This window comes from Pleuronectes platessa, chromosome 2 (assembly GCF_947347685.1).
Source record: "Pleuronectes platessa chromosome 2, fPlePla1.1, whole genome shotgun sequence".
Taxonomy (NCBI): domain Eukaryota; kingdom Metazoa; phylum Chordata; class Actinopteri; order Pleuronectiformes; family Pleuronectidae; genus Pleuronectes; species Pleuronectes platessa.
In genome coordinates this window covers 21,430,279-21,502,367 of record NC_070627.1, presented here as the reverse complement: position 1 = coordinate 21,502,367, position 72,089 = coordinate 21,430,279, and the positions used below count along the sequence as shown (strand labels likewise).

At 41.9% G+C, this 72,089-nt stretch overlaps 2 protein-coding genes and 1 long non-coding RNA gene across 3 annotated transcripts in view; all 3 read right to left on the bottom strand.

Moving 5' to 3' along the window:
- The window catches only part of LOC128456716 (uncharacterized), a 2,720-nt gene extending 2,589 nt beyond the window's left edge, over nt 1-131 (bottom strand). The window contains exon 1 of the long non-coding RNA XR_008341884.1: nt 12-131. This is a non-coding gene — a long non-coding RNA (uncharacterized LOC128456716). The remainder of the gene's footprint in view (nt 1-11) is intronic.
- Nucleotides 132-14,978: 14,847 nt separating this feature from the next.
- Nucleotides 14,979-32,933, bottom strand: LOC128462178 (monocarboxylate transporter 2). The gene is made up of 5 exons (XM_053447480.1): nt 32,797-32,933; nt 31,598-31,823; nt 26,897-27,040; nt 22,425-23,240; nt 14,979-17,968 (listed from the first exon to the last, which is right to left on the bottom strand). Exons 2-5 carry the CDS (start codon nt 31,812-31,814, stop codon nt 17,763-17,765), a joined length of 1,383 nt encoding a protein of 460 aa, XP_053303455.1. The 5' UTR covers nt 31,815-31,823; nt 32,797-32,933; the 3' UTR covers nt 14,979-17,762.
- Nucleotides 32,934-33,354: 421 nt separating this feature from the next.
- Nucleotides 33,355-40,300, bottom strand: kbtbd8 (kelch repeat and BTB (POZ) domain containing 8). The gene is made up of 5 exons (XM_053442798.1): nt 40,166-40,300; nt 38,057-38,264; nt 37,624-37,930; nt 36,618-37,437; nt 33,355-36,459 (listed from the first exon to the last, which is right to left on the bottom strand). Exons 1-5 carry the CDS (start codon nt 40,179-40,181, stop codon nt 35,996-35,998), a joined length of 1,815 nt encoding a protein of 604 aa, XP_053298773.1. The 5' UTR covers nt 40,182-40,300; the 3' UTR covers nt 33,355-35,995.
- Nucleotides 40,301-72,089: the final 31,789 nt, after the last annotated feature.

Genomic DNA, 72,089 nt, shown 5'->3' with positions numbered 1-72,089 from the left:
AAACTACTTACCTGACAGAAGGAAGATGACATCGTGGTCTTCCAAGCGCGCCGTGTTTATGACGCAGCCCCGAGTTAAAAGGACTGGTTGTTTACAAATAGGGTTTTTACGACAGCCACACGTCATGTCCGCTCGCGCACTCGGGCCGCTCGGCTCGCGCCGCTCGGGCCGCTCGGCTCGCGCCGCTCGGGCCGCTCGGCTCGCGCACTCGGGCCGGCCTCGGTATGAACAGACTCGCAGGTTCCTTCTCATTAGAGATGTAATCTAGCCTCAAATATTGCTATTATATAACATGAATAACATTCACGATCACTGAAGGACACCACGCAGGGACTGTGATTTAAACACCACGCTGCGCCGTGGTGGCATGGCAACCGTCATAGCAACGATAAACACATGCGTGATAACTATTAAAATATTTATCATAAGCACGAACTGGCTGAAGACTGTGGAAGCAAAGAGCACATTTCTCAGTAGAAATGGTGTCAGAATGTATTTTTATGCCCAAACTAAGTTACAAAATTATATTTTTATCTGAAAAAACAAGGAATCTCCGCCATGTTTTCCTCTCCGCAGACGGGAGCTTGAGAGTCACGTGACGTGAGAACACGCCAATGCAAAACAATGGGAGGACTAAATGTTACCATCTCACAATCTGAGAGGCCAGATTGTGAGATGGTAACGTCGTTCCAAGTGGACCAACGTTGCCATTGAACGTTTTCTGATGAGACTGGGTTGATGTATCCGGTAATCCAACCCAAGTTGGGGTTTATTAAACAACATTTCTGGTGGCCTACCATCACCCAGGATACGCAGTACTTCGTCGCCGTCTGCGAGAGGTTTCCAGGATGTGGTGGAGTCGGAGGGTTATGGTCCCAATGAGCACGCCTGGAACTCTCGGCAGCTCATCCTTGACCCCACACTTCTCCGGGTCTTCTACTCTGCCCATCCTGACCGCCCATCCTGGTAGGATGAGTTGGGGGGGGGGGGGGGGGGGGGGGGGGGGTACTGTCATCGCCCGTCTGTGCCCCTCAACTTTGAGTTGAGTTCTCTTTTCTCTCTCCGTCTTTGTGAGAAAGGAGGAAGCTATTATATGAAATTCAGAAGACGAGCTGAGAGGAAAGACCCATTAGACGCCAGCAGCAAATAGAAACACTGCCGTAATCTTGAGTTCCCATTGCCGACTGAATGCTGCCCTTTATCAGAGTATAACTAGGAACATGCAAACATTTGGCGACACACACAGCTATGAGGAGGTGGTCTTTAAATTAGCCTGATAACAATCAAAGATTCAAAGATTTACTTTGATAGTTATGCTCCCATCAATTCATTTACACAAAAATAACCACATCTTGTTTGCTTGGAATAAAATGTAAACATATTCCGCGGTAACACCATTTTTTGTTTCAGATACTACAACCAAATGAGTTGTATCTGTCCCCTAATCCCCGTCCCTTTAGTTTCACAGCTTCACCTGTAAAATCAGGTTTCAAATCTGCAGGTTATCATTTTTATCCTGACCTGGTTTTACTCTCTATCTTTGCACCGTCTGTCCTCCTCTTCCTTCTCCTGCTCATCTGTCGACTTACTGTCCCGCTCACCTTCCCCTCCCCCCCGCAAAATGTATTAATATGAATTACAGATAGTTTAGGTTCTCCCAGCAGCCAAGGAGGCCGCTCTAAAATAAGCTGTGGTGGTGACAGAGCCAATGCGTTATGTTTGTCGCAGGCCTGGGGGGCTCTGGGGGCTGCTGGGTAGGGATAGTTGCGGAGGGTCCCTGGGGGCCCGCTGGCCTGGAAATGACACGGAGTGAAGGAAGAGCCCCCATACCCAAGAATCAGTCATCTCATCTGCAGGGGGAGAGGAGGAAGGACAAAGACGCATCGACACACCGCCGGGCACACACACACACACACACACACACACACACACACACACATACACACACACACACACACACACACTCACCATGGGAAATGCATGCATCCCATTTCTCTTTCACACACACCTGAATATAATATTTCATGTGTGATTTTTAAATATGGCTTTAGAGAGGGATTAATGCCGGGGATGATGCGGGCCAATTATGGTTTCAGGACATCAGGGGCAGTTCTTCAGAGCTGCCCAGCACAGGAGCACATTTATTCATACAGCTCACACATTTGCAGACATAGATGGTGGATTTTCAGCTTTTAAAGGCTCTCTTCGCCCAAATGACAGAAACATATCAGACTTTTCTTTTAACGTACCTCTCTGGTGTCTGTAGTCATGCAGGTCGCTTTGGGTTTAAGGGTCAATATGAAAGGTGGCTGTCAATTAGAAAAAAAAATTGTGGATTCATGGACTTTATGTTTAGTGAGAAACAATATTTCGCTCTCTTCACAGCAACACCGATTCAGGTCGGTTCACGGAAACTGGCGGTTATTGCTTGGGCTTGTCTCATCTATCTAGTAAATCATTCGTAATGCTCTGACACCTTTGCACCATAATGCCATGACGCCAAACACAAGCCATCAGAACTATATCAATAAATACAGTATAAAACTCAATAAATTATAAGGCATATTGCATTAATACAAAAGTGAACACAAAATGATTCCCAGCGCTGACATAAAACAAAGGGACATTTTACAGATTAAATAAATACCTCTTTGGCCGCTTGTCATGAAAAGAGGTTGAAAAAGTCACTTGAACGTTTTTTTGAGTCGTCATGAAGTCCATTTACTGTTCTTAAACTTCAGACATGAACTAAAATAGAAGCGCCTCATGGTTCACCTTGCGTTTTTCTGCAGTCACACAATGAACTTGGCTGCAGGGCACCACTACATTAGTTCATGGTAACAAATGTACAATATATACAACTAATGTATATGTCATTAAAATGTTTTAGTATTTTATGATCCCTATTACATGTTAAACATCAGATCTAAATGATATGATATAAATCATCTATATATTCAATTATTTATTGCGTGAATTTATTCTTTTGCTTAACAATTATTTATCAAATGTAATGTAACACCATCTATCAAAGCCCCCCAACCCCCCTCAGTAAGAGACTATAAAGATGCTTGTAATTATCTGGCCTCTATATGTTTGAGTTAAAGAGCTCGTAATCATGTTTCAGTCACACCCACTTCTGACACAGGATTGCAATAAAATCAATGGTTTACACAGCCCGATAATCATCACATCTCCACTGGGATGGGCTGGAAATAGCTGTGTTGGTATATCTTACCTACAACAAGGTCAATATCTGCCCCCCCATGATGACAGCTACCTGATCTGAAACTACACCGACAGTTTTTTGATGGGATGCTTTTTGAGAAACCACCATTAAAGCCCTGAGAGGTTTGTGCCAGTAGCACACAGGAAATACAATCCAGTGTCAAATGGGACGGACAGAATCCCCCAGGAGGGACACACAATACTGGGAGCCATCTATAGGGAGTTGGGAGGCCGAAATATGTGAAAATCAAGGGCTGTGAAAAGCTTTTTGTGACAACCCACAGTAAGGAGAGGCCTTTTTTTTCCTACCGAGCATGAATAAGTATGGCTGCAAGAAATAACTGCACATGGCCCAGTGTTACCTCCCGCCATTACAGCTGTGAAATTGCCCCCTGTGAGTTTCCTCCGAGGTGCATGACGATGGGACGGCAAAATGTCAACTCCTCGTTCCTCCTGTAAATATTTAAGAAAACTGTGACTAAGAGGAGAAGTCCTCAGAGAAGGAGGAAAATAAATACAGCAAGGGGAGGGGGGGGGGCAGAGTTAGTGTTAGTGTTCATGTAACATTTCCCCTGATGCTTCATCTTAATTACCGCCGTGCAAGCCATGCAAATCCGATTGACCGTTTATGCCAGGAAATTCATAACCACAGTGAGATATTAATTACTCCGGCAGGATTCGTGCTATATTTGATATGCGCGAGGCATCGTGGCCATTACATGCCTCGTGTCTCCGCCTCAGCCCTGCTTGTCAGAGGTAATCAAATCTAAACGTTGACAACAACACATTCGGCAATCAATAAGAGATGGGAGGGATCCTTTTGATGGTGGAGTTCTAATCTCCTCTCTCTTGTGTGTCTTTATCTGTGCCAATATCCTGTTAGCATCTCTCACACGCAACTGTATTAATTTCTCTCCAACGCTGCTCATTTGGTTTCCTCCTTTAAAGCACGGCGTTTTATGTCCCATTGTTCAAAGAGCCATTATTAAATTGCGGTCAAGCCAGCCGACACAGAAATTCTACTGCACTCATATACCGACACTTATGGTTAACACATCCAAACCGCCCAGAAAGGGGACGGCAACGGAGTACTCGAAGTTAGAGGAAGAACATATGTGGGAATACATCCGGTTTTCAGAATAAACTGTTGACATGAAGCCTATACAAAATGCATACTTGAAAAATAATTTCTTGGATTACATTTTGACAGTATCAATTATGAGATTTTACTAAATAAGTCACACATTTTTAGCTTCAAGTAGCTAATTTCTGGATACTTCAAAGTACTGTAAAAACACTTTGCTCCATAAGTTCGGAGAGAGACTCATATGTCTGTTTTCAGGACCTCTCTGACTACCTACATACTGAATATTGAACTTATTTACTTTAAAGATTAAGAGATTTGTCAAAGTAAAGTCCAACATGTGTACAATCAAATCAGTTCATTTCTGGATAATTCAAAGTACTACAAGAAAGCTTTGCTCAATAAGTTCAGAGATAGACAGATACATGTATGCCTGTGTTCAGGAGCTCTCTGACTACCTACATACTGAAGATCAAACATTTTTACTGTATAGAATTGGAGATTTTTCAAAGTAAAGTCCAACATTTTCACTGTGGAATAGATCATTTCAGGATACCTCAAAGTACTGTAAAAACACTCTGCTCAATAAGTTTGGAGAGATACTGATATGCCTGTGTTCAGGATCTCTCTGACTAACTACATATCGAAGATCAAACATTTTTACTGTATACATTAAGAGATTTGTCAAAGTAAAGTCCAAGGGTACAATCAAATCAGTTCATTTCTGGATATTTTAAGGTACTATAAAAAACACTTTGCTCAATAAATTAAAGAGACTGATATGCTTGTGTTCAGGACCTCTCTGACTACCTACATACTGAATATAAAACATTTGTACTGTAGGGGAGAGCGGGGTAATGTGGGACATTTTTTACAGTTGCTCCCCTCTAGGCGAGCTAAACTGATATATCAGTAAAATGTACACATTTCCCATTAATTCAGGATGTTTTCTAGCAATGGAAATGATCAGAATGTCTCTTTAAAAAAGTGGTCTTGTGTCGGGGTAAAGTGGTCCACTTACTTTTTCCACTTTAAAACTACCATAGTTAAAATCCCGACAGCTAGATTGACAACCACTAATATCGGACTGGTAACAGAATCATGGGGATTAGTCACTTAAGCACATTTATGATTATTATGATTCATGTGATCTCTTGCACACCCTAGCTTACCTGCACATTGTTTCTCTGTCCAATTGGCAGGGACAGGGATATTGTTTTCTCTGCGTATTCAAATGCCAGTTCACGGCACTTAACTGGAGCAAGGCCATGGAACTGGTCAGCTAGTTGTTTCAAGTGTTTGGCAAGCTCCTCCTCTATCTCATCTGTGAATATTCTCTTTGCCTCAGCTACTGCACCCCAGGCTACTGATTTTACTTTCCCTTTCTCTTTTTTCTTTATGAATCTTTTGAGGGTTGTCTTATCAATATTTCTATCCTTCCAGCTTTTCTTAAGGACTTCTTTCCTTGCATGACCTCAGCGGCTGCACTCTCCATCTCTGTGAGGGGTGTTTGGACCCAGGTTGTCTTCCTGGTGTATAGTTTCTTGGCATGATGGCTTTTCTACAATGTTTATGACATTAAAAATAAAACATATATAATGTAATATAACACTAAAATATGTTTAAGAATAAACTTAACTTGTGCATAATGGTGGGGTAAAGTGAGAGACTGTCCCACTTTACCCCACAGCATTTGTCCCACTTTACCCCGAAGCCACAATTTTAGAAAAACAACATCTCTTATCAATTCAGGCTAATCTTCAGCTAGCATCAATCACATGGTTTTATATGTTGGAGGTTCACCAACATGTATGATGTAATTTTTTCTACCTAGATACCGAATATCAAAAAATGTTACTCTATAGATTTGGACATTTTTCAGTGTGAAGTCCAACATTTTCACTGTGGAATAGATAATTTCAGGATACTTCAAAGTACTGTAAAAATATCTTAATCTATAGAGTAAAAATGTTTGATCTTCAGTATGCAGGTAGTCAGAGAGGTCCTGAACACAGGCATATCAGTCTCTCTCTGAACTTATTGAGCAAAGTGTTTTTATAGTACTTTGAATTACCCAGAAATGAACTGATTTGATTGTACACATTTTGGACTTTACTTTGAAAAATCTCCAAGTATATCCAGTAAAAATCGTTGATATTCATGTATGCGTAGTCAGAGAGGTCCTGAACACAGGCATATCAGTCTCTCTCTGAACTCATTGAGCTAAGAGTTTTTACAGTACTTTGAAGTATCCAGAAATTATCTATTCCACAGTGAAAATGTTGGACTTTACTTTGAAAAATCTCTTAATCTATACAGTAAAAATGTTTGATATCCAGTATGTAGGTAGTCAGAGAGGTCCTTAACACAGGCATATCAGTCTCTCTGTGAACTTATTGAGCAATTTGTTTTTATAGTACTTTGAAATATCCAGAAATGAACTGATTTGATTGTACACATGTCGGACTTTTACTTTGAAAAATCTCTAAATTGATACAGTCAAAATGCTATTCATAAAAATGATACGTGAAACGATATATACTTCTTGTGAATATAATCCAATCCATTTCATTTCCAATTATGCATTTTGTATATGCTCCATGTCAACAGTTAATTTAGAAAAAAACGCTTTGGATGCGTTTACCATAAATGTCAGTATATGCGCGCAGTAGAATTTCTGTGTCGGCTGATTTGACCACAGAGACGCGAGTGTCTGCTGGTTTGACCGCAGTTAGATTAAGTGGAGTCAAAGCCGGATCAACTATCTGCTGTATGTGAGGAAGAGGAGCTAAATGCGCCTCGCTGTGACGTAAGCGTAATGTCCCCAGCAAAGCGTGATTCAGAGAGTGGGATGAATGGGAAGCGTGAGAAGGAGGAAACTAAATGAAAACAGACAGAAGATGAGGGATGGAGGCTGTATCTTCATCAGTGGGGCAACACTGACCTCTGCTGGCGAGCTCAACCCCCTGGTCAGCGCTCGCACACCAACGCTGGCTTCAAAATTGCTTGCCTAAATCACCCTCCACGTGAATGAGAGGGAACATTGATCAAGCGCGTTGAGAAGCAGAAAAAAGAAGAGAAAAGAAAAACATAAAGCACTGTGCCAATTACTGGCCCGGCTTCTGTGTTGCTCTTCTAAAAATGTAATCAATCACCCGCTCCAATGTGGGCCACCCACAACGTGGTCCCCAGTTTAACGCCCCGCAGCTCCAGCCACAGGGAAAAGAAACACCGTGGGGCGAGGTAGCAGGGCACGTGTGTTCGTGACAGTGCTACAGTGCACACCTTGAACTTCAAGAGAAGAGTCAGAGTCAGACAGGATCTCACTGTCAGTCAGTGAGACCACCCCCCCACACCCCCAAAAAAGAAAGAGAGGACACGTTCATCTCTCTCCAGGCTCCTCTGGCGTGGCTCCATGCAGCTTCTCGTACGGGCACTGGTGATGCCAACTCGAGCTGACGGCAGAGGGGTGGGGGGTGTTACACCAGGGGTCCTACCAGGCCGGGGGGGGGGGCAAAAAGAAAGTTTAAAGAATCGGAACCAGCTCATGCGCAAGAGAAGATTTCGGAGCCATACACCCCTCTGCGTGTCTCCGTGTGAGTGTGTGTGTGTGTGTGTGTGCGTGCATGTGCCTGTATTCCTGTCTAGCACTCATCCTCGACTAATGATGTACTGGAATGCACGGGCGTAGCTGCGTAGCCGTTCACAGGGCTGGCACGTGTTAATGGACCTGGCACCCCGCGCCCACGGTAAAGTGAGACATCCAGCTGGCTTGGAGGTGCGCACCCAGTCAGCACAGAACAGATGCCACTCATGCGTGGCGGCCAAAGTGACCCAGCAATCAGCTGGCTAAGCACCTAAGAAAATCCCAGCAAGCTAGAAGCGAGAGGCGTGAAGGGTCCACTGAGTGACAGCCCAGCGGGGAGCCTCGCCACAGTGGCCGCGGCTCTCTTTGTCCTTTTCCTGCTCTTGCCTGTGTTTGGTGCTGACCCTCACTCAGTCCCTCCGTCTCTCTTCACTTGTTTCTTCCTACCTGCAGTCTTTGCACCAGGACACGAAGCCAGCACAAGTTGATCAACGTCGGTCACGCATGTGACCCTTGTAGAGCACAGCCCATCCTGATCTTCCTGTACTTGTTTCATTGTGTATCTGGTTTTCAATCCCTCTGAATCTGTATTGATGTGAATCTGCACAACAAATTAACCCTCAGGCACCGATGAAGCGCCCTTGCACCTTCAACACAGACCCTTCCCTTCATCTCTGCTTCATCGTCTTTTTCTTTTCTAATTTCAACCACTCATTCAGTACTTCAGTTCCTCTGGCTTTTATTTTTACATCACACAAAACAAATTTGCTTTATTTTAGTTTCTGTCCCACCATCCTGTCGTTGGGTAGCACTGGTGTGTGTGTGTGTGTGTGTGTGTGTGTGTGTGCGTGTGTATGTGTGTGTATAGGACCTTAATCTGTTTACAGAGTAACTTTATGGAGAATTGTCTTCCTTATGAGGACAAAAACAGGTCCCTATATAGTCCTAAACATTTTTTTTTAACCCAAATCTTTTTAAGGGTTGGGTTAAGTTTACGTTCAGGTTTAGGTTAACGTTAAGTCAGGGTTAAGCAAGTAGTTGCTGTGGTTAAGGTTAGAGTTATTGTAATGTCCTCTGAAGTCACAGACAGAGAGTGTGTGTGTGTGTGTGTGTGTGTGTGTGTGTGTGTGTGTGTGTGTGTGTGTGTGTGTGTGTGTAAGCGCCCATATGTGTGTGGGGCTTCTAGCTGATGCACTCTATGACATATTGAGGTAATAAAAAGCTCCTCCGCGGGGATGGCGATGGCCCACTAATTAAACACCCCCTATGCGACCTTATTGCAGGCGCCAGTTGCCATAGAACCCAACAACATCCACTGCGGCCTGCGTCAAACTGCATCTCCTGTCTCTGAATCATAGGATAGTGTGGTTGTGTGTGTGTGTGTGTGTTTGGGGGGGACAAAGGGAAGGATGTGAAGCTGCAAGGTCATTACCTCAGAAAGACGAATTACACTGCACCCACACGATAATCCCCTTGCACAGGACGGAGGCATTGACTTGCAAGACAGACTTGTTTTCACGGCTGGGTAAAAACATTTCATCTGACAGCGTTACAACAGTTTGCTCGTGAACCATCCGCTAAAGCAGCGCACTATTCAGACAGAGGGCAGTTTCAGTTCCTTCCACAGTCTCAAGAGAAGAAAAACACCATATGCACAACTTCTGTGCAGATATTTAATACTGTACCTTCATTGACTGGGTGCTTTATTAATGAGATTATATTCACCTCAAGGGCAAAACTCTGCTCCAACACGAATAGAGAGCTCTCCCGAAATGGTGTCATGACACCAAAGTATAACATGGAAAGAGATACGAGAAATAAAAAGAAAAACTAAGATCTGATTTAGAAATGCACAACCCAACAAAAGCTTCATTAAACATTATTTTATCTTTTCTTTTCCCCAAAAACACAATATGAAAGACATCACTGAACTCAACTTCACCGTTCAATTAGAACTGATCTGTCGTTGTTTTTTTTTGTCTGATAGGGACAGTGCTCACATGTCAACAGACAAAACACTTCAGAAGAGCCAGAGTTAGCTGTATATGCTCATTTCCATCAGTTATTACAAGGCAAACTCAAGTAAAATAAAATGACCTATAATTAAAAATAAATCTTTAGTTAGGTCATGTGCATTAAACATAGCATCCACACTAGCTGTACAACGTTGACAAAAGTGAAGGAGATTTTGATGTGAATTCTTTCTGTGTGAAGTTTGCATCTTCATCCAGTTGTTTTGCTACTAAATTTAAAATTATATTGCAATAATTATTGATATCTATCTGAAACCCTACTCAACCAACAATGCATTTGTCATAGTCCAGGTGCAGCACAGAGTATTAACAACGTTTCTATAACTGCAATAACTGTGTGAGTGGGAGTGTGTGTGTGTGTGTGTGTGTGTGTGTGTGTGTGTAGGGTCAGGCCTCCTGAAGGAAGGTGTCCTCTGATTTGGTCCGCTGTGGGGCGGGGGGTCAGAGCGACAGACGACTCAGCACCTGTCAGCGGCCGAGTCCGACTCATCAGTCACCACCTCCATATGCTGCCCATTAAAACGAGACGTGTGGGCACCGGGCTGGCAGAGTCCACACACCTAGTGACCCTCTCCACATCTGTTGACAAAAACCTTAAACACATGCAGCGTGGAGCGGGGGGAGAGGACAGGCAACAGGGGGAGGAAAGCAAAGAGGAACAGCAGCCATGTTTACAGTAGATAATTCACTTTTCTGCTTATTAAAGTCAGCAAGCAAACACACCTCCTCTCATCATCAGTTACATTATGATACAATACACAACCGTATTTTTTTGCTTTAATTAATCCCATGAAACAACCAAGACCTGCAAATTTGTGACATTCCTACACTGTGTATAGCACTCAGCCTAATTCAAACCCATAAATCTGTACTGTATAGGCTTCAAATGCAAACATCTATCTTTTTTAAGAAAATTATATTTTTGGGACTTTGGTTGAATAAGTGCTATTGAGTATTTGTGGCAGCAGACTAGTATGTGAAGGAATAAATTAGAATACCCATGTTCATTATAAAGAAGGACCTTGTCACGCAGGCCAATAGACTCCCTGATGAGTTTTTGTGTTGTTTTGGGGGAACAGATATTTACATCATAGAATAACTGACTGTGTCCATACTGAGCAGACTTTAAACACTTTATAACAATAAATAAAAAAGATAAAGCGTCGCAACATACAATGGAGATAAATGACTTTGTTACTGCGAGTAGTACTCTACTTTTACAGTTACAATAAAAGCAAATGCCTCTCCCCCTGTTACATTTAGTTGGGGTTCCTTACTATTTATGTGGTGATTTATATACATTTATTATAGTTAATTTGTATACAGTATATATTAATAATGTATATATATATATATATATATATATATATATATGTTCATGAATAGTAGTTTGTCTTTCTTGAAGAAAATTGTACTTTCTTGATTCTTGTTGTTCTGGGTTTGTACCTTTATGGTTGAATGCACTTATTTTTAAGTCGCTTTGGATAACAGCGTCAGCTAAATGTTATGTAATGTTGTAGTTTTGCTGCAGTGACAGTCAATGATCAGTCCCCGTGAAGCCTACAGCAGATTCTCAGGATTTGTCTGAGAAACAGATGTCAATGTCAGAGAGTGTTGTCAGAGAGCGCACTCCTCCGACAGGGCTCATTGACCACTTCATGCAGATGCAGGTCATGAGATCAAGAGTATATTCCATGTATAGAGAAGTTGTCTGTAAACTGTTTACATCAAACACAGGAAAAATATCCATTCTCTGAAATAGTTGAAAGGAATGTTTCTTACCTTACAGAAATGAATGAAGATCCTCCCCTTAAATTAATTAATTCATTTAATTAATTAATTCAGTAAATCTGCACAAAGGTTCTGCTCATAGACATTAGCATTCTTGCAAATGCTTGATTTTTTTCATTAATATAAAAAAAAAGGCCCATGTCCACGTCACATCTTTCCACAAAATTGTGCGATAATCCATCCAGTAGTTTTTCGGTAACCCTGCTATCAATCCAAAAACAAAATTAAAAAAACAGACAAACGCAGATGAAAACATAACCTCCTCAGCAGATACATGTTAAAAGGCTGGTAGGCAGAGCAACGCAGGGTATATGTGAGGGCAGCTTGAGAGAAGGAGTTGAGAGTTAACAGTGAAAGAAAATCCGTCAATCGCACTAGTGTGAAAGGTAACTCAACAAGTGCAATTGGGTGCAAGGCCTCTTGTGAATGTATCCATGTGTGTTTGCGTATGCGCGAGCAATAGCTAGCATATCTCTGCTGAAGCCTAATGTGCCTGTGTGTTTTTAGTATGTGTGTGTAGAGTGTGAGGCTGCTTGAGTGTGTAAAAGAAATGCAGAGGGCATTCTCTTCAAACACACGGTATTCAAAGAGCAGGGAGTTTCAAAAGGAGACAGCACTGAGGGCAGTGGGGTTTGAACTGTGTTTGTGAAAAGCAGTCTGCCTTTTAATGAAAAAGAAAAAAAGGAATTCCTGAAGTGCATTTGCCGAGTTTTCTTGAGGAAGTGGCGGAGCCAGACAGACAGGGAGAAAGGCAGTCTACTGACCAATCAGAGAGCGATGAAAGAGAGGAGGGAGTCGGGGACTGGAAGGCGGAAAGGAAAGACAGGGGGAAGAGAAAGAGCAGGACACATAGAGGAAGAACATTGGCCCGGGGCGCTGTTACGTGCTGCGCCTCCTTTCTCCCCTTTCTTCGGCGGGAGGAAAGAAAATGAGAGGAGTCGAAAAAAAGAACAAAAACCCACTTACCATGCGTACCTATGGGAGAGCTGAAGCCGGCGGTGCCCCATATAGCTGTAACAATCTGACCTCGGCGCGGCAGGAGTGATGGCTAGTGAATTACCATGTCAGTGGCCCGGTGCCCCGTCATGCCAGCTCCCTCACACACACATAATAAACACACTCCATCACCTGTTTGTCTCAACCATACCACCCAAAGAGAGCATATTAATTATAGATGTACGTTAAATTACTTTCATTACCTCCCCTTGCTCAGTGGACGGGATAGAGACGGGGATGATGGATGGAAAGCGGTTCACTATAACTCCCCCATGTAGTAAATGGCCCTTCTCTTTCTTTCTCTAACCCTGTCGTTCTTGATTTTGCACCAATTCCTCCTTGTTTCGTGGCTCTCGTTCTCCTTTTTGTCTCTTCCCCGCATGCAACCCTGCTTCATGGCCTCCTGTGGAAAGTTATGACATGTATGACTATACATTTGATTTAATATTCTATAGAAAACAAATATTACCTTGTTGGTTTGAAGGTGTTGTGACATTTACTGTGTAAGCCCTCTTTGATGAACCTTTGCTGGACTGGTAATACTGGGTCTCCAGTGGGAATCACATGACACCTGACATCTACAAGTTCTAATGAAGACATCTCTAATGTGGAAATAGCACAACTCGGGTGTTATCTAGCATTATCCCTCAGTGTTCTCCCTGAGCAAACAACAGAGCAACACATCTCGTCGACAAATCTAAAGGCCACCGCAGGATCCTCAGTGCGTGTGTGTGTGTGTGTGTGTGTACGTGTGTGCACACTTGTCCTCACTTCACCGTGCTCTAAAGTTTGATCCCACTCCGGCGACAGAAGCATTACATCGGTAGCCTGTGCTTGCTCAACACCCCGGGCCCATCTAATCTCTGCTGCTCTGAAACATCCCATTCAATTTCTTCTGCTGATAGATACCAGTGCTCTTTGAGCCCTCTGGGAGCACAATCCTTCCTCCCCGCTTGTCTAAGAATCTTCGCTTGTGTAAGACCACTCCAGATTCATCAGGTCAGCCCCCTACTGTAAACAAGCCGAGCTCTGACTCACCCAAATCTAAAGGTCAGGAGAAGGGCTGATAATCAACATCCACACGGCGCTCTCCTGTCCGCACTCGCTCTGTTAAGGTAGAGGCTGCTGAACACAAAAAAAAAAAAATTTGTTCACAGGGCACAAGCTGGGATGTTTTCATGAAGATTGATACCCAATTACAATCAGGCTCCTGAAGTTGGGTACTTGTTTAACACCAGCTGACAGTTAACTGAGAGCTGTCAATTACTGCTGATACATGGTGATACATTCTAATTGTAGTCCTCATTAAGAGGTGAGTCTCACTCTCTCTCTCTCTCTCACACACACACACACACAATTAAATTACATTTTGCAGCAGAGTCAGCAAACAACCTCTGAACTGAGCGTCTATCTGACTGCATGAGGCGTCTTTAGCAAGGCGCCCAAAACCAAACGGTAAGAGCTGTGGACGCCACAGGGAGCATTTCTCTACTGAGGAGGCTCTTGTTAACCTTTAAACAGAAAAAAACATACATGCGACATGACATAACCAACATTACTGTAACTACCCGTAGGCATGTTATTCATAATTCTATTTTTTGTTTGTGCTACACTATTCTTCAACCAGCACTGCCAAGTCACCCGACCACCTCCAAGGCCCTCTGGAGACCCAGATGTCTTCTTTAGCATTGAGCATGGAGGACGCGGTCATGAGGGTCCGCAGGAACACACATTATGGGGAGGGCAGCCTGCAGAGGAGGGTCAGCAGGCCAGAGGGAGGCAGGGGGTGAGCGAGAAATATAATAATGATAAACAGATTCCCAGCCGCAGCAGCACCCATCACCTCGTCTCAGGGGTACCTTTCCACCTTGTCATGTCCAAAGACCTTGCATAATACAAAGCTAAGGGACAGTAGATGGCAAAAAAAAGTGTGTATGTGTGTTTGCCCGTGCATTTCTAATTTATTGGCCCACTGATTTGCTGATGTGTGTCAGACTCCATGCAGCTCGGGGCACTAGCCTGGAACATTTGGGCCTTGCTTCATTAGGTGCTCACGCCCTTAAGCTGCTGACATTTCCAAACTTGTTTCCCAGTCTTCTAATTGTCGTGAAAAATTGTCGTGGAGGTTGTGTGGTAGATTGTGATTTGAGGGATTTCCTCAGGTCAGAGTTTCACTTGCGTCGATGCCTTTCATTTGATGAAATGTTTTCTTATTACACACTTCAGTACTGAATGTAAAATAAATTGACAGTAAATAAAGAAGGATAAACATCTATGTCTTTAATGGCAGGTAAAACATTTCATGAACAAAATGTATTGCTGATTTTATAAGGTACACACTTCCAAGTACAAAAGATCTGGTGCCAGTCCTATGAAGTTACCACAACAACAGTTAAAGTGCCCACATTCTGACCATTGACTGGTTCATGTATCTCCCTCTGTCTGAGACAGATCTTAGTTCTGGGCCTTCCTCCCAAAAAGCTTAATACTGTAGCAATGTCGGTTCTCGTGAACCAGCTGAGAGACCAAACAACTTGAGCAGGACATTTCACAGTTTGTATTTTGTAGCCCTTATATTTCTCATGTAACATAAGAACTTTGTAACATCTATATCAGAGGGAAAACTGCCTGGAGGTGGAAATCTTATGATGACGCAGACGCTTTATGAAAAAAAAAAAAGGAAAAAATGCAAACAAGACATTTCAGGAGGTTCGTGTACAGCATTTTTTCTGTTGGAGCAGAACTTTTATGTTCAGATAAAAGCTGTTTGACCAACTAAAAAGGAAAAGCATGAGGAACATAATATGCGCGCTTACATATTTTTATAGAGGGATACGATTTTGATACAAACGGTGAAGAATAACAGGAAACAAAAGCAGACATGTGCGCTCATGACCATGTGACAGAACAACTCCTGCATTTCATTAACTCAGATTTACCCTCACATAATGAGGCTAGCTGCCTTTATTAGCCACAGTCATTCAATGTAATACAGTGAAGCCAAAGGAATACAGCACATACACAATCCAGTGGTAGCAATAAAGAGCAGTGGTAAGAAAGAGGCAGTGTGTCCTCTGCACACACTGCTATTCCTTAAAATGACCTCTAAGGTGCAAACAAACAAATGGACAACAGTAGGTGGATGGTTCACTCGGCCGAGACAGTGAGACAGTACTTTTTACATTAAGCTGGTTCATACCTTCTCACTGTCAAGTCAAGACCTCCCCAAGAAAAAGCATGTCTACAGTCAGCTGTTCTCATCATCCCTCACCAACCTGTTGACATGGAGGTAGGTTCTAAACGTAAATGAAGCAATTTTTGTGTATGAGCCAATGACTGTATACAAAGATGGACGACATGACATACAAAAAGTGAACCCAAAACACACTTTCTCCCCCTGGTGGTTAGAATAGCCTTTAAACCATGACTCCTCCATGTTAGCAGATTGGACATAAACCAAACAAAAAAGTTCAAGAACATGTTAAATTTCTCTCAAACATGGTTTCTGTCAGTTTGGGTATTTCTTACCACTGTGATGTTTGCTCAGGTGTTCATCATTATCCGTGGTTGCTTGGCTTCAGTTTTGAACAGTGGGAGGAAATATAGACCTGCCCTCAATCTATATTTGGCCATAAGTATGAACAGGGACATTATCTTCCCTTGTTGTTAATTGTTTTATAAATAACTATTGTAATGTGGTCATATTTGCTGCTAAAAACGATCACCAAAACTTTTCTAACTGCTTTTTCATACAGCTGAATGAGGTATGACAGGATGATTGTCGTTAAAAATAAAAAAAATAAAATGACTTAAATCAGTTTAAGAAACAGAATCCTTCAAAAATGTTTATAATTCATTCTTTCAGTTTCAGGTAGACTTTATAAAAAGTTTCCAAGATTTATTTTTAAAAGTATCTAGATTTAGACTCCATTGAAAGTGATAGGAGCTTCCTGCAGAACTTGCAACTGATTTAGTTAATACTGGTGAGTGGATTAAATTCTAAGTTAAAACAATCGATGGAGAGTTGCCAATGACACTCCTAGAGAAACCAGACCAGCAAGAAATGTTACGCCACAGTAATGACTAGGCTATTTGGGCATTGCCAGACCGCTTCGATTTTCAAGGGGTGTTATCACTGGTGGCGGATCAGACATACATCCAATCAGAGTAACAAACGTGTATCAGAGTAACAAAAATATGTAAACAGACAACGGCGAACAGCAGTTGTTTTTCTTTTGTTGTTGTTTGTTGAATAATGTCTCTAGTGGATTCAACAGTAGTAGCCATCTCTTTGTTAGCGTAAATGCTCGTGTCACTCTTTGTATCAAACCTGCCACATTTTAGATAAATTGTTGTGGTTGGCTCGATCAGTTTCAGGACAGATGGAAATCAGTCTGAATTGGGGGGGAGGGGGGGCTCATCTGTTTAATTAATATGAGCCTGCTGATTGGTCTGGTTTCCAGGCTGTATCTACATCCATAGTTACACCTTTTTTCCAAGTGTTGGCTGCACCAGAGAAGGTGCTTAGGTGCTTAGGGAATGCAATGGTCTATCAAAGAGAAAAGGTTGCAGAGGTCAAGCTCATGTAACAGAGTTGAGTGTGAAACCGAGCTTTCATTTCCAGCAGGCTCTGTGGATGCAGCATAGGTTTAACAAGAAGGTGTTGTAATGTTTCTTTCATTACAAATAAAGAAACCGGCAGAAGGACTGAATGTTGTGTGGGGGGATGATTTTCTGCCTTTTCATCTTTACTAGTCTACGTTGTTTTGATATAATAAAAAATTCACTATATAGCCCAAAGGCCTCTGGGAGCTACCGCTACACATGTTTTTATTGGTCCTCTATTGGCAGCACAAAATTTGTATTTCCTCACTTAGAGAAAACAAAATGGTACAGGGTCAACCTGTCCACTCCAGCAGCACTATACTTATGACCCCCTAGAATCCAGGTTGAACAAGGGGCATACATTTAATTTGGTGGATTTCTGTGGATTCACCTCTTCAGTAGAGGGCTCAGTTCCTTCCATCAATATCTCAGGTTTACGTTATATCTGTGCCTCTGAGAGGCTCACCTGCTCCTGGTTCTCTGAGGGGTTTTCTTTCTGCTCCCTGTCCTTTTCCGTCTTCTCTTTATCTAGCATGTGGTAGTTGTAGATGTTTGTCACGAAGAGAAAGAGTCCGCCGGCCACGATCACTGAGCCGCACATGAAGAAAAGGTACTTGTAGTCACCGCAGATGTCCCTCAGTAAACCTGTGTGGAGAAATTATGATATTTCAAACTCCTGGTCCATCATGACAAGCAAAAGACAATATGTCACTGAATAGTATCTTCATTTGACCAACTTGACATGTTCGGTGAGGACGAGCAAGACCAAACTCAGATTTGGCTTATGTGTGAAAGAGAGAGAGCGTGAAGTGGAGCCAGACTGACAAGAGCCGTGTCAGAAACGACAGAGGGCCATTACACCCTTCCTGGCTCTCACTGCAACTCTGGGAAAGCTATTTGGACGACTGCTACCAAAACGAATCAGAGGAGAGGCCCATTCTGAGAGCCATAAATACCGAGACCAGGTCTGCAGACAAGTGACAAATGCTGTGTAGATCAGACGTAAGCTTCCAGGTTTTCAGAGACTTAACTGCATCCTCCCCGACCCCCAAACACTGACTCACCTCCAGATATGGATCGATGGCCGAGTGTTGCCATCTCTCTGAATCTATGATGGTCTGTGTGTTCAGGTCAATTAAAATCCCCATTTATACCATTTCAGAACATAATTAAATGAGAAATTGTCATCAGGCTCACATCTTTATGGAAGCTGGTTGTGGTAAAATGAACATGCATAGCGAATTGTTAAGCAAAACTGTTTTAATTAGAACCAAAAATGTGTGTGATGAAGTAGCCAGCTGGACTTTAATGAGTAGATGGTTGTCTGGATGAAAGCCAGTTTCTGCTTCCCAAAGGTTTTCATGATGAAAAGCTGGAGGAAAACGTGAAGCTGCACACCTTTAGTGAGCATGAATATTAGCATTTTTGCCATAAATTGTGTTTTTAAACATCAAATGGCTCGAAGTATCACACTCCTTTGCTTTTTCGTTCCTTTAGATCTACAGTGATCTCATAAATGACCTTTCTGGAATGGAACTGACAGAAATCGATGAGAGAATCCCTTTTATCATATATTATATAAAGATGAAGTCTCTTCCTGACAGAGGCAGTCAGCCAGCCAATTTGGGAAGCGGATATGTTATTGCGCTTCTGATGAGGTCAGGAGGTGTTCCTGTAGTGAGACACTTGCTCCTGCTAATCAGAGACCGGGGTTTATTCAACTGCATAATTTGAAAATAAAAAAACAGTGTCCAGTTTTTCAGTGTGGAGGAAGTGCTTAACATTGTACTTAAATTAAAGTACACATAAATAGACAAAGATGTCCTCAAGTATATGTTAAAGTACTGCTTTAAGTTTTCCACTTGAGAAAAAGTAAGTACTTGCTTTTAGTATATTTAAAGTATTAAAAGTAAAAGTAACTTGCCAAGCATAGCCTGCTCCCTAATGCAATTATCTGTGATCTACTACATCATTAGGGCTCGTATGTGTGATGATGCTGCTGCTGCGATTTGCTCTCGTTAAAAGGAGGCGGAGTCTTATGTTTTCGCCCCCCTTTGATTGAATCAATTCTCCTTTCATCATTGATGACTTCTAAAAATCTTAAAAGATGTAACTCTGTGTCTTGTAGAAAATGTAGTAGCAAGCACAGACATTTGCTGATGTATGTAGAAGAGTAGAAGTGAAAATTACCTGAAGATAAATCTACTTGAGTACAGCAGATACCTGAAAAATGTACTTAGGTGTAACTAAGTAAATGTACTTTGTTAGATGCCACCACTGCAATTTATTTTCACCTCATCAGCAAACTTCAGCTTTTGTTCTGACTGCTGAGAGTTTTACCTAACATTGTAAGAGGCACCTTTATTGCGTACCATACAATCGATTAATTTTATAGGGCAGTTTCCTTCCTTGTTCATCTTAAGTACACTAATTATCATCTTTACGACAGATTGTGATGATGTTTGTGTGCGTGTGTGCACTCACAGTTGGACACTGGCAGGGGTCACTCTGCGATTGGATCAGTTCCAAGAATCTCAATGACAGCTGCCTCGTCTGATTGATAGCACTCATCTGATGCGTGTACGCTGATGACATAGGCCTCATTAAGACTATCCCTTATTGGCTGAGCAGTAATTAAGTCCATTTGGTGTAGCCACCTATTTATAATGCATTCACAGCTTAATTATGGCCCAGGTACAGAACTTTGACGACGAGAGTTTGAACCGAGCGTCATTAAACACCCACAGCAAAAGGCTAATTACACCCACTTACCTCGCCTTCTCCTAATTGGATTGACCCGCAGGTTTTGAGGGAGCAGTAACAAGCAGCGGAGTTGGGGGAGAAATAACGATTGTGCCCTCTGGAGGAGAACGCTAGACGTGCAGGGAGGCACTTATTTACCCTATTAAATGAGCGCCTCGGAACACAGTCGCACCAGACAAACTGGGGGCCTATAAATTTTCACCTCATTAAAAACTGAGTTTGAGGCAACAGAGAAGTTTGTCACTGGGACGATATGCACAGCTGATGAGCAGGTACTCGACGTCCTCTGTGTATTTGTCAGGGACACTGAACGAACTCAAGAGTTGGCATACGGATTGTTGCACATACAGCACATCAGTTACTGGTGAGGAAGCTTCTGTGTGCCATTAAACAGATTTAAACTGCATAACACTAATACTCATTACACGTGCAGAAGGATGTTTTAATGTGGACCTCTGTGAGGGCAGTGTGTAGGATTATAGAGACAAATAATATGAAAGTCCTGTGGTTACTGCAATGCTTAATGTCTATATTTTTGTGATTTTATTTTCACCTATTTGAGAAAAGGGTTAAGAGTTAAGGGTTTAAGCAAATGGTGAATCACCAGACAACAAACTGCAACATGTTGAATTGAACTTTATGAGCATCGTCTTTTTTTCATCATCGGTGTGAATCCAGCAAAATAATTACCTCTCCCAAGGAGGTTATGTTTCCATCCGCATTTGATTTTCTGTTTCTAGCAGAAACTGGAACTACACTCGTTGGAAGGATGTGGTATGGGTCAAGGAACAAACCATTAAAATGTGGTGTGGATCAGGGGTTGGATCCAGATTTTTATTTCCACAAAGTCTTTAACACTCCGAGAAAGAGTGCATTTTAACATTTTCATTGATTTCTTCAAAGATGATTCATTAATCTTCGTTTAAAACAAATCTGGCCTATTTTGGAGGCTGATAATTATTAATCAAAAGATGCAAATTATTTTGCAAAAGATTCACTTATTAAAGGTTCAGTGTGTAGAATTTGTTGACCTCTAGCGGGTTTGACTGTGAAAAACATGGTGGTGTCTGTATAGAGGACCTGCACATATTGTTACCCTACATTGCTTCAATATAAAGAGCCCGTTCTAGGGTAAAGACAACAACAATTCCTAGAATTAAGTTGGTCAAACACGTGTGAAAACATCAATAGGATTATTTTATATTCAATAGCCAATAGATTACTTTCACCTAAATCTTACACTGGACCTTTAACCAATCGATTGATCCATTTTATTACCGAATAAAGGGGCAGTTGATTCCCAAGCTATTCTACCACACTGTCAGACAAATTCATAATTGTTCAAGGTCTATAAAGCACTTTTTACAAGTTTACATTCAGACAATACAATACAACAATCAATGTAAATACATTTATACTCAGTTGGCCTCATAACTTTTATGAAGTTTTACTTAACCAACTTATAGCCATATGTATCAGTGATGTCACTTTGTAGAAATGCACTGATATTCAAGATGTGGAGCTGCGCTGTACTTGTTATACAGTTTATTAGACATCTGTATATGTGAATGTTTTTAAAGACCTTTTCACAACAAAGTAGCTTTAGCATTAGCATTAAGCTTCAATAAATTCACATGCTTGAAGAACTTCTTCTCTGCCTGCCTCAATTCAAAGTGCTTATGCTCGATTGATGAGAAATTCTTACTGAAAAACTGTTTTCTTTAATGGTTCCCTTCTCAAAGACAGTGTATATCATTACATACAAAGCCTCTGTTTTTACTGAATCAACAGAAGAATGTTTTACAGTGGGATTTTCAAAAACTGCACCAGTCTTTAAAATGTCACTGACGCAAAGAGGGTAAACTATCAACCTGATTACACAGTAATTCTGACCGTGAAGATATGTATCCAACACTTTCATCTAAAGCTCTCTCAGACACAGAAGTGATGGAGTCGTACTGCATTGGCTGTACGACTCCCCAATAGGAGAAATAAGAGCTATTTCTCCTATTTGTACATTGAAGCAAAATAATTTCAGTAATTCAGAATTTATGCTGTGAAATAAAATAATAACACAAATCCCCACTAACAATAGCTATCAAGAGAATAATTTAATCTATAAATCAATAATTTCCATTTTGTTTATATGATCTGTTAAGCTCTGTGACAGGCAGTGATGTTATCAAGGAGACATGACTGCTGGAGCTACTGTGCGGAAAAAAACTGTGTACATGTTAGTGTCTTATTCAGACTAATGACTTTATCTGTTTATCTGTACCAGTCAGACAGATTCTGTGTTTTGTGAAATGGAGAGTTTATGTGGAGTGTGTATAGTTACCTGCAGTAGGTGGTCCCAGTAGCATGGGGAAGCACTCGATGATGGTGACCATTCCAACAGCGCTGGGGAAGCGCTGACTTCCCATCAGGTCCATCAGGCATTCAAATATGAGGGCGAAGACCATGCCAAAACCAATGCCGAAAAACACTGTGTATCCTATCAGGAAGGCATGGGAATTCAGCAGCGGGCACAGTAAGTGGCAAGTACCGTTGAAAATCATGGCAAAACTGAAGAAGTACTGGATTCTGGGCCTGATCCACTTGCTGTTGGCCAACAGGCCGGTGCCAGGACGAACAAACATGTCCACAAAGCCCATTATAGAGAGCAGATAGGCCGCAGAGTACTTGTCTACACCCTGTTCCATGGCATAGTCCGGCAGGAACACGATGGGCGCATAGGCACCGAAGATGAACATCATGTTTCCTATGAGGTAAAAGACGAAGCCTCGATCCTTGAATAATGACAAATTCAAAAAGTTCTTAGCCTCTTTCATGCAGCCTCCTTGTACCTTAGTGCTGCACTTGTTTGGCTCTTCTTCCAGCATCTTCTGTGATGCACAAGAGTTTGTCTTACTGGGCAGAAGAACTGGTCTCATCAGGGCCCCGGCGACACAACAATTAAGCATCAGAGCCCCGAGGATGAGCAGACTTCCTCTCCAGCCAAACCTATCCAACAAATATTGGTTTAGAGGAGCCACTAAACAAAGAAACACCGGACTGCCGGCCATCGCCAGGCCGTTGGCTAGAGGACGTCTGGCCAAGAAATATTTGCTGATGATGGTGAGGGATGCATTCAGATTCAAGGAAAGTCCACAACCTGTGTGAAGAAAAATAAATGAATACACAGTAACTTTACAAAAATATTCAGTAAGAAACTCTTGTTGAACCCAAACTCCAAAGGGCACTTGCTAGATTAAATTAAGAGCGATTCGGCATGTTGCTCATTAGGGTTCCATTTCATTTCAGTTGTGGCAGCTAAAATGTCATTACAGAAAGCTGAATTAATTCAGAAAAGACTTCTCCAGTTAAATGGAGAGAAATTAGACAGTCTGGGTAACATGTTCACTCGCCAGTGTTTTTATCAATAAATCAATCCAAGATGGAGAGCTACAGGTTGGTGTCGGGCTGCTGTATCTGTCTGTCGACCCATTCCTCTGGTTCCAAGAGAAAGCTCTTGGAAAAAAGTTGTTCTACTCTAAGTCTGTTCAAACAGAGGAGTAGCATGATGTGTTTTTTGTCTTTCTTTTATCCTTTTCTTTTGCCATCACTTTTAAATGATTTTATCCGCTGTCATATATTTTAGATTTTTATTATTTGCTCTCTTTGATTTTTTTAATCGCTGTTTTGAAAGGTGCTATACAACTACATTTATTATTAAGAAGGTTATTATTTATTTATGTAATCAAAAATAATGTGGTTTCTCTGAGTAACTGGATCAATATTTTAACTGTGTTACGTAACAAGTTAATCAAAGCACTGTTAGTCAATGTGTGTGTTTGACATGTTATCAGATTTGTGACAGGTAGGCAAACATTTCTGAACAGTGGAGGAAATCTTTGGCCATCCAATCATAAACCAGCATGAAGTGGCATCTTCTGGTTTCATTGGTAGTTCATTTCCATTAGGAAGGTATGGAACGATATTAAAGACTGAAAGAGGTTGTTTTCTTCTGCGTTTGTCTTTCTGTGTGTTAGCTTTCAGGATTATGCAAAAACTACTGAATGGATCATCATGAAAGATGTGACGTGGGTTCGGAGAACAACCCTTTTATATTTTGGTGAGGATCCAAATCAGGGGGCGGATCCTGGATTTATTTCGTTTTTTTTTCTCACTTTCTTTAACATTGTGAGTTCTTTTGGTGTTGTCCATATTTTTTTGTAAATCATGACCCTTGATGACCAAAAACTAATTTATGGGACTGACATTTATGAGTGTAGAAAATGTGATGCAGATACAAACAAAGGTATGGCTCTAATGCATAAGGACTGTTGGGAACTTGGTGAGGTATAACTTGACATTTAGATTTTACCCTTATATACACCTCTTAAAAAAGGTTTGCCTTAGTATTTGATTTATTTCCCCACAACACAACATTACATATATGACCATCTAATTCATTTTTCACAGTACATTGGACTTAAAAAACACAAAAAAAAGACACATCACGCTGATGCGACCATAGACTCCAGAGGGCGCATCTTTTTCCCGGTCTATTCATGCATACTTTTTTTATACATATTCAAAGGTGCAGTAACAAGGACACGACACCTCAGATTTACAATTAGATATTCAAATCAAAGTTGTTATAGGTGCTGTATATGCTATAATTCATGCTTTTGTTTCCTCTCTCCTTGACTACTGCAGGTCTCTCTATGCAGGACAAATAAAGTCAGTCAGCCTTGTTTCGCCTGACGCTGCTTCAAAATGCAGAAAAGATACCCCTCTCTTCTCTGAACTGGCCTCGTCTCACTGGTTACCGTAGAGAATAACACAAGTACAGATGGATTTTAAGATTATTGAATTTGCTTTTAAACCACTGCATTGAATGGTATCCGGGATGATATCTCGGAACTTCTCGTCCTTTATTCTATCTCCATTTGTTGGAAACACAGGTGACCGAATCGGAGGAACTGCCCCCTTGGGATTTGAACAACAAACCTCTTTAGGAACAAAAGGCAAAATAAAACAGCTTAATAAACCACTGCCTCTCAAATATTCCTTGTGTAAGAGCTTTACTAAAGAATCCACTACACCCTGCACACTATTTCGTAAGCATTGCACGGCTAACTTTCTTTCTTTTTTTTTACCATTTTTGATGTCTACTGTCTCTATTACAACTTTTTTTGCTCTATTAAACCTACTTCTTGAGCAATTTATCACTTGAACGTCCTCTGTTGCCCCACATACTTTAAAATATGAACCTTTCAGAGATTGAATGTCTATACGCCGACCTCTGCGCCTTGTATGAATCCACAACTGCTTTCTGCAACCTTGTCTAATGACAATAAGCCGGACCTTTATTGTTCATGCCTACTTCAAAATCCATCCTCTCCTACAGGACATGAGGATAATTGCTTTCTGCGAGCCACTCACTGAATCTGTAAAGTTTTTCAGCTAATTGGTTATCACTTTGAATCCGTCCGCATCTGTGCATGCATGTGTGCACGTGTGAGCATGTCTGCTAGGTAAGTCTTCCCGATGCCTTTGTGTCAGTGTGCCAGGGCACCGGGGAGCAGAGCAGGGCTCAAACATGCTTCCAGGCACCACACGTGGTCTGGCCACTTGCTGGGCCTATTAATCCTCCACAGCAGTCCTTGGCAGGGTAATGAGCCTCACTGGGTGGCAGGGAAGCCCCATGTGACGTCCATAATGGTAGCCTATGGGAGAGTACAGAGGGCCACGTTAGGACCATGCTCTCTGGGATCAGGGACACTTCTGTCTTAATTACTGTCCTGCCTCTGTTCCCCTCAGTGCTCTAACCGCAGCCCCAGGAGCCGGGGCAGGTGCCAGGGGCCCCTGACAAACTGCACAGCAGCCCAGTCAGGAGAGGCTGGTGTGGTAACCCTATTGTCGTGACAGAATCTGAAAGGAGGCAGGCTGCCAACCTCCCAACCACATGGGGGCTTGACTAGGGCTGATGGAAATGGTAAGAAAGAAAGAAAGTGAGTAAGACTGTAATCCATATTGTGAAATTAGCTGGCTCGTTTACTGGATGCTGTGATTGTTGTTGGTCAACCAAGAGATCACAGCCGTTCACAACTCATTAACAATCGTCCAGAGTGATCCAATCACAAGTGGTAAGAAATAAGTTCAGGTCTGAACACACCAATATGCATCCTGAATGAGTCCTGAGATCCGATATCTCAAACCACATTCTGAAGTTATCTCTGATGCATGCGGTCACATTATTTCCACTGTGTGAATGCAAATGCATCCTGGGCAACATATGAAGGACCTTCAGCCCAGCTGGTGTCCTCTGGCCCACTATAGTTTCACAATTAATCAAACATATTTATGCTTCTCAGTGTCCATACGTTAATTTGTTTGTGGCCACAATATCAACTTTGATCAACACAAAGTGATTGATATTTTTTCTCAAATTGGTCAAATCTTTAATTCAGCTCCTGACTCTGACACATCTGTAAACGCAGACTGGGTAAAAACGACATCATTTAGTCTTTATGAACAGAAATTAGGTAAGTTATAATTGGCCTATAGAGCAGGGAAGTGATCACAAGTGGTCACAGGAGACACATTCAGGACGCATGGTAATGCCAGGCGTGAACACATGTACTTGTCCACTTGTGATCAGATCCCTCAGGACGGATGTTGATACCAAGTCTGATCAATGTCTAATTTACTATAGATTCTCAAGTTCTACATCGAAGTAGCAGGGTCTATAAAAGTGGTGAAGCAGTGTCACATGAAACTTTTAAAAAATACCAATATTTCATAAAACAATATACACTGTACCTCCAATGACGCCGATGAAAAAGTAGATGTAAACGATGGAGTTTCCAAAGGAAGCCGTTACCATAGAGGCCCCACACATCAGTCCACCCAGCATCACCATTGGTCGGCTTCCAAAGCGTTTGACCAACATACTGCTTACAGGTCCTGCACAGAAGAAGAGAAAGTATCAACATTTAAAGGTTAAATCTCTATACAACAGTTTTAACATTTAACTTCCACTCTGTTCGTGTTCAAGGACTCAGAGAACAGGTCCTCAATCGACTGAGTGATGGAACACCTCTGTATTTTTGCATTTACTGCAAAGCAACTTGGCGATTCATTATACTCCCCCTGATAATGTAGAATACTACACTCTGTGATCAATCAGCAATTAAACAGCCTTTTATATTCTGTCAGTCTTCCCTCCATCTCATAACCTTGCCTGAAAGAGTGAAGCTCCAGCACCAGCCTTTCAGCAGCGTGCCATAATGAAAAAGTCATTATTCTCCTCGGTACCAGGACCAATCCTTTGAATACATAATAATTTAACTCAAACATAGAAAATGGGTAGAGGGTTCAAACTAATACAAAGGCTGCCATGGTTATTGAAGGCTTCACATGCTGCTGCTTCTCACGGCAGTGGTAGGAGGAGCGTGTGTGTGGATGGTGATAACTGAAAACAGCCCGGTCAACCGTAAGATGATTCAATATTAGACAAACACCTACTGTCTTCTCCAGGATTTTTACCAGATCTGATTATCAATTTCTTAGCATGTGATGAAACCACTTTTGTCTTAGATATGTTTATCTGTGTATGTTTTGTATAACTTCAAATGTGCCAACATGTCTGTAACCATATTCTTTACATTTCCTTCTTAATAACATGTTTATATATCATGATTACCTGTCAATTTCTTAAGGTAGACATACGCACCAAGTTGAATTTAAGTTTGTATTACCTTACTTGCTGTTGGTGTATATGGGTGGTTTCACCTTTTCAAACTAATTCAAAAATTGAGTGTAGATAATGTTTCAATAGTATTTACTTCACAACGTGTATCTGTTTTTGACCATATGGGCAGAACTCTACAACAAGCTGACTATCAAACACATACACACACATTATGAATATTAGTAATTTCAGTCAAATCTAAATTCCTTTCCGTTTCTGATATAAATACCTGATTCATCACCTGCTAAATGCTGAAATATCTGTATGAGCACAAAAAGGTTATTCTAATGGCATTAATCAAATATTTGTCAAAAAAGAGCTGAGCTATCAAAACAGTTTAGGCCACAATTAAAAACAGATGTGTCCATCAACAATAGAACATCATCGGTGTATTTCAGATGTCTAATTTCCCTCAGGCCTATGTACCTTAAAACTGTTGTATAACATAATGTATGCACATGCCTATAAGCTATTTATAATGTCACCATGCTCTAATGCACAGTGGTGTTGTTCTAACACAAACAAAATACTGTAATCCAAAAAACACAGTTTAGACAAACAGCATAAAGAGGGTTTTTTAAAAGAACATTTTCCTTTTGACCAATATCAATGTCTACAGATATTGCTTGGATTTGAAATACTAGATTTTCTAGTTTCATGTTGAACTGTAGAGAACATCTCAGCAGTTTTACCTGCTGTACCACTCTAGCTACTGTACATGAAACAAAAATATCACTCCTGCTGTTATACAGTTAACCAGGCGCCTGCAGGGGTCAAACATAGATCATCTTCCTCATTGTAGCTGTGTCACAATAGGGCATCTCCCACACTCTCACCATTTCCACTTCCATTATAACTTTATCATTTGGACTCCTTGAGTCAGAGGTTTTCTGAAAAGGCTGTCATGCCTCTCCCACGGGGACGAGGCATCAGACCCCAGTGTGCTGAACCCTCCTCTGATATATACCCCTGTCTTTCTACTCCACTGGGTGACATTGCTGAAGCCTTGCCAAGGACAATATGATAAAGCCATGTGCCTCAGCCACAGTGGAGGGGAATATTTCACCAGTTAGGCCTCTCCGAGTTAAGTGCAGGTGAGTCGCACACCCTTTTGTTCTGTAACCTTGAAAGCGGCCAATGATGAATTCATGTGACACGACACAAGACTTTTATTTTGGCACGTCTCATGTCAGCTAACGAGTTCTCCAAAGTACGTTTACAGGCTTGTAAAAAGAAGTGATCCACATTTCTCTGATTGCTTTGACCCTTGTGGAAGCAGTGGTAAGCCATGTGGATCTTATTTGACACAGGCCAAGGAGCAGATTTTTTGCAACACATGCATGACATTCACCCATCCAACCCAACAAGCTTTTATTTTGTATAAATGAGCGACATATTGCAACATTTTAACCACTGACCAATCTTGACCTTATGGTCAGACACTAATCCACCAAAACTGCCTTATGGTTGAAACAGTGGAATTAGTTGAGGCTAGCCAAGGTCTGGACAATAGGGCCAAAAATATGTCAAGATAAAAAGGGTCGTAATTGATAACTAGCATGTTCACATTATTATTTAATATTAGTTTAAAGACTGGTTTTCTCTCCTGAGTGAAGGTTGTGGTTTTAAAATCTTTTCCATGAGCAGAGAATAACAAACCCTTGACAAACAGCATGAGACTATTGCCCCATTAATGATGAGATGCAACACAGAAACCCAGAGGTTTTGAGTTTGCTGTCATCCAACTGTTGTCAAACACATTAGATAGCTTTCAGATTTCTAACAGAGTCAAGCTAATTTTATGATGAAATAAGAAAGATAAAAAGAAGAAATACACGGTTCCAATAACTAAGTAATCTACTGAGAAGGTGCAATTATCTGATGCCCTCAATGAATAAGTTTTGGCATCAATAAAGCAGTTCCATTCCTATGGATGAGGAGTTGTTTCATCAATCAATTTAGCTGCTCTCAAAATTGTTAAATGTATTGGAGAGAAGTCACCAACTGTTTTTTCTTTCTTTCCTCAAGTCTTTACTTCAGTTTTTTTAAAACAGGTTTACCTCTTGATAAAAAAGAAGAAAAAATCCATCAGCCTGAAAAATAACTGACTGTACAAAGCTGACTGTACAGTCTTACTGCTGCATGGAGGAACGGCCTGCGATACCTCTCCTTCAGACACTAGGGGTCAATCAGTTTGTCACTGAAGGAGCTGCCCAGTGCTGTAATAGTTCCCTGCAGGGGGTGGGACTGGTTGTCCATCAGAGAAGACAGCTTCGCCATTATCCTCCTCTGTCCCACCACACTGGGTCAAGGGGTTATCCCTGGACCGAGCTGGCCCTCCTCATCAGTCTATCCAATCTCTACTTGTCAGCAGTTGAAATGCTGATGCCCCAGCAAATAACTGTCTGATGCTACCACAGAGTCATAATAGGTCTTCAGCAGCGCCCCCTGCACTCCAAAAGACCTCAGTCTCCTGAGCAGATACTGGCTGCTCTGGCCCTTCTTATAGAGTGTGCTGGCATGAGAGGTCCCCTGTCCAGTTTATTGTTTAAGGGAACACCCAGGTACTTACATCGTATATCCCATTGGGGCTTTAGCATGGCAAATTTGCTTAGTGGGAATAATAAAAGGTTAATATCATCTTATCTTATAACTGTTCCCTGGTCTGTAAGAGTTATAACAGTCCCTCCAAGTTGTGATCAAACATTGCATTACCAACAGTCAGGTTATTAAAATAATATACTGTTTGAATGAGTTAGAAACAGGAAAAAAGCTAAACTCTCAAAGGACATAGTCAAACGGTGTCAGAGTGGATAGTTTAATTAAAGTCAGGCGAGTCGTACATGCGACCAACATCCCCCTTATTACGCAGCCTCCAGCTATTTTAGTGGGTTCAGTCTGTCATGTGAAGTCAATTACTTAATTTTCTATCATGTCCAAATGAGTCGACAGCACAACCATACACATTCTTTGGGGAAAGGACAGACAGTAAAAAGGATTTTTTCCATTTTTGCTAAAACTGGAATTCACTTTCTCTAATTTTGGCCGTTATGTGACTTTATGAGTACAAATAAAAACCACTAACTTCTTACAGATATGCAAGGCTGCAGTCAATGGTTAGGTTGTGGTCTGTTAAAGTGCAAATTAAAACAGGAGCTATAAGGCAATGTTAACAGTTCTTGATCAGCAGACCATTATCGGTGCTACGGCTTGAAGGTGAGCTTGGTGGGTCAGCACCGAGGCACATGAAGTATGTGTGTCTCACTCTAAAACTCATTTGACTTTTACCAACATAGATGATTGGCTGATCCATGCCTCCTCGCAGCAGGAGGTTTCATAACAAATCTTGGAATTACTTGATCATGAAAAACAACCAAGGTATTTAGGGAGAAAACTTAGTAATGGACACATGAGCTTTACAAATGCTGTGATGTGATTGACAATGGCTGTGTCTGCACCAGATATCCAGCTAATGATTGGTCAATGATAGCAAAGTAGATAAAGAATTAACTTTTCTGCTGTATTTAATCCCGCTTGGAGAAAGAAAACCTACAATAAATTAATTTAAATAATTTGTTTTAACTAAATTCGGTGTTTGAAACAAGTTTCTGGACCAGAACATTATCCATAAGTTAGTATTACGTTAACTATCAATGATCATTAATCTGTGGACAATCCTGCTGATAATCAGGATTTTTTTTCAAAATGATTAAACAAATGTGAATTTGAATGACTGACTATTCGAGCATTTACTGACTGAATCAACTCACCGCCTGCATACATGACTGCCAGCATGATGGAGGACATCCATGCTATTTCACTGTAGCTGGCCCCTAAGTCCTCTTGGATTGCCTTGTAGAAAATGGCCAGGACTTTGGGCGTGGAGTAGGCGAACCCGATGGAAATGTGAGCCCCGAACACAACCATCCAGCCCCAACCGCCATCCAGAGGTTTGTTGCCCAACGAGTCCGGTGGTGAGGGCGGCATGTTCCCGTTCTGAGAGGGGAAAGAAACATATGTGACACTTTATTATCTGAATTTATGTTATACCTGGAACAAAAAGTAGAGCGTAAGCTATGTCTGAAAGCCGCTCATGGTATGTGTATTCTTTGTTTATATTTGTCCACGTCTAATATCTTTCCAAATTTTTCTTGTGTTGTTCTTTTATTTAACTAAAATAGAATAGTGAGGCATATTGGGCTTTGACAAATTATTACAAGGAACAAATCCCTCTGGAATGAATTTCAAAATAAAAGACTGAAAACAAACATATCACACCCAAATAAAATGGGACATAGTTTTGCTACGCGTGCGAACAAAAACGTTTTTTTTCATTGTTTTGTTTTAGGGAAAGATTGGATTACAAATATCATGAATGCAAAAAGAGTAGACTGTAAGAGACCATAAAATAAGCATTTTACAGAAACTATCACACAAGTTTGGTGAGTCACAGAAGGTTTCTTTACTCATCACATCAAGCTCTCAGTTATACTGACTCACATGTGACCTTTAAGTGATGATCTTATTTTTGACTAAAATCTAGTGCAGACAGCATGTGACAGTGTGTGTGGCTAATGAGGACCACAGCGTTATTTACACAACACGCACGCACACACACACGCGCACGCACACGCACACACACACACACACACACACACACACACACACGTAGTTAGTTCCGTATATTAAACGTTGTTTACGAAAAATACCACAACTCACATTTACGACCAAAAACAGTGTGCTCACTTATTATCCTCATGTGAAAAACTAGCGTGTCAATTCTTTAACTTCAGGCGCTTTAGTTTGAAAAGACGAAGACGTAAAGGAGATACACGTGGACGACCGGAATGAACCAAACACTATGGCAAGCCATAATATACAGTAACCTCGGTGTGAAACCCTCAGTGTGAATTATGAATGTTAAAGACAGATAAACTCGTGTGTTTTCTAAAGTGTGAGCGGACATTACCTTTCATTCAGCGTCTCCACAGCTCGGCGGCTTGTCCACGAAGTTTCAGCCCCCTGCTTCACTCCACATCTGGTCACGTGGCCCAGCGGCGTCCTATGGGGGTTTGACTACATTCATCGATCCAACCCTAGTGTTACATTTGATTGTAGTGAAGTTCATTCATATTTTACATACGGGGTTCACAACATTGACTTTATCATAAACCTAATTATAACCCACTCAAGAATGTTAATGCAGGATTTCAATGTGTATTCAAATAATTTACAATGAACAGTAAGAAAGTGTTCACCCCCTTTCCTTTCATTTCTCTCTTTAATATTATCTGTTAAATTAACCACACTGTCACTTCCGCTGGTTATTTTCTCTGTCTACATGTTTGTAAATTAATTTGTCAAAAAGAAAGACTAGATTCAGGATCACTGCATATTGTTCACCCTGCAGGACTCACTGCTGCAGTCTGTGGAGTGACCACTGTCTCCCACTGTTGCAACATCCTATAATTCACTTAACAGTTAATTGATAGGAAAACTATAGTATACTAAAAATGTACAACCAAAATCACTTTAACAGTTTTATTTTTCAAATTATGTGCAATGTGAATTTCACAGTTGAGCTCAACCACAACAACCCGAAACCCCAAAAACAGACAAAACCAGCAAAGAAAAAGTGAGGAGAGAAATGCATGACGAGCACAATGGAATAGCACCCATAGGCGATGAGTGTAGTTGACCAGAAGAAGCTAAGTATCGTAGCACCAAGGCCACGAACTGTTAAACAGATAGTTTTATTTTGTAGCTTGTTGTATCACATGACTGGTGTTTGAAACATGACCTAACAATATTATTATTTGATCTGTAATGCTTAAGTTTCGGTGAGAGGTTAAAAAGAAATACTACTGTACTACAGATAGGGGAAGAAACAATAAGGAAAATCTAAAAATGTATAACTCATGTCGATCATCCTTTTTTCTCTCAACAGAGCAGGGTTACTCTACCATAACTAAATAGGTAATTACATAAGAAAAAAATACAACCACTGGAGACAAAAAAAGAAAATCACATCTATTTTTTTTCAAGTTATAAAAGAAACTGAAGTTTAAAAAAACTGTGCAAGTACAGCAAACCTATAGTACAGTATATTACACATAACAAAAACATTTAAATACAGTACTGTGTATCAGTAGAAATCCTGAGAGTTCTCCGTTCCTGGTTCACAAATGGCCGTCTGTGGACATGTGGATGAAGCTCAAACCTTCTCTCGCCTGTGATGAGGATCGTTCAAGCTGGGACGAGTAAGAGGCGGCTCAAAGTCAGTCAACAGTGAATCTTCTCTTGGAGAAGTTATATCCTCAAGTCCTTCCTGGATGCGACTCTTCTAGTATTAATTTCCATGTAAATCTCTTAAGATGATTGCTATGCGGTCGCTGAAACCTTTCTTTTGTAATAGAGGGCCACTCTGTCAAGATTAAATACAAGGGAAATGTGTAGTGCAAAGATGACACAGGGACCTGCATGAGGAAATTGACGGCACTGAAAATGTCACACTTTGACAGGGAACCCCACTCAGTGGTGGTATTACTTCTTCTATACAAGATTGTCAAAAAAAATAAGAAAAAGGAAAATTCCCCAAAAAAAGAAAAAGCAGCACCAACAGTTTGTGTCCTCTGTGTGATGGCGTGTAAAGACAGATTCATGGCCGGTAGATAAATTAGCACACAACCGGGGCCGCCCTCGCTTGTTTATAGTCTGCTTGAGGGTGCTTGGTAAAGTTTGCAGTTTAAGGACCGCTGAAGTGGAGAGTGATTCAGTGCAACGCTGAGTAAGACTTTTCAGATGCTCTTCATCAGAAGGTAGTTTTCATCCCCGTTTGATTCTGATGCCACAGGCACATTGGCATCCCAGATGATCTGCACTAAATTACACATCACTTCAAGCCTGCAGCCATGCAACAGCCAAACAATCATTATTGGAACCTAGGTGATTTACACTAGCAGACAGACAAATCAATTAATGCACTTTTACTAAGGTAATATAACATAATACAGCCTAGTCACAGTTCCATGAGTTATTGCTACCACAAAATGATTTTTCAATGTCCAGATCAACGATAACAAGACCTCAAATGCTTTTTTTGGCATTTAAGAGGAAGGCTCTTTCAACCCCGTGTAATACAATGTCACAAAACAACCTTAACGGAGCTCAATGCTGAACAAAGCCTTTCACACAGTAGCTTTGTCAACATGACGGCCTGAAATGTCCCTTTTCTCCTATTCAAAGATCTCTGAAGTGTATGAGGTAAGCCTGTTAGTTGGTCTGAATGTTCCACTTAGTGTTGTCACAATTTTGACTCCGTCCATATTTCTCCAATGTGGAGAACGTGTACTCTAGCATTTCATTAAGCTGTCTTTGCATGTGACACAAAATGGATTCCAACTCAAAAGAGTGGGAGTTAGGAGCCCCCATGCAACTGGAATCTCAAAGTTAAAATGAAAAATAGCATGGAAGCCACACAGTGTATTGTTTGACACACTGACGTTTGTGAAGGAAGAGAGGGCCATACAAATATTATTCAAGCTTCAAAAACACTAAGGTAAAGTAAATCACAAGCACACTTCAAATTTAAACTTATGTCAAATAAGCTAGAGACTTGAGCACTGAATGAAAATAAAAAAAACACACAAACCTCAGAGCCAACAACCTACTAATGAGCTACGGTACTCATCTTACCCGTATGTATATAGTTTATATAGTTATTTATATATATATATAGATTTTCACTCTATGCTGACACATAGCATCCATATCACCAGAGGGCACTTATTTTGCCAACACCCTCATTTGCATGCTTATCAATTGTAAAAATCCTTACCTATATATGTATCTAACACAAAAACTGAACAACATGGCTCAACAAGAAGCGGAGAAAAAAAAGAAAATAGGATAATTGCACTTATGATTCATTGTACGGTTTTGTTAAACAAGCATTGGTGTTGGTAGTTGGTGCTGTCTGGAGGGAAAAAATACTGCAATCTTTTAAAGCACCCCTATTTTGATCATGTTAAACCAAAGTTTGAACGACTTAAGACTTTAACCAAAAATTATCCTTGTGGTGCAAACCCAAGGTAACACCAGGCACAAGGCAGGCAGGATCACACCACTCCATCTGCCTCACAGATTAGGTTCACAAAAAATGAGCTACCTCAAAGCACTTTCTGGAGACATTGTGGGTAAAGTTTGGCCACCACACATTCAAAATGGCGGCCTAAATCCCAGAGGCGGTCTGGTGTCTCATAGATTTTGGTCCATACGTCTGCCTTGTCATCGTACTGGTAAAGGGAGTTCTTTCGGCTGGTGCGAAACACATGCTCCTCCACCATGACCTGTGTGGCTCGCACAAACAGGTGCAGCCTGCCGTGAAGCAGCATGGCCTTGATGTACGGACTTGTGGCTTGGTCAAAGGGGAGATCTCGCTTGCGGCTCCAAGTGTTCTTCTCTATGTCGTAGACCTCCACAGTGAAGGTGCGCTGGTGGTTCCTGCAGATTCCAGCGATGTAGTAGATGCAGTTCTTGTACAAAGCAGCCAGACCTTGACTCCGGGGGACACTCATAGGGGCCAGATGACTCCAGTAGTCCTTACGCGGATTAAAGCAGAAGAAATATTCACCTGCGGAAACGAAAGAGAAACATAATTTATGTGAAATCAAATCCCTAACACACTTCACCCATTTTCAGTTCTGTTTGAATAAATGATAAATATAAAATGGCTTTCATCTTCAGTCCACTGTAGAGAGGAAATTGTTTTACTTAGCAGATTAAACTCACCTTGAAGGACATATATTCGATCTTTGTACTCCACAGCAGAATGAAACTCCATGGCAACTGGCATGGGGTTGACTGCTGTCCAACAGTTGTCCCTGGCATCATAGTACTCCACTGACTTTAACGCGTTCCGCCCATCGCCTTCGTAGACTCGGCCTCCCAGTGCATAAAGCTTCCCACAACAGTGCACGAGCTTGCAGCCTATCCTCGCTCGCAGTAGAGGTGCACGTGTAAGCCAGCGGTTGCCTGCATGTTCGTACTGCCAGAAGTCACTCTCTGCTCTATGGTCTATAGACACCTCACTGTTGCTTGGCCGGTAACCGCCAGCGATGTAGATGTCGTTCTCAGAGGACACCAAGATACCGACCTCCCGGAGATCATTGGGTGGTTTGCAGAGCTTGAACACTCTTCCAGTTGCTGTGTCAAGACAAGGCACCGTCTGCTTCTTCCCTGAGTGTTTGTGAGCGGCATCGAAGCAGATGACCATCTCAGAAGCGGTCATACCCAGGCGCTGTGGGCAACCATTGGTGCCGCTGAGGCGGGCTTTGGCCTCAGCATGGTCTTTAGACAGAGACAGGGCACAGGCAAAGGGGGCGGGTATCCGTGTGAGAAAGGCCTCCTCCAGCAAGGGTAGACGGATGCACTTGGAAAAAACCTCGGCTAGGTGGGCCTCACGACCAGACAGGTCGTGCTCTAGCCAGCGGACAATGCTCTCATAGACATGCTCTTCCTTTTCCACGTTGAGGTCGTCATTGTTCAAAATACTGACCAGCTGCTCCTTGGTCATCTGGAGGAATTCTTGCTCCCACGACACACACAGGAACTATCACAAAAACATAAAATAGTTCAGTTTTTTGCAGGTAAACATACAGGAGAGACACCAAACACAGTTATGAGGAGTGTAAAATAATCGTTTTGCTGGGGGAAATGGATTAGTAAAAAATGGATTTAAGAAGAGGGAGGCATAATCGTACAATCGATAAGAACCATATGCTCAGGTTATACTAACCTTCTTGCGGATGTAGTCCTGTGAGCTGTCCCTCAGCTCCTGGTGCCCATAGGCATCAGCAAACATGTAGACCCCGATACAATTCTGTGGGTCTAGCCGGCTAATCATGAACTGGGCACACTGGTCCTGTAGTGCAGGAATCTGGAAAATGCTGGCGGCGGTGAACAAGGCCTGTACATTGGACTCCGAGAGGGTGACCCTGGATGTGTAGGCATAGTCCAGGACAAGGTGCATGGATTCAGATTCCACCCCGACGATTCTGACCTCACGCTGGCTGCTCTCTGTAAGGCCACTAGTGAACATGGACCTGGTGATGATGGTAGAGGAAATAGAAATACTTTAACTATAGTAAATGATTCTCAAGTTAAAACTCTGCAAGTAAATGGGATCTAGATATCATTACATTGAATCAGACAACCTGTATCCAGCTTACCTAAAATATGGGCTGATTGCTGCAAGGACATTTCGATGACATGAGAAAGTCTTGCCAAGGTCCACTTCTACAACAATGTCTGTGAGCTGTGCTTCATCGAACAAGGCTTTGAGCTGCTGAAGGAGGTTACAGGCATGAACAGCATCTACCCCGTTATAATTAGTTGTTGGAGGTGTCCCATTTTGTACTTGTGACAGCTTCCCTACCTCTGGACAACACAGTTTAGAGAGAGAGAGAGAGAGAAATAAACACAACGTTAGCAAATTACTTTTGGATCAGAGTACTAATTGTCATTAACTTCCAAAATTGTCAGGGACAAAACTCTTGAACCTGAGAACACATCTGGTGAGAGAATAGAATCCAGAGAGAAAGGCTAATACGAGTCCACACTCTAGATCAAAAAAACATTTAGTGAGGAACCAGACAATTTCAAGATCATAATTTTTAATGATAACAATTTTATCTTAAGTTTGTACTAGTTACTTGGAAATATTACAATAAGCAGTATGCAAGGACTCCATTATTTGTAACCAAAAAACAAACACAACAGAAAGTAAAAGTGTGATACTGACAGACACTGTCCATTTATTTAAAAAACTGATTCCGATGATAACAAACGAGGATTCAAGACTTGATCGGACTCATTAGGAAAACAACAGACATTTCAAAAACATTCCTGGACGCATTTTTGACACACTCAATACAAGTATATAGTTGTCCAGTCTTGTGAAACAGAAAATACCAGTTGATGACAGCAAATCTACACTGTCATAACTTTAATTAGAAAACTTTTACATGACAGAGGCAACTACTTTAAATGATAAATGCACTAATTATTAATTTACACTGTCTCACAAAAAAAGATTTGCAATATGTTAATCAAGACAGGTCAATGTAGAATAATCTGAGAAAGGGATACTGAAGCAGTGTGTTTAAGTGAGAAACGTCCTTTATCTACTCTGATCTAAAAAAATATATATATATGTACACATTATCAAAGTTGATTTACAACATAGGCCACGAGTTTATCTGACCCAGTTATAATAATAAATAACGGCCACTGCAAAACGGCCGTTTCCTCTAAATCTGCTTGTTTGTAACTTTGGGCTGAAGTTGCCCACATTGTCACAGAGCGACTTCTGACATAGGGGATAACATGTGGGCCTAGAAACTCGTGTGGCTCGCCGACACCGAGGGTCTACAAAGTAAACATGTTTCTTATCACACGTGTCATGGCAACTTATACACAAATGGCATCCCGACGTAATACCTCCTGTAATGTGCCGCTACACGCATGGACACTCGGAGACACACGAGGATAAACTTTTCCAACAAACACCTCGTGTTGAACGGGGCCAACTCCTTATCAGGACAAAGACTCCCGACCAGTGAGCAGAGAACCAGTGCCTCGCCAGGTGGTAGCTAGCTTGCTAACTCCTCGCATGAGTGCCCGGCCGGTACCCACAGTGATACTGGGGGTAGCTCCGCAGACTAAAGCCAACTTTAAATATCCAGAATATTAAATGGTCATTCTGCAAAAATGATCCTCTGAATGTTTGTTTACCACGAAAAACAGCAGAGCTCGCCCGTGGTTAAGTTAGCTAGCTGACAAGCAAGCTTAACTTTTAGCCGACAGCTACGGACCGAGCTAATGTTAGCAAGCTTTCTTTGACACAACATTGCGAGATATAAAGGGCGATAAAGCCCTCGGTTGTTTTCAACTCTTCACTTCTAACTCTTAAAACCACAACAAAGACTAGCGCAGGGGCTGGGGCGTCAATACCGTTGATAGCAACTGTAACAACAACTTGTCTACCCTTTGTCTCTTGTCACAAACAAGTGTTTACACAATCAGCTGTGGACTGCGAGCTAACCGGCCGAAAGTTAGCTACACAGCTAGCGCTAGCAGCGGAGCCCGGCTAACGACAAGCAACACTTTTGAGGAGTCGTTTAGAGGCTGACATCGTTCAACAAGAAGCCAGCACGTCGCGACTCTGTCCGTCGCTGCACAGAGCTACACCCCGCTAACACGCGGACACACAAACCACACGCTCGAATGGCGTCATTGAAGTCTGATTGAAAGACGAAAACAAGGAAGATTTCGCTAACCTCCACTGGCAGCCATTCTCTCCAGTCTGTCTCGGGGGCTCACACCGAGAAACGTCAATGAGAGCACAGCGGAGCCCCGGAAACAACAGGCAGCCAATCAGGGAGCGGAGAGCAGATCTGGCAGCCAATCACCGCGCCGTCGTCTGAAATAGGGAAAAAGTTGATGTGTGTCGGTAGATGGTGACCAGTGAGGGAACCACTCTCAGGGAAATCAGGGCAAACCAGTCAGGACAGGCCGGTTTAACCTGTGGTTTAAACAGGTGCTACAAACCACAGCACTCTGAGTGGAAGCTGTGTGTGACATCACTCCTATGACAAGTCTAGTGTCTTCTGTATACATACTCATTTGGCTAGATGGAAAATATGGGTGTGTGACAACACAAAACTGGTTTCAGTGTCAAACCATCCAGGGCCAGGACCCCAGTATTGATACTGATTCACAATGCACATTGTGTTTGGTTTGTTTTTAGGTTATATTTATCTTTACTTGAGTTAAGTATTTCTTATATGATGATCAACACAATGTTGACTGTTTACAGAGGCTCTATAGACACATACTTTGACCTCTGTAATTCTTCAGTGACCTGTATTTGTGTTTTAAGCTATAGAATGCCTACATTACCTTCGAGATCAATAACTATCTATCTATTAATTTATCTATGTATCTATGTATCTATCTTTATACATATATAACTATCTACCTATCTATCTAACTATAGATCAATCTATCTTTCTATCTATCTATAATATAAGGGAAGTCAATTTATTTTACTAAAGAAGGTATGTTATTCACAGTTTGATTCAGGACATAGTTTAGTAATTTGGCAAACAAGGGATTTCTCTTTAATATTCACTGCTAATGACTAATTCATGTTAGTTTAAAAACAAGTTATTCCATCGTAATGACAAAAGATCAAACATTCTTCTGCTCCACTGGAAACCTTTGCAGATCCTGTGGTTGTATTTCCAATATATATAAAGAAGAACATTGGTCTTAACCCACACAACTCACAATGATAGCAACATTCCAGATATATGTTTCTTCAGAGTTGGGGTGATGACTATAGTCAGGAGAGAGGGGAGAAAGCTTTAAATAGCTGCAGATACAGAGATATTTTTGGAGGACTCTTGCTCCTCTTTGAAACTCTATAGTTTGAATTTTTTTTTTTTTCAATAGGCATTTGCGTCTCAAACGTGCCTGAGCAAAATTTGGATCTGTGTAGTCAGAGTCCATACCCAACATAATAATAATAGTGAAAATGAAAGAGTTCCTCCTAGTGAAAAATGACAACATGTCAAAAAGAGAAAATTGCTGATCTGCTATAGAATAATATCTAAAGACGTTAACTACCCTCAAAGCTATATGTGCTTTGAATGAGCCAATATAACACCAACAACAATGTGACATTCTTGACCAATAGTGTTTATTCACTTTTACAATGTGTTATATTCTTTAATGATTTTATAATTCCATTATTCAACATGGATAGAAATGATTTGTGGTGACTAATTTAATTGTGCATTTATTTTCACTAGCTCATGTTGGTTTGAGTTAAATAACAGTTTTTAAAAGTATGTTGCTTCAGTATATGTGCTGCGCTGTGGCTCTGCACAACTCACGTCTATTACCACTTTGTAAGCACAGTGTGCCTGTGTGGCCCAGTTGGCAGAAACAAATTATCACTAGTACAGGTCGGAGTCCAATTTGCACCATAGATCAATTATTTGATGCGCTGCTCGAAGGACATTTTTAAAGATTGTATTTTTGCACAGTCTCCAATTTTCCTGCATCACGAAAAACAAGCCTTGTTTACTCTCTGAATTGTCTCATTATATTGGTTTCCATAACTCGCAACAATGAAAACAAGTGAAATTTTAAATGGCTGTAGACTTGTTATGCCTCCAGCATGTTTTCATATTTTTGTTCAGTTATCTAATCGTATCTGTGCTGTCCATGTAAACACCTAAACTGTATTTCCTGTTATTAAAGTTGAACAAATTGAGTTCTGGTAAGTTTTTGCACGGCATCACAACCCTAACCTTGAAAAGAAGGTGGAATATTTAAATTGTACCGACAGTGACAGAGGAAGTCAAAATTATCTTTCAGTCAATCTTGACAATTGTATATATCTATCTGATTTTTTTTTTAGTGATTTAACATCCATTCATGTCTTGATTGTATAATGTGCCTATTGTGTTTATAGATTTATTTAACACAGTGATTATAAAAGGCCCGACCCTTTCTCATGTGCCACTGTATATTTTTGATGAGATAAATAAGGCTTGAAGACGCCAGAAGAAGGAAGAATACTGACATATATTATTTGTTATAAACTGTATGCTTGATGTACAATATGACTCTATGGAATGGATTTGCTTTAACAAAGAGGCTTCATTACTAAATCTCTCCTTGAAAAGGTAAATTTTAAAATTAAATATTTAAAGTTGCCCAGGGAAACATGCATTTTTCATTCGCCAATTAATTCCAACTTAAGTGTTTCATTAAAATGTTCTATTATTATGTTGATTGCATATTTCAAGCTCATTTGTGGTGATGACAGTTGATAATTCATTGCAGTTTGAACTCGCATTGGGGAGTTTGCTGGTGTAGGTCTTTTGACATTCACAACACTGCACCTGCAACCTCATCTTTTCAAGACAAATAGACTGTTTGCAATAACATGTTATCATGTAATCTGTATTGATTATACAGATCATTCACTAATGGATTTGTAGATATAATTACATCAGACTTGCTGATGATGGCATTGTTAAGCAGTGAAAATTTCCTCATAGAATACCCAATGCACTATCCTGCTGCTGATATCTATTTCAATTAATATCATAACTGTCTTGGGTAAATCTAATATTGAGCCACAGATAAAGTAATTATGCTTGTTCCATAACAGTGAGGTATCATCAAATATGAAGCTTACAAAATACAACATATTTATTTTATTTTTCTGGACATCTTAGAGCTCCACTGCTTTTACCTCTTATTCCATCCATCCATTATTCATACAATTATCCTTTTAGGGGTTGTATAAGGGCAGCTGGAACCAATCCCAGTTGTCTTTAGGTAAGAGGCCAGGTCAACATACAGAGAAAAAAAATTATTCACACTAATATTCACATCTACTATCAATTCATATATACATATAAATAAATATAAATATATTATTAATTGACATTACATTACATATCATTTGGCTGACGCTTTTTTTTTTATCCAAAGCAACTTACAATAAGTGCATTCAACCATGAGGGTATGAACCCAGAACAGCAAGAATCATGCAAGTCTCCAATTAACCAAACCCCAAACTGCATCTCTTCAGACTGTAGGAGGAATCTGAGTCCCTGAACATGCAAAATCCACTCAGAGGGACCCTAAGTCAAACCTGGAGTTGAACCAACAACCTTTTTGCTGTTAGGCGACCGTACTCAACACGGCACCACATGCCTTTACCAGTTAAAATTGTACTATCACACACACTATCTGCTTTCCTTGACTACACTTCATCTGACACCTCAACACCATTCATCACTTTAACTTACGCTTCAAAGCCTTTCAGCTGTCACGTCTTCGTCCTGTGAAATAAGAACGCTTCCTTCCTCCAATTGCTTCGGTTTTTGCACTTCAGCTGATTTCGTCTGTCAGTTTATACACATGAATTTCTGTCTGGAGTTCAGATTCTATACTGACACATATCCATCATATCCTTTCAGTGCCCGGACTTCAGCTGAATCATCAACTCCTTTCAGCTCCTCATCTGAACATTCTTCCAACTTTCCATTTTTAAATGTCGGTTCACCGTCTAGAAGTAGGTGGAGTACATTTTAAAACGTGGCCTCTGATATGGTCTTTCAGAATATCAGATCGTTTCAACTGCTAATTTTCACAAGTATTCTTTACAAAAATATACTTTTTCTTGTCATAAATGTATTACTTATAAATATAACACAGTGCATTCCAGTACTTGGGCAGTGACATTTTTCAGTGTGCTGTCTCTGTACTTCAGCACATATTAAATATGAAGTGACTCAGTGTCAGTGAGGGTAAAGTGCTGACTCTCAAATCTTGAAAAGTTGACCATGTCACTTTGCCAAAATACAGGACTCTATGTATAATAGAAGGTTGTATACACCAAACCGTACATTGTTTACCTGTTTATCCAATATAAAGCCTTTTTATTTACACAGCACAAGTGTAAATAACAAAATGAATGACGACTGAATTCCATTTAGCTACTTCCGTTTCAGGGTCCCTGGCGTTTTTCATGCTTGCTCAGCCGTGTCCGACTTTCACTGTGGTTCTGGATAGAACAGAACCGTTGTTAATGTGCTTTTCCAACTGTGACATGACCATATGTCTGCTGTGAGAATGGGCTGCACCGTGTGTTTTGGCAACAGAGTAACTATAATCAATGAAGGTAATGTCTATCACGTCTTTGTGATTTGATGATGGTGTTAGATTTTATATGATTTGATGGTGTCTGTTTAAACATGCATAATGTCAACACTCAATCAGTCTATGGTGCAGAGTGACGTTTGAATATGTTGTATCCATCCTACCTTGTTTGTCTGAAATGAAGCTGTTGTGCATCTACAAACAACCAGATTCAGCCTTTGTTTTTACCAGTATTTATTGTCTGTGTTTCTTCATAAAATGAAACGTTATGTTTTAATTGTTGTTCACATGTGTGGCTCATACCTATCGGCTGTTTCAGAGGTCTGAGTCGGCTGCTTCAGAGGTCTGAACGACACAAACTTCCGACCCAACAGCAATACAAATGCCAGTTGTATAGCCGATAAGATGATTTTTTTTCCGAGATATGCAAGCCACATTAAGGCAGACAGGCATTTGTGGAATTAGTAGATCGATTCCTGCATTATTTGAGCAGTACTTGTTGCATGCAGAAGGAGATTGTTGCAAACTTAAAGTAGCGCCATTGTTGCAGTTCCATTATCACTGCTGTGTTGGCTGGAAATGCACTCTAACCCTACATAACACCAAAACGACAGAAGGAGAGACAAATAAAAGTACAACTGCAATCTAAGCAATCGATTTCATATTTTCTTTCCAATTTCTTCCCATTCAGCCACAGCACAGCCTGTGAAATTGGGCCCGGCTACTGCTGAATGAGAGAAAAAGGCTTCCTGGGGCCGCTCTTATTTGATGATAGCTCTGGTTTCTGTTTACCCGTCCACAGATGTCCCCCTTTTCTTTGATACATTGAAACTGATAACCTGATATCTGCACTTTCTGCTTTCTCCCCATCTCGCCAAGAATTTTCTGGTCACAGCAGCTTGAACGAGAGATCTATTATTATAGTGTGGTTCACAATATGAGACCCTTTCAGGCCAGTAAACTGCCAGAAGGGCTGCAACCAATGAAATTAGAAGAGGTGACGATATAGGGATATACCGGATCATCTGTTGATGATCACCCTCCGATCCAGAAACAGAACCACGCTTTGGTGTTTCCTCCCATGTACAGTGCATTCAGAAAATATTCTACCCTATCACTTTATCATAGTTTATGGTGCAGCCTCATGCAATCTATCCTCATTCAATTGACATAGGAATTTATTAAATATTTTAAAATGTAATAAAAAATAATGAAATATCACATTGGCATAAATTGTCAGATCATTTTATTCAGTACTTAGTCAAAGCACCCTCGGCACAGATAACATTCTTACATTTTCACAAGTATGAAATGGAGAAACTTGGATTTGGAGATTTTCTACAATTTCTCTCTGCAGATCCTCTCCAGCTCTTCTTTCAGGTCGGATGGGGGCTATTTTTCGACAGTGTACATTTTCGCGTCTCTCCTGAGATGATCTACTGGCTTCAGGTCAGGACTATGGCTGGGCCACTCAAGGATTCGCTTCTTGGTCAGCCCTCTCAGAAGGCCCTTTCTCCCCCAGTTGCTCAGTAAAGCTAAGCAGCGAAATCCAGGAGTAGTCCTGGTTGTTCCATTTGGTTCTGCTTTTGGGGACCTTCAATGCAACAGTTTTGTTTAGTAGCCAGATCTGTGCCTCGCCTCATCCCTGCCTGAGCTCTGCAGTTCAATCAACTCTGTGGTTTGGTTTTTGCATTTTCCAAGTCATGTCATATCAACTGAATTCACCACAGGTAGAAACATCTCAATGACAAAGAAAGGGAGGCAGTTGATTTAAATTTCAAGTGTCTGAAATTCAAAGGGTCTGAATACTTGTTTCTAATAAATTTGCAAACAAAATTCTGATTCAGACTAACAAGGAAAAGTGAATTCAAACTTTCTTTTGTGATGTATATATATATATATATATATATATATATATATATATGTGTGTGTGTGTGTGACTTAGTGTACATTATTATCTGGTTCCACTTAAAGTAAATGTGTACACTAATGTTCACTGCTGAAAATGTGTGATATATCTAAGTAATAAATAGTGTTTGTGAGTGTTTGTTCTGTGTAGTACATAAATAAGCAAAGACAGGGTATACATTTATAATAAGGGTTCTCATGAGGCGGCTCCTCAGTTTTCTGCTTGTCTCTTGTAATCTCTTGGGAGGATGAGAGAAAGGCAGAATGGGATGTTAAATGGTGGAGTCCCAGGTGCAACAACAAGGAGAAGAGATTGGATGCATGAGGAAGAGGAGGCAGGGGGTGTAATTGAAGTTTAAATGTGTGTTTTTGTGAGAGATGGCGGTAATGGGTTATTATATGCCTCCGGGGGCCAGTGGAAGAATGCCTGCAGATGTTGCGAGGAGCCACAAGCTCCCCCAACCCGCTACTCAGGAGGAGACAAATAGGAGCACTATGGGAGGCTGCTGTAAATGCAGACCTGTAAGTCCTTTGCCATGTTTAGAAAGTCCCATTCTCACTCTGACTTTCTTTCTCACATACGTCACCTGTGGAGCTGATAAGCAGATTGGCTGAGTCCCCCACAGTGCAGCTTAATTTCCACATAGTCCCACCAAAACAGTAGAAACTGCTGACAAAGGTGTTTGCTAATGATTGTTGTTTAGCTGCTTTACTAGATTTGGAAGTTTTGAAGCGAACACACTGACCTTATATAAAGATGGTCGACATGACAGCTCCCCCAAAGTGAAGCCAAAGCACTTGATCGCCACCCAGTATCTGGTTCAAATATAGATCATAAATTCTGCCTTCTCCGTGTTAGTGGATGGAACATCGACTAAACTGAAGAGTCAAAGTCAAATTCATATTTTTCAGAGATTTTAATGTTTAATCCTAAATGCTGGGTCATCTTTTGGCTGCAAATTGACAGAGAGAAGGTTTTTAGCAACATATTTGAATGTAGCTAAAGTTAGCTCAACAATGCTATTACATGTTATATTTTTATATGAACCTAAAAAAGATACAAAGATGGCAGAAATAACAGCTCCCCAAAGGTGAAGCCAAAACATGTTAATCATTCACTGATGGATTCTGTCATGTTAGGTAGTTCAAGTTCAAATCTATGAGTCAGTCTAACAAGTTGGTCGCTGTAAATATTTAACTAACAAATCAATATAAGTAGGAGTAATAGTAATAGGAATCCTTTCATTTTATTAAGACCAAAATGTCAAACTGTTACTTTGTCTAAATGTTGTCTAGTTTAAATTACTCTTTATTTGTGCCAAGAGGTTAACAGACACAAGTCAATTAATATATTTACAACTCAAGCCTATAGACAATAGAAAGCATTCCTCAAGGTTGAGTTCATTAGAGGAGGGATACGACTGTACAAATATCAGAGTCTTTTGGAAGAAGCTTGAATATTATCCAGTCTGTTGCGATCATAGTGGGAGGGCTCTTCATGTGGCGATATTAACCATTCATGCTTTCATAGATGTGAGATGGAAGACAAACCCCATGGTTTAGCAGATATAGACCCAAGAAGGAAATGTCCTACTGTGTTGAAACTGTGCTGAGAATATAACTGCACTGAAAACACTGGATAAAAGCAGATGTGTTTTTTGCCGACTGCCATAAACTACAGTGACTACTAGTTGGAGGCCAAGACTCACATTCGCTGTAACTTTGGTGACAGTTCCAGTCGGATGCCCTTCAAGTTGTAAAAGCAAACAAATAAGGTTGTGCTGCCTCCCACTGTGAGGTTGACCCATTTGTTCCACTGGTCCAACTGATGGATTTGGTTTTATACATTTTCAGCTTTTTATAGCCTCCCCCTAATTAGTTAAGAGAGAAAAAAAAACATGCACTCCATACATTTTCACCAGATTTGACTAGCCTCTTTTTCCTCCTTCTAAATTGTCCTCCCGAGGTTTTCTCTGCAGACCTGTGCGTCCACAGCAGGGTTGTGTTCTCTGTTTTAGGGTGAGCCAGAGCGGGGCGGGCGGCTCAAGACACCCAGCGGGGAGGTCTGAAGCTCTAATAGCAGAATCGGATTAAAGGACTCCCCTGGTGTGTGCTGCCATGCACTCGTGCACGAATGCTCTGCTTGTCATCAATACTGAGGCAGTGGCATGGGGAGATCTATCAGCAAATCCGATTGCAGGCAGAGAATTCTAAAGTCCCAGCAGAAAAGGCTTTTTTTTTCTCCTCCCACTTTCCTGTTACATTATTTCAGGCCCCAGGAGAATATTCTCCATCATGTCAATGTAATGTAGCACACAGAGGCAATCATGCAGCCTCTCATGGCCTCAGGGCTGCCTGCTCAGAGGAGAAAATGCAACTTTAGCACTTAATCATCTCACCCAGAGCTGCCGCACCGCTCTATGGGATGGTTTTCCACACAATATGAAACCAGATCCCTCATGGTGGGCATGTTGTTGTGTATCCCTCCCATGGTTGAGGGCTTTCCCCCTTCGATTCCCCCACCTTCACATTTGAACATCAGCAAATACTCTGCCTCAGAACTGCACTCGTATGTCAATTCAGCTTGTGCGGAAAAAGACCCCAGCTGGACGCGATGTTACCTGCCGACACCTGCTGAAACATTTAGAATAGACTCCTCACTGAGGAGGGCACGGTAATCAGAGTCTTTCTAGTGTGATGACTGCTGTGCCACTCAGGAGGACCATGCATGCCGAAGCAGACTGATGCTGGGCTTTATTGATATTGGCTTACATGCACACCGGACATCACTGCTTCATGTTTCAGTGCCGCAGAATTCACGTCTGCTCAGGAACAGATGCGGTAATTTGATGTGTGTGTCCGAAAGGAAGCTATAGACAGTCAAACAGGAGTGTGTGTGTGTGTGTGTGTGTTTGTGTGTGTGTATTATCATTTGATTGATCGGCTACACACATGGCTCCAAGGGAAGACATAGGGAGAGGTCAAACAAGACTGTTCCAAATAGACCTGTCGGAATCAGCCTCGGGGAGGCCTCACTGGTTAGACAAGGGTGATACTTTTTTACTGCAGGTGCCCTTGCTTTACTGTGTGTGGACAGGACAAGCACATGTATTATTCACTGGTCTCGCTGGGTGATAAATGAGGGACCTTCATCGACGAGGGAGTGGAATATTCACAAGTGCTTATCTCTTTTAATCCCATGACTGCAGGCCAAATCATTGAGTTAGTGGGCAGCCTAACAGTGCTGTGGAAACTGCAGGGGCAAAGTTGTTGAAGCAGGAGATTTATCCAAACGCTATTTGTTTGTCAGAACAGCTCGGTGATGTTAGCCGACAGCATTTTTAGGACAAAATAAAGGGAACACATGCAGGATTTATACTAAAGATGAATTAAAGTTTTGACCATAGACTGTTTATTTCCTGGGAACAGTTTTTACTTTAAACAGTCTGTGAATTAATTTATTTTTACCCCGAGCCTTGTTTGATGAGTAATTTGAAAGCAAACCATCGGAGCAACCGCAACTGGATGGTTGTATTATTAAACTGCACTGTCAAAACCAGTATAATTGTAATATGTTAATGAATAAATTACCGTAAGGCACCATTCTCATAGTGATCTGTTTTTAAATATGGTTAATTTAATTCAAGTCTTTAAAACACTGAACACCGTCGTGGACATTTTCCTGGCTCTGCCAGGAAATGGGGCTGGAACAGGATCATTCTCTGACTCATTTGTGTCTTTGCTGGATTTTTTGTTTGATTGAGTTAGTAAAGAAAAGTGTATTAGTCACAAGCTATACTCCCGAAGCATTAGTCCAGATTCGTGTGGATTCTTGTCATTAGCTGATGATTGGGGCACTAATAAGTATTTAAAGCAACAGCAAAGTGTGTCTAAGAGATCTACTGGAAATAAACGATTAGCAAATACAAACCAGTCTTTGGCTACACAGACAACGCTTATTTATACAGGATCTTATAACTGTCTGTTTTTTTAAAAGGTCAATAGCATGTGCAAAAGACATTGTTTAAATATTATCACTAAAGCATTAAAAAGTGGCACTTTAATGTTGAACTGAACCTAATTTCAACTGCTTCAGTGAATATTAATAATATAATTTTCTTTATACAGTTTGCAAAGTGACAAGTAACTAAAGCTCCAGAATAAACCTAGTGGAGTAAAATCAGATTGTATAAAGATGGATGACATGACTGCTCTCCAAAACTGTAGCCAAAGCATCTTGATCGCCATCTGGTGGCTGGCTGTAATATTTGTCGTTCCTACCTCCTTTATGTTAGTTGATGAGACATTTAGTTATTTAGTTATAATAAAATATTATTTGTTTATCCAACAATTGGTGTGAAACAAGCATGTGTATCGACAGAACTCACCACCATGGTTCCATCCCTCAATAGCTACTGGTACCAAAAGTGTTAGATGATGGCATCCGTATCCAGGCTATTTTGGATTCACCTCTGGATAGTGGGAAGGAGTGGAGATGCATTGTCCATCTTTATTTATAGTATATGAGCAGATCAGCCATATAGTGGAGCAGGTAGAATAAGAAATAGTACAGCACAATTTAATTTGTAGTATATGACTTTACAAAGCTTGAACAAGCCACTTGTATTTCCATAGGTTGTAGCTCCCTCTGAGGAATTAGCCTGATCCAATTTAAAAACTAACTTAGCTAGACCACAATGCACCTTTCTGCAGGAGTTTTTGTTGTTTTTGTTTTATGAAGACTACACCTTGTTTTACAGAAAACGATTTCCCTTTCCCCTCAGTTCTCCCGTCCGCTTCGGCTCCGTCATACCATGGCAATTTAGAAGAAGGAGAATCCTATAAAGTGCAGCTAAACCAACTGGCCTTTGTTTTTTACTCACACAAACACACACACATACAAACACATAACGCACACACACACTCACACACACAGAGAGAGAGAGAGAGAGAGAGAGAGAGAGAGAGACAGAGAGAGAGAGAGAGAAACTGGAGGTCTGCCACGGAGCTTTCTAGAATACTAATGAGGGCGGTTAGCCAGTCAAAGTTACTGACCTGAGGTGTCGAGATAGAGCACAGACCAAGGAGTGGTGGGGTTGAGTGCAGCCAGACACCGTTTGCCACAGTAGGACTGGAAATGTCAGAGTTAATACCTCCGGCCTGGCTCGCTCTCCGCAGGTTATGACTGATAGTAAACCAAACTCATGCCTCATTTGTCCTATTATGGGGATTTTCTGATTTTAGGGGGTTGAGTGGAAGGAACCAGAGATATTGTCACATTACGAACACTGTAGTGAAAGTGAGATGTTTGTCTTGCCTATTGAAGACATATCCTTTTCCAAACTTTTTTAGAATACATACTGTCGTTTCTAAGGGTTAGGTTTTGGGTAATTTTATCTGTGTTTGTTTGTGTGTGTGTGTGGTTGTGAGTATGTGTGTGTGTGTCTGTGTGTGTGTGTGTGTGTGTGTGTGTGTGTGTGTGTGTGTGTGTGTGTGTGTGTGTGTGTGTGTGTCGTCCACGTTTCACATGTGTTATTGGGATCTAAATTTGTTTCCACAGTCACATTATGGGGCCAAGAACAGGTCCCCATAATGTGAATCATCACATTTCATGGTTATGGTTTAGGTTTTTTCGGCAAGTAAGATAAGAGTAGTGTCAGGAAATCTATGTAATGTCATAGAGACAGGGCTGTGTGTGTGTTTGTGTGTGCGTGTGTGTGTCTGTGTGTGTGTGTGTGTGTGTGTGTGCATGCGTGTGTGATAATTAGCTGTTGAACCGCAGCAGAAGCCCTGCTCCACATGCCACATCAGGGACGAGCGTCGGTGGAGAAGCGAGGATTTGAGCAGCCTGAGAAAGTGATGTCTCTCTTCCCTCTCTCTCTATCCACTTCTCTCTGTCTTTGCTTGTCTCTCGCTTCACTTGCCCTCTTCTCTCTTGTGTTTTCCTTTCATTTTGCCAGTGATTATGTTTCTGTTAGCCTGTATCTCCCTCTCCGTCTGCCTATCTGTCTCCTAACTTTTCCAACTTCATTTTTATTCTGTTCCACCTCCCGCTCTCTCCCCGTCTCTCCACAGGTGGGGAGGCAAGAAAAACCTACAGAGAGAAATAAAGGAAAGGAAACAATCTCATGCTTATCAGTGAACATGTTGAGGGTTACGTTTTGTCAGGTAATTAATGTTGCCGCTTGTGGCCATGAGGAGGATCTCCATTATAAACAAAGCCTATTCATGAGCTGGGAGATAACCCCCACTTCTGCATTTGTATCAGGGGGAGAATGATCACCCCCAATGCAAGTGATCTATCCCCGCAGCCTGCAATCTGTTTAGGGAGGCATCGTCCCATTGTCACAATTCCTTCATTCACATTAAAACTGATCATTATGGATTACAGTAGATATGGATTTCTATCACTCTCCCACTGGAAGTCTTTTCTCTAATCTGTGCGTCAGCACAACCACTTAGGTTTAATGCAGGTACTGTATGTTCAGGGGTTGAAGAATAAATATTCTCTAAAACATAATTTATCATGAAATTATTATTATTATTATAGATGAGATTGATTGGATAAAGAAATCTGGAAAGAAATATCTAAAACATTTAACTTTTAAAACAAAATAGTTTGCATCCATTAATTGAAAGAAGGATAATTATGTATCATACATGTAGCATATGACTTGGATTTGTTTCCTATTGTATATTCCTACATTAAATATGACTGGACAAGTGTAAAATCATTCTTTTCCATCTCTCTCATTGTTTCATTTTGATTTGAATTGTTGTGAATTTATTTCATATTCTCTTGCTAACTAACTTCTTAATCAGATGTCTAATAATAACAAATGTTAGTTTATTTTTATTTTTAATTTGTTTTGGGGCAGCTGGGGCTCAGGTCTCAGGTCGGTGGTTTGGTCCCAAACCTCTCCATTCCATGTGCGGAAGTGTCCTTGGGCAAGACACTTAATCTTAAATTACCCCTGAACGCTGTGCTAGCAGTGAATGAGTTATGGATGATAGAGGGAGTGCTGGACATAGATGCATTATATGAATGTGTGTGTGAATGGGGGAATGTCAATACTGTAAAGAGCTTTGAGTGGTCACCAAGAAAAGCGCTATAAATGTATGTGTGTGTTTGTGTGTGTGTGTGTGTGTATGTATGTGTGTGTGTGAGTGTGTGTGTGTGTGTGTGTGTGTGTGTGTGTGTGTGTGTGTGTGTGTGTACGTATACACACACCTATGCTATTATATATTTTTTTCTTTCTTTTCTGTTCTTATGCATTTTAAATGTTTTTTATCTTATTTTAAATTTTTTATTTCCTTTTCTTTTAAATGTAATTTTAACATGTTTTTATTTTATATAATTTTTTTAATATGTGTTAATACACATTGGTTGTCAAGTTGAGTGACACCTTTTTTTCTCCTTTGGAGAAGTTACTACCGTGAGGGATCATATTTCAAGAAATAAAGAATAAAAAGAATGAATAAAATCAGAACAAATTTTGAATCTTGTCACTTCCATCTCATAGTCGTGCTGGCTCATTATACATGTTTTCTACCCTCGTAATTTCAAGATTTTCCTTCATTTGTGTTTCCGTATAACAGTACATTTGCCAAAAGTGTGTACTGATGGGCTTAAATTGAACAATTACTGAGTAAAATGTAGAAATAAAAAAATGAGAATGCCCAAGCCATCAAGTGAAGCTAAGTGGTTTTCTGTGAAAGAGCAACATTGCCATCTAGCATCTGGAGGAGAAAATGCAGATTAAAAAAAATGACTGAAGCCGAGCTGATGGATTCAACTCAATTTTTTAAGTCTACCACACAATCAGAAAACATTTATTGCAAAAAAACATCTTCTATTGCATGTGTATGTGTGCAAACATTGTTTTTGCAATTGCCACTCTTTAGCCAATGTGAATAAGTTCAAGTTAAACAGGTTAACACTTGATTCTCCCCTCAAAAATAAAGTGACAAAAAGTTGATCTCTCCCTCCCAAGCACTTTACACTGATTGACATGCTGATGCTCCACTCACTGACACTCCTCATGTATATGACGCTGCCAGCTTTACCTTGGATGGGAATTCTCCCTCGACCGTGAGCCTGCAGAGTTATTCCTCGGGCCTGCACTCAGGTAACATATTTGCATGGGATGCGGCGATGCTGCCAGGCTGTCGAATGATAATCCTGCTTTTGCAGCCACTCCTAAAATTCCCAGCGGTGCCTCGTGCGGGTGTGATTCCATTTCTCCAGGCTAATTTAATGAACAGTATGAAGCTTATTGAGTGGCCTGCCTGCATGTGTTCGAGATTACGAGTGAAGCTGGTGGATAAACATGTGGCTGATGTGTGTTTGCTGGAATAGCAGCAGTGACATCATGGTATGTAATGCATGACCTTTATTTCTCTAAATGCATACAAGCATATGAAGTGCTAACCTCCACACACAGGAACACACTCAGTGAATGCAACATCAGGGTTGATAGACATAATTTCATCCATAATGTCACAGATCTGGAAGCTGCACTGCTCAGCTCTTCTCCCCCTGTATCCTAAGTCTACATTCAGATTGGTTTATTCCTGCAGACACCTCCGTATATATCATGACGTCATGATTTGATGACAAGCATGCATGTCGAAGCAGAGACACTTCCCAGAGACTACGGCTGTCTCAGGTGACACTATCATCTCTGTCGTGCTATAAATCTGCAAAAAAAAAATATTTTTTCAGATATGACAAAAACTATTTGAAACCTCAGAACACATGCAACTGGTTGTATGTAAATGTGCGCTACATCTCAAGCACAGTGGTTCCAGTGGGCTTTGTTGCCTTTTTTCCAAGCTTAGTCCACAGACTCGCTTTTTATTCCGGCTTTGACTACCTCTCCTGCTCTCCTTTCCCTCCCTCGCTCCTTTGCTCTTCTGCTCTAACAGCCCTTGACAGCTGGAGATGAAATAGAAATTTTGATATCAAACACCTACACAAAGGAGGGCTGACCTTTGATCACGCCGCTGTTTGATGTTGTGACATAAAATTTGCATCATGGGAGCCCTGGCAGCAGACGCTGCTGCAAAGGGCTAATGCCAGAGCCCCGTCAGGAAGCTGCGAAGGTCAAGGACCCATTAGGAAGGAACAAGCCCTCTAATCCCACACGAGGGCCCAGCGCAGCATTTGATGTTCGATACGAAGAAAAAATAATAGAAAACTGAGCCCTGAGAACAGAGCGGCCACAGCGACAGCGTTCATTAGGTGTGAACAGGGAGGAAGGGTGTTGTGGAATTATTATTAGAAGTGATATTGTGTTGAGAGCGAGGTATTCATGACCTCTGCTGGTCAAACGACATGAAACCATAACAGGCCTCTTAAGCATAAAGAAAATCTGGTCACTAAACACTCTCTGTGGTTGGTGTGGGTCACTTTAGAACACATGGCACGCTCCCTCCCAATGTTCCGTATTGATCTGCAGACAGGTGGATCAGTGGAGCTCTGAAGCCGTTTAATTATTCAATGCTGGCACGTCATTTTTCATGCTCGCTGCTGTTTCACAAGACCAAAAATAAACCTGTCACTCGGCCTGTCCATCTTTCATCTGGCCATCCAGCGTGCAGCATCATTAGCTCCGCAGCACAGGTGAGAGGAGGAGGAGGAGGAGGAGGAGGAGGAGGAGGAGGAGGAGGAGGAGGAGAGGAGAGGAGAGGAGAGGAGAGGAGAGGAGAGGTAGGGACAGAAAGGAAAAGGCAACACATCCCTTCGCTGATCTCCCCCACTCTCTCTCCCTTACACTATTTAACAGGTCTGACGCACTGTTACGGGCAATCTCATTTCAGGCAATATCATCATCTTTCCCCTTTTTCATATTTCAGTTACATTTTCTTTGCTCCCACTTTCGAAATGAGGTCATAATACATTACAAACGGTTTGTCATACAGTGAAAACTGTTTTGTGGTTAATTTTGTACTAATATCAGCTTTTATAAAATGGATTAACTTTCTTGAGGTGGTTACAATCACTATGTTACAGGTTCCTCTGTCGTCCTGGAAAATGAAGCATGTTAGTATAATCATAGACTACTGAGATAAAACAGTCAACTGTGCAACAGCATAGAAATATCGTAAAAAGCTCTTGTGAATAAATATAACACCCTCACCAATATTTGAAGTATGTGCACTGAACTACATAGTCTGCCCATTGCGTACATACTTCATGGAACCATAAATACTTTAATTCCGCACAAAATCTTTTGAATTGAATAGCTTTCTAAAGCAAATCAATTTATATATCCACACATATGATGATTATTTACAAAGATGGGGAAGATGAAGGCTGATATTTAACATTATCTTTATCACGTATCATCCTTATTTCATATTTGCATGAGCTGACACACTAAGTAAAAGAGGATATTATAGAAATTTTTTAACATAACTATGTCAGCTGAGAAACAGTTTTTCTATCCACCTGACCCAAACAGCTTCAATCTTCATAAAAGCTATGGTGCTTTAATAAGTTTGGGATTTACGGTCTAAAAGCTCAGGAGAGAGCTTTAGCCTTAAGTGGATATAATCTGTTATCTGTTTCCAGTCTGTATACTAAACTAATCTATGGAGCCAGCTTTATACTCTCGTCCAAGTGTCTACAAGAAAGCATGTTCCCAAATGTGTTGAACAATTCCTTTAAAGTAGCCACGTGGAAGATTGGAAGATTTTGTGATGTTTGTGATGCCGATAATATACAGATTTATTCACCAATGCAAAGTTCAAAACCAGAACAAGAACTTCTAGACACCACTCCAAACTGGCCTTATTACACCATCTAAGTTTACATACCAACTTATTACAACTTACAAGCAACAACAACTATTTGTAAGCTGAGGCCCTCAGAGGATGTTGTATGTGTTAGAGCAGATGTCAGGGACATAGGATTGTGTTTCATTACTCATCTCCTCACTCTTTACAGCGTGCACATATTAGATAGACTTCTGTTGTAATGCAACAGAAATCCCTCTTCAGTCAGCTCATCAATTTAAAAGACAAATAAATTCTTAACCTATGGTATTTTCTGTAATTCTACCTCGGACAGATATCCACTCCTGATGAAATCCGGTTAGAGTTCATGAACCCTTTTCACATCCAGACTTTTTTTAAATCTCGGTAAGTGAGTGATGAAAAAAGCACAAATACAGTCGACTGAATTGGGTTACCTCACTCACCATATTTCCTGACACCAGTATGAGGTAAGACTTCTCAAGTCAGACATTTTTAAGACTCTGGAGTTTTGCCGGCCTGATCAATAATTTTGTTCTCTGTAATTATCCCACCATTGCACTCATTAATTACACTTTCAAGGCTCATTTCCAGCGTTGCCCCCAGATGTCCATTCCGTGGGAGCATCCAGAGGGGTGAGGGTGGAAGAGGGGTGGCGGCGGGGGCAGAGCGCGACTGATTAATACTCTGTCTCTCTCTCTAAGGTTGGCTGCCACTCGCAGGGGGGTAAAATGCAAGCGCTCTGTCATGGGAGACTTCACCAAGTGGGAGACAAACAAGGTCTTTGGCCAAATCGATAAGTTCCTCTGATGAGCCAAATTTAGAGAGCTTTGAAGAAAACCACCATCACCCCTTTGACAGACTTCTCCACAGAACTTCCTGAGTTGGCTTTTCTGACTGCAGGATGCATAACATTTGGATAAGGGAAGTGAGAGAAAGCTCACTTGGTTCAGGGCCTACTCTACCAATGCTTCTCACAGTGAAGTAACCACTTTTTACAGCTAGATCAGTATTTTTTACATTAATATAAGGTTTTTAACTGAATCCCTTCCTCCCTTCATTTTCCCACTCTCTGGAACGGAATGAGTTTGGATGATAACAAATCCGGAGAGAAGTGGGACGTTGCTAAATGTGATCACTACCTTGCCAACCTCTCCATCTGTGCTCGGGGCGGGGTTGCCAGATTGGCTGAGTAATTCCACTGGACGCAAACAGCTGTCAGCTCCCATCTCCAGCGTGGTCCCATGACAACACCTGGATTCACTGGAAGGAGAAGTCAAGATCCTGATGTTTTTATCGCAAGATTTAAAAAAAAGAAATTGGGTTATAGTGCTTGTACGGTGATCGTTTTTGATTAGTGCTGTTAATGTGGGAGTTAAAATATTAAGTGTGTATGACTCCCGATTCCCTGGAGTGTATCAAGACTTCAAGACTTAAAGACGATCACATCCAGCAGCCGCTTGCAATGAAATTCGTGGGTCACGGGCTGCGTCTAGCCATGCTCAAAAATATTTAGAAAGAAAACCACACAAGATAAAAAATAGAAGAGAGAATATGCAATATAATATAAAGTAATAAAATACAATATAATAACATAACATGTACACCTAAAATATAAATTATAAACTAAAATATATTACTGAGTAGAATGGGAGGACAGAGGTTTTTTTCACTGACAGTGCTGTGATTCACTTGTCTCATGCTAATTATCATATTCATTATGATGAGTGTTAAGGTTTAATTCCAACAGAAGGTAGAGAGAGGTCACTGCTGGTTATAAATTCAGCTTCCACTGTCCTTCTCTGCAAAGCATCAAGCTGGTCAGAGCTCAGCTGAAAACATCGAGATCAGACACCTTGATGCCATCTGCTGTCTGTTTCCCCAAAACCAGAATTTTATATATTTTAGTTGTATTGATTTGCCAGCTTTGAAGTTCCTGTTTTCCATTTGTAAGTCATTGGAAGTGTTGGTTAAACTGCTCTCTCAGTGAGCGTGACCTGCGCATGGCTCTGAAAACCAAAAAATCCTGTGGCAGTTGAGAGGGCAAGTGCAAAGGGGCTCCTAACTGTGAAAATATATGTGGTTGGGCATGTGGAGGAAGGGAGGTAGGATGGAAGAGAAATGGTGGAAGAGCCGGAGTAGGAGGAAGGAGCAGGGCTAGAAGAAGAGAACCAGCTGTGGTCGCATGAAGCGAGTCCGGATACAGCTGTGAGTGCAGTGGCGTGTATGGAGGCTTAAGCTAGGCCAGGCCTAAACACAGAGCAGTTTCACGCCTCAGTTGCAGAGAGGTCAGCTGGGAAACACGGGGCCGATAAAGAGACTGGGAGGAGATGTGTTTCTGCTTCCCCCCCCGAGCGTATCCACAACACGAGTCCGGTTTAAAGGTGCTGGACTCTCATCTGTATGTACAGTGTGAATCTGTAGATATGTTGTGGGTATCCTCAGTGTGTCTGCCTTCTTTGTTTGTCACAGTATTTTATATACAGCACCATATGGTAAAAGACAAGGGCCTGATCCTGACCACGAGGACTGAAAACAGATGGCTCTCTGTCAGCCAGCCGCACGGCACAAACAGGTACGACTCCTCCAATAAAGCTACACTGCCTTTGGCAAACGTTACAAGGCGTGACCGCTTTCGACATAATCAGAGGAAATTCACGTCATGTTAAGTAGAATTTACATCGCACGAGTGATTTTAATTCTCTCTGATTTGTGCAGCCTTTTCAGGCTTGGCTCACTCTTCAGACCCATTAACAGAGGTTCTATCTTCCTCCACAAGGGGGCAAACTCCCTCCAGTATTTGCATGTGGGTCCAAGTGGACCTGCTGTGGCTGGAGTCATGAAGGAGTCGTCAAGTGCACTGCACTTACTCCAACCACACATTTGTCTTGTAACTTAATGTTACTGCCGGCCTCTAGTTGTCTGTTGCTCATGGGTTTCTCCTCTTTTTTTCTTCAGAGGCATGCATGCAATTCTTTTCACCTTGGAAATTAGTTCCCTACCCTCATACACAAGCATGGCCATTTTATCCCCTTTTGATTTTTTTTTTCTTTCTCCGGACAGGAAGCAAACACAGGAGGTTTTGTGCTCAGCTGTGGTTGGGGCCGAGACCCCCACCACCACCCCCACCCCTCCCACTAACTCAACTTGATGTTGGGAGAAGAGACGGGAAACAGGTGTCACCCATGACCTTCAGAGCTCAAACACATACAGGCCTCACAATGAGGAGGGGGGGGGGGGGACGTCTTCACAAGCTCCTTTTCACCATTTCTCTTCTCATCGTTTTTCCTTCTCACCGACAAATATTCGGTAACCCCACACTCCCACGTTTGTCATCCAAGATTAGTCGTCAAAGTCGATGGGCGTTCAGGTTTGCGTGTTTTACATCAATACTGCATTACCCAGTGGTGCTGCGTTTCTCTCGCACTCACCCCGATCTCACCTCGACTCAGATAGATGACCCCTCGGACAAAGAGGGGAACACAAAGTAATAACCTCTAAATCCCAGCGAGTGGCTTACGTGAAGCCGGAGACGATGGGGAAGTATGCCGCGGAGAGGGTTAGACGTGTGTCTGTGTCCTCGGCGTGTCTGTCAGCACCGCTGCTATCGCCCACTATGTTTTCCTCATAAGAAAAAGATTAATTCTGCAGATTATCAAGCCTCAATAAAGTACTTACTGTTAACCAGTAATTGGGAGAAGCTGATGCCTTGTCCAGACAAGACCAGTCAACCTGAGGTAAAGGACACTGCAGACGACAATACACCTAAGATTAACCTGTTAACACGGCAACGTATATTCTTTTAAACTATAGGACCAGAAAACCAGTTGGACTGAGACAAAGGGAGTGACCTGCAGACCAGAGGAAGGAATGTATCCATAAATGTCAAGTTCAGCAGATGGTGCACAGTTGCACCATGTGTGGTTTCTGATGTTTGGCCATGAGTTTTATAGGTTGACGGTTCTTGCTGAATACCTCCACCAAGTCAACGCTGCACCTAAATATGCCTTTTTTCCAAAAGTTGGTGCGGATTCCTCCCTGACACAGACTATATCCATCTACAACGTTGGTAGAAATCAGTTCAATTACTTTTGGGTGTAATCTTGATTACAAACACACAAAAATACCAAGCAACAGAAAAACCGACAGGGGTGAAGGGTTGAAAACGTAACCTCCTTGGTGGAGAGAGCTATGAAACATCTGAGTGATGAGGAAAATCAAATGAGGGGTAATTAGATTTCTGCTCACTTCATAAAAGCTCTATAGCTTGTGTAGGTATTTGGAAATTTCAAAACTATGAAAGTTTGAATTCATCGGATCATGTCAAGGGGAAATTCTTACAAATAATCGACAAAATGGTATGATCCTCTAGGACCTAGAGGATCATACCATTTTGTCGATTATTTGTAAGAGTCTAGGTCTACTGCAGGACTGTTAAAAACATATCACAATTTTAAGATAGGAAAAGCATTAATATGATTTACTGATTCTTGCAGTAGGAATATTCGTGTGGTTTCTTATTCTTATCCATAGGAGTTACCCTCGTGCTGACAGAACTCCCCACATCACATCATTCTTCAATTTGTCACCCAGTTATTCTTTGACAAATTGACTAACCCTTTTCTCTTGGATTCAGTTCTATTCAGCCTGTATTTCAAACAGGCAGCTGTATATCATAGTGTTATGGCTGTTATCTCACCACAGACATGACCATTGAAATCCCTTACCATTTGTCTATAGGAGGGCGCCTGTTTATGGACTAATGGTTATCCTGGTTGTGTGTCGATGGCATGAGTCTGACAGCCAACTGTTTGACACTGAGGCCACAGAGACAGATGGCAACCAAATGCCTTTTATTGCCTGCCTTTAGCACTTGTGTGTCCCGATCGCATCAGTCATGCGCACTGCAGGGACGCCATGACATGAAGCTCTCTCTCTCTCTTTCTGTCTCTCTCTCTCTCTCTCTCTCTCTCTCTCTCTCTCTCTCTCTCGCAATCTACAAAGTTCCCTCGGCCATCAGCCCATCAGATCAAAATGAATTCTGTGATACAATCAGTGATTTATGCTTTTCATATTCAAACCTGCTGCATATTGCATGCGTGTCAGTCTACATCTGGAATGTGTACTTCTTTGCACATGCTGCAAATGTCTGAGTGTGTTTGTGTGCGTGCGTGTGTGTGTTTGTGTGTGTGTGTGTGTGTGTGTGTGTGTGTGTGTGTGTGTCTGTGTGTGTGTGTGTTCCTGCTTCACAGTGTCATATTGCCACAGTATGTGCTGACACAGCGCCTAGAGCTACAGGTTGCACCTGGTGTGTGAGAGCAGTTCACCAGCTGCTGATGCTTGAGTGTCAGATGCATACACACTCACGGACACACACACACACACATGCGCACACAAACACACATTCATACCATATCCACGCAACTGTATATTTGTTCATTCCATTCCTTGCACATGTGATCATTGCACTGACATATGGTCTTTCGTGTCATGCACGGACTGTAACGCATGAAGGTATATTTCTAAATGAAACAAATGAAACAAAGAACGACAGAAAGAAAACTCACGGCATTGATTTTGTCCTTGAACACAGAAAACCTGTACATATTATAAAAATGTTTGTATCTTAAAAGTGTCCTCCATATTCTTTATCAAAGGAATATGTGTTTGCTAATGCTAAAAAGTCAACATTAGCATTAACAGGTGTTTATTCAGCATCAGTCTTCATTCCGTAACTTGCCAACAGCTGTCTCCAGATGTGGGAAGCAACGGCAACAATAAAAAAAAAAATTATCAAATTAATGCAGGGTCAGGGGGATAAATGTAAAGAGATCATTTCGTAATTCTTATAATAAACCATATCTAAATCATGTTATTTACAGTCTAGCTTCTAAATATAAACAAGGATATTACACATGTGTGCACAAGTTATGATTGTCTGAAAATAAACCAATAGCAAATGGTGGCCATCACCACCTGCTCTCAGCAGCAAACCATTTTGAGTGAAAACGCATATATAGCACCTTAAATGTGTTAAATTATTCACAATTTTAAAAAGATGGTCAAAGAGGGTTTTCCTAAATAATTTTTTTTATGTAGCTGTTCACATTATCTTTTAAAAGTGGGCTGGTTTACACTCTGGTCGTGGCCCTGATGTGACCCGCATGCGCAGAAGAACAAGAAGACGTCACACGCAGCACGCTGGGTAAGGAAGTAAACAAGGAGAAGTCTTTCTTGTCAGTGGGTGGGAAGGGTCAAGGGTTAATTGTGGTTCATGGAGTCCGTTCTGGCTCAGTTTAAGCTCTTTGTTAATATCATACATCGTGTAGGACATCCTACTGCTATTTTCTACCTATAACAATTTTTGTATACACTGTATGTGTGAATTATTGCTGTATGTGAACGGAAAAAAAAACAATAAAAAGATGTGTAAAAAAAAACAAAAAAAAACAAGGAGAAGTCGATAATAAACATGGAGGCCACAGATGTGAGCGTTTGGAGTTAGATGTTTCACCTGATTTGCTTTCAAACACAGACCGGTTACGATACGACGCCTTAAGTTTTGCTTGTACAGACGTTTCAACCCAAGTAATTATGAAGTCTAAAACATTACAGTCCCTCGAATCACTACCTCTGTTGCAGCTGTCCTACATGTTTTTTTGCGCCAGGCAACGTCCGCCCGCCCTTCGCTTGCGCCCAATTAGGAGGAATGTTGATGTACAGTGACGTATTGAATTCCCATACGGTCACATGGCTGTTCAGACCGAGGTCGCACTTCAAAAACTCAGATCTGTATCTGATTCGGGGGGGGGGATCAGATTCGGGCATATAGTCATCGCCGACTGTGCATATATGTAGTGGATAGGTGACCTACACATAAACACATTTTACACCTTACTTTAATATCATGCTGAAATCAACTTCACCATGACCAGATTTGACTGATTACTATTCGTGAGAGTACATTCATTCTGCAGTCAGCTCTCAGTTAGCTTATATCGCTTATCCAAACCTCCAAATGCTCATTAATTAAAAATGATAAACCCTTCATATTTAAAGACCATATATGTGAGTGGTTGTTCTCATCCAGCTATTGAAAAAATTTGAATAAACTTATCTCCAAACATAGTCGAACTACTACTTTTAATACAAGTGAGTAATGTCCTGTTAGAAAAAGGTGCTCCATTATCTTTCATGTAATAACCTCCTCAGATTTTGATTCAATTAAAAATTTCCCTTTTGGTCTTGCTTTTATTTGTTTGTTATCAATGAATAATGCTCGTTAAACAGTAGGCAGGTACACTGTAACTGGGTCTTTGACATTGTAAATTATCCAAAAGTAAGCCTTTGTGATTCTTAACTCGGTCATGTTCCTCTGGCTGTTTACTTTGTCTCGGCCAACTTCCAAGCCACATGTGTAGAGGTTTGTACCCGTAAACTCACGGCTCTGCACTGATAGCGCGGTAAGGGAATTCACACATTGTCCTGACCGCTAACGCAAACAAGACTCGCAAGATCAAAAGACTGTCTAGACTCATAACCGCGGCGGTACTGTGCAGTCAGAGTGGAGCGCCGAGTCGCCTGACATTTTGTTGAGATAAAAAAAACAGACACGTCATGATCCTGAATGAAGTAGCAATTTGCCAAAAGTGTGTGGCTGAAGTTGGAGATAAGGAATCAAAGTTGAGCGGGCACCAGTTGAGCCACCGTCGGGGCTTGGAAGGTGACGCTAGCAGAGTTACTATCACTTTCTCCCAGCGCAGGCTTATCTAATCAGCTGTATTACAGTAAGGACAGACTGGAGGTGACACTGCACAGACGCCAGAAGTCCAACACTCCAGAGATTAAACTCACCTCAGACGAGACAGGAAACAGTCTACATGAATGAATCAAGAGACTAGAGAGGGAAAGTGGCCCTTTCATTGCACACAAATGAGATTAGAACTAAAACTATTTGCAGAGGAAATATACTACAGCAGTTGAGTCACAGCACAAAATGCTGGGCTGCTCCTACAGGGAATTTCCTCCACGCTCTGTACTTGTTGACACGTATTTGTTTGTGGTGGAGGCAGGGGGGAGGGAGGAGGGCGAGGTGAGAGGAAACCATCATACCCCCTTCCGAGATGGACAAGCCCCTATTATCCCCTCATTCACCCTCCCTTCTGCTTCTCCGAGTGGGGGCTCATAATTGGACCTTTGTGCTGTGTGTGAATTCTTCGCCTGCACACACTTTCCCAGACTGTGTCCGGCCACCAAAACAGATGGGGTCTGTATGCACAGGGCACACACATACACACACACATGCACCCACATACACCATGCGTTGGTCCACGGGACATGTCTCACACCCACGCCAGACCCTTCTCATGCCCCATTTTATAGGAAAAATGCAACAAAATAACAAGAGAAGGGGTTTGAGGAGCCCTCGGCCCCTGCGAGGAGGCCTTGCACCCCTGAATCAGTGGCTCTGAAATGCACTGAACGTTCAATAATGTTTTTGCAACTGCGACATTGGAAGTCATTGAGGGAGACTGCATCATTTTTGGGAAAAGGGGGGAGAGAGAAAGGCTGTGGCCAAAGAACCATTGTTTGGGTCTTTCCTTGGCTTTGTTCACATTATTGAACATTGTCCTAAGTAGCATGGCTTGGAAGAAAGAAGCATATTGCCAGGGCAACCAGAGCCTGTAATTGTGTGTTAGGACTTTAGAGGTTGCAGCTGCAGAGGCTCTTCTGTGAAAGAGCCCTGTTTTGGCCATTGGCGATAATGGCGGTGGAGGAGTGTGTGTGTGTGTGTGTGTGTGTGTGTGTGTGTTTGTGTTTGTTTTTGTACAGATATCTTTGTTATGAACATTTTAAACCTAGAACTTATGAATTGAGGGCATTTAAAATAAAAAGTTGGTCCCCACTTTCTGACCCACTCTCATAGGTACGGTTGAGGGTTACAGTTAGGTTTTGGTTAGGGTGAGGAATTTAGTTGTGATGGTTAGGATTAGGGCAAGGGTCTAGGGAATGCATTGTGCCAATGAGTGTCCTCACTAAGCTAGCACAAGTGTGTGTGTGTGTGTGTGTGTGTGTGTGTGTGTGTGTGTGTGTGTGTGTGTGTGTGTGTGTGTGTGTGTGTGTGCCCTTTATCAAGTTCTCCCCTCCTTCATGTTCTCTTCTGTCTCTGCACCTACTCTCTCATTCCTGTGGCTTGTTTCTGCCATTCACTCACTTTACAACCTCATCCTTCACTTTGTGACCAGCTCTGTCACATGCCCTCTTTACCCTTTTCACTCACTCTTCTGTCATTCAGTCTCCTTGTGTTTTTTCCACTCCCTCTTTCCCTCTGTCAGGTACCTCTGAATGTGAGGAGATAACCGACCTGCACAGCCAATTTGTTCCATAAGCCAGCCACTTGTTGAAGCTCTACCATTCATATCTTCTGAGCCACACTGGACCCATTTTGTATCAGCAGAGTGGCAGGAAAACCTGCACAGGGAACGTTAGAGACAAGATTATGTGATTTATGTCCTGTGTCAAATATAAGGAGTAAATTGTATGGGAAAGCCAGAAACACATTAGAGGGCAGGGCAGAAACAATTTATGTGTGCTCAAAAGAGAACTAGGGAAAAGTGTAAAAAGTGTGCCAGCTGACCGCCGTTTAAGTGCAGGACGTATGGGACCGGGACACTTTCTCAATTCAAAGCAACAGCATGATGGATTCTAGCAGGGATTTCCTCCAAATCAATAGTCATGCTCTTTGGGATGGAATGTAGCTGGAACATCTGCTGCCTGAGGCCTGACCAACAGGTGCTGCGGAGCGGCACAGTGTCGTGAGAACACAGAGCCCGCTGGGAGCAGGGCAAGGCCAGGTGCACAAGAGCCATGTTCATCTGCAAGGGGAATCCGCTTTATTAAACCAAGCAGAACTGTAAACTTGATCCAGGACAGAGCAGGGTTTAACACGGGGCCAGCTCGCCCACGCAGGCCAACGTTGCCACATGTGCCCCTGCACACAGAGGAGCAGCATTAGTCATCGAGCATCTGCAAACTCCTGCAGATCCCTGTCACATCCACCTCTGCTGATGCAAAGTTAGCGAGGGGAAGACTAATGTCAAATTTTTAAATGAAATGTGGAACTTGCAAAGGACAAATACTGAAATATTTGCAGGAGAATAGTTTTTTCTGACTGCATAGTCTGCATACTAAGGGGACATTTACAGAGGGAAACTATTCAGAAGAAAAAAATAACTGAAACAACACTTCACCCAGAAATGTTTTTTTTTCCCATTTTGGCGGTATTGACATAGCTGTTCCTTCGTTCCGGCCTGTCCTGTCCTTTCACAAACACACCCAGGTGCATGTTGGGAGCGCAGCAGCCAGCCAACCTTGTAGCTGCAAGCCTTCACCACGGCAACAAGCCCAGTGGAATTGAAGATTTTCAACACTTCATCCTCAGGGAGAGTGTGTGTAGATCGCTGACTAAAGGGACGTGAAGGTGTGTCTATGTCAAAGAAGAGACTACTACCCACAAATATAAGATAACAAATTCAAATCCTCTTGAATTCAGCAAGTGATTTTCCCCCAGATGATTGCATGTGAGGAGCCAATCCTTTCTGTTAATTTTGGGATATTGCTGCCAGACATGTGGTGTGATATTTTACTTAAAGGGGAGAAATTGTAAAGTCCAGTTGTTGGGTTTTGACAGTTTTAGGCCACAGCTGGTCTTGGGCCTGTGTGTGTGTGTGTGTGTGTGTGTGTGTGTGTGTGTGTGTGTGTGTGTGTGTGTGTGTGTGTGTGTGTGTGTGTGTGTGTGTGTGTGCGCACGTCCATGTGCTTGGATGCGAGTGCAATACTTACGCAGAGGCTCATATCCATTAAGACCATTTATTACAAGTTCTTAAAAGCTGCTGTGATTAAATATAATGTTCATTGTACTTGAGAAGTGATGAATGCAAGATTAAGAAAGAAAAGAAAGAGAAATGATCAGGTGTGAAATATTGGTGAGATGAAGGTATAAAATGACTATGAAACCCATCATTATTTAAGCACCTCTGGCCAGGACTAGCACTTTGCAGAATATAATAGGAACAATGTAATTATGAATATTTGATTCACCCAATTCAATCCTGAGGACTGATACAATCTTTTCTATGTCATCAACACTATCTCCACTTGCTCCTAGCTATGGGTCTCCAGTGGATGGATGGAGGGAGGGAGGGAGGGAAGGAAGGATGAGTGAGGTAAGCTGTCACGTCCCCTGGGTGTGCTGCAGGACTGGATGTGCCTCGACCGTTCCCCACAGGGATGAGACGCAGCACTGTCAGACCCAAACACCATCCTCTCCCCCCCCCCCGTCGCCTCCTGTCTCATCTCCTCTAACCCCATTGTTCTCACCTCGCCTTCTTATCTGATCGGGCATCCACTCTCTCCTATTTGCAATTCTAATGAAAATCGGACACCTGCCTTGCCAACCTTCGCTCCTCTCTGCAAACCCCTGCCACAACAACCAGGAGAAAGAGACAGGGAAGAAAAGGGGCCGGGAGAAAAGCGAGCGAGGTAAAGAAAGTGGGAGAGAGACCCTATCAGACGAGGGATATTGTGTTACTGCTGGCCCTGGTAGATTGGATTGTCAGATGGCTCAGTGAGGGAAGAAAAAATGGTCCCTTTCATTCTGGGCTGCTACGACAGAGGTCTTCTCACAGAGTGGGAGAATTACGATATGATGTTGGCTGTCAGACTATAGTCGGGGGACCTAATCACCCCCGTGGGAGGTCTATCACTTGGGTGACCCGGGCCTCTGTAATTCCTCTGCATGTTTAGGGAGGAGGTCAGGTTTTAAGGTGGTGATGTTTTGAAGTGCATAAGGATTGTAAAATAATTAGCGCTGATATGCGTCGACAATCGAATAGGAGCTTTTAGTTTGGTGCAACCTTCAGATATCCCCTCCAGATTTTCATTTCATTTTGTCAATGATTTCGCATGGTGTATAATTCCTGTTAATATCATTTCACACAATCTACAGATCACTCGGGCCCTCACATGCTGATATCACTGGGTTGAAAGTATCAGCCACCTTGAATGTGGCCTTTAGCAGACAGCAGACTAAGGAGAGGGAAAGAAGCAGGTGGGGAAGTAGGGAGATCAGCACGATGCTATCAGTCCATTACAGACCAACGAGGACAAAAGCAGCTTCTCTCCCTTTCAGTGTGGCCTAGTTGTGGCCAATGCAGGACCACTTCCCTGCGCTTCACATATGGGTACCTGGACAAAGACGCCTTGATCCAGGTGTCAAGAGGTGCCATTCATTTTGACTGGTCTGTGTGTTGAGTTCAATGCTTGTTTTAGGTTACTCTGCAGTGGGACAAAGCAACAAATTCCCAAAGAGGCCTCTTGCCTGGTCATTCAGGAGAAAGACCATTATATAAAGACCGCCCTAAATGTTAGGACGTATTCAAATTAAGCTACTGATTCAGCCTCAGTTGTAGACACTGGGATGCATGTGCCACAGCCATAAAAAGTACTCCGACAATCAAATTTAGTTCAGCCTTGACTTTAACCAGCGCCTGTTTGTCCTCCTCCCAATAACCTCAGTGCTACCTTGCTGGGACAGAGAGAAATGGTTTGTGTGGGGGCCTCAGGGACAGCTAAGAAAAAGCAACACACACCTGTTTCATCCCTTCCCCACCCCTTCCTTCCCCTTGTGGAGCAGCTTCTGGGGCACGGAGAGTGGACTGTACCGGTGCTTAATCCAAACGGGCGAGGACAGTGGTATTGTCACCTATTTAGAGGGTGCCGGGGACACGTGGCTCACCCTTTAACATGCTCGAGGGGCTGTGGGTGAAGGCAGGCTGCGGGCCGCAGTGGCAGGTGCTGTGACGGATGTCCTGTGGAGTGCCAAAGCAAACACAGGGAGGCGAGGTGGGGTCAGGGTGGGGCATTCAGAAGGGTAAAGTGGGTATTGGAGATTAGTGTGCTATGGCCCTGCCCTTTAAGCGAGAGGAAGGGGAGGGAGGGTGTGCGGGGTGTGCAAAAGAGAGGTGTCAGGACATAGGGTCACATTCTGCTGCATCACGCCTCTTGGTTTTCGAGCAAGTTGCTGAACAGCTGACTTCAGAGGAGAGTGCAATATGAAAGAACGTCAGGTAGAAAATGAGGAGTGCCTCAGTAAGCTTTAATTTCTCAGCCAAGTAAAGAGGCAGTTTGGGATCGGGAATTATCTCTCCATCTACTCTTAAGACAACTTTTAAGTCCAGCTGCAACTTGCAGCAGCGGCAGCAGTGACAGGAAGTATGAATCAGGTAGAGTTTCACTTGCCTCATGTCCTCTAATGGCCCACCCAATCACCAGGACATGAGCATTACACAGAACATGTGCACAGGAAGCCTGGAGGTATTGCTGTTACACAACAGACACTGGATACGCCTTGTTCGCTAACTTTGGGTCCCTGTCCTGCCCTCGGCCCCCCTCACACCTTTATGAGGGCGACGAAAGAAGAGCACAGAGAATGTGTGAGCTTGAACCTATTCTGGACCCTCCACTGGTGGGCAGCTCCGCAGGCTATACAGACAAACTGTGTGGGCGTGTGTGTGTGTGTGTGTGTGTGTGTGTGTGTGTGTGTGTGTGTGTGTGTGTGTCAGTGTGGACAAAAGGTTCCATGGCGGTTGTGGAGGGTTTGCATTGCTAACTAAAAGTCACACATCTGGAAAAGTCTGTAAGGTTTTCATAGCGATGACATGCAGGGGGGGGGGGGGGGGTGGGGGGGGGGGGGGGGGGGGGGGGGGGGGGGGGACTGTTGGGTAAGGGATGGATGTGAGGAGACCATGAGTTGAAGCAAAGGTTACCCTGCAGGCTGATTTGATCAGGCAGTGCAAGGGGCTTATACAACTGTTAGTCTGGGTGATGGTCTGTGCTTTTGAGAGTGGGTATGTGTATAGTGAGAATGGTAGAAATAACCTGATCACGACTGCCCAAATATAATGTGCTCTCTTCTAGATGAGGCACCGTTGTCAGGTCCGTCATCACATGGGGAACCAGGAATGAGAGTAGCAGGTGGCAGTATAACTTCCAGTTGCTGGCCTTGAGTGAGCCACGCACCTCAGGGAGCCTCCAGTCAAACTCGATGTTGTTTTAACCTTTTTCTATCTTTTTCTTCTACATGCTCGTTTGACTCTCTTGTCAGTCCTCATCAGAGCCGCCATTCTCTGTGCCTCAACACAACACAGCTGAGTGGTCATAGCCGTTTGAGAGAGCCACACTCAGACAGCGAGATGTAATAATCTCCAGTTTACTAAATGCTTTCCTGAAAGACATTCACATTGTTGCGATCATTTTAACAAATATCCAAGATGAGAGCGGTCATTTCTGATATGAGGCCAATTGCTGTGAATGCAGGCAGCCTCCCCTCAGTTTCGATGTTTGATTGTTGTCAGAGACTAGATGTCAGACACAAGCTCTTTGGTGGAAGCTTACAGCTGCCTTGTCCAATTTTTCATTGTGTATCTGCAGCGTGCTGTTCCAAAACCAGGCTGAGATGTCTAGTCAACCAAGCAGCGTACATGAGCGCTAAACATGAGCTGAGGAATGTCTGATAGAAGTTCGGAGGTCAGAACGAAGCATGCCTTGGCAGGGACAGAGGGACATAGCCACCTGGTCATCTGGGTTAATTATAAATGAGGCAGGCCGCAAGGGGGGAAGATGAGCTGGACAGCTGTCTCTCCCAGACACACACATATAAACACACACACACACACACACACACAGGATCACAGTCCATATGCACAGGCCGCTCCGCTGAGCACCAGATCCCAGGGGCCCGTCGTGGCTGAAAAGCACTCCGCTGTAGCCAGGTGGAACTGGGGAAAAGTT

Bases quoted from the DNA above. Each gene is read 5' to 3' on its own strand.
- LOC128462178 (XM_053447480.1), bottom strand. From the start codon at position 31,814: ATGCCGCCCTCACCACCGGACTCGTTGGGCAACAAACCTCTGGATGGC. The intron at 23,241-26,896 runs GTACAGTGTATA...TTCTTCACACAG, and splicing joins TTTCATCGGCGTCATTGGAG to GTTGTGGACTTTCCTTGAAT. The intron at 17,969-22,424 runs GTAACTATACAC...TTCTCCACACAG, and splicing joins ACTGGGACCACCTACTGCAG to GTTTACTGAGGGACATCTGC.
- kbtbd8 (XM_053442798.1), bottom strand. The intron at 37,438-37,623 runs GTTAGTATAACC...TTTTTGTGATAG, and splicing joins AGGACTACATCCGCAAGAAG to TTCCTGTGTGTGTCGTGGGA. The intron at 36,460-36,617 runs GTGAGTTTAATC...TCGTTTCCGCAG, and splicing joins TCGAATATATGTCCTTCAAG to GTGAATATTTCTTCTGCTTT.